Source organism: Populus alba, chromosome 1 (genome assembly GCF_005239225.2).
Source record: "Populus alba chromosome 1, ASM523922v2, whole genome shotgun sequence".
NCBI classification, from domain to species: Eukaryota; Viridiplantae; Streptophyta; class Magnoliopsida; order Malpighiales; family Salicaceae; genus Populus; species Populus alba.
Window position 1 is genome coordinate 12,545,654 of NC_133284.1, and position 69,685 is coordinate 12,615,338.

At 33.3% G+C, this 69,685-nt stretch overlaps 7 protein-coding genes and 1 pseudogene across 19 annotated transcripts; 3 read left to right on the plus strand and 5 right to left on the minus strand.

Moving 5' to 3' along the window:
• Window positions 1–1,444: 1,444 nt before the first annotated feature.
• Window positions 1,445–9,315, minus strand: LOC118039212 (glycerol-3-phosphate acyltransferase ATS12, chloroplastic). Its single transcript, XM_035045840.2, has 13 exons — window positions 8,742–9,315; window positions 7,747–7,844; window positions 7,272–7,358; window positions 7,077–7,174; window positions 6,618–6,675; window positions 5,888–5,989; window positions 5,732–5,793; window positions 5,534–5,644; window positions 4,020–4,098; window positions 3,447–3,566; window positions 3,261–3,374; window positions 2,589–2,747; window positions 1,445–1,877 (listed from the first exon to the last, which is right to left on the minus strand). The coding sequence occupies exons 1-12, from the start codon at window positions 9,028–9,030 to the stop codon at window positions 2,613–2,615; spliced, it is 1,353 nt and encodes a 450-aa protein (XP_034901731.1). The 5' UTR covers window positions 9,031–9,315; the 3' UTR covers window positions 1,445–1,877; window positions 2,589–2,612.
• Window positions 9,316–12,986: 3,671 nt separating this feature from the next.
• LOC140955801 (uncharacterized) lies at window positions 12,987–14,504 on the plus strand. The gene is made up of 3 exons (XM_073410502.1): window positions 12,987–13,715; window positions 13,819–13,959; window positions 14,040–14,504. The coding sequence occupies exons 1-3, from the start codon at window positions 13,227–13,229 to the stop codon at window positions 14,214–14,216; spliced, it is 807 nt and encodes a 268-aa protein (XP_073266603.1). The 5' UTR covers window positions 12,987–13,226; the 3' UTR covers window positions 14,217–14,504.
• Window positions 14,505–14,629: 125 nt separating this feature from the next.
• LOC118039213 (dolichyl-diphosphooligosaccharide--protein glycosyltransferase subunit DAD1) lies at window positions 14,630–17,310 on the minus strand. Its single transcript, XM_035045842.2, has 5 exons — window positions 17,073–17,310; window positions 16,939–16,986; window positions 15,522–15,609; window positions 15,398–15,441; window positions 14,630–15,023 (listed from the first exon to the last, which is right to left on the minus strand). The coding sequence occupies exons 1-5, from the start codon at window positions 17,154–17,156 to the stop codon at window positions 14,940–14,942; spliced, it is 348 nt and encodes a 115-aa protein (XP_034901733.1). The 5' UTR covers window positions 17,157–17,310; the 3' UTR covers window positions 14,630–14,939.
• A 320-nt stretch (window positions 17,311–17,630) lies between these two features.
• LOC118039215 (uncharacterized protein At1g32220, chloroplastic) lies at window positions 17,631–20,955 on the plus strand. Of its 2 annotated transcripts, none has more exons than XM_035045844.2 (7): window positions 17,631–17,864; window positions 18,165–18,273; window positions 18,385–18,473; window positions 18,659–18,714; window positions 18,954–19,100; window positions 19,823–19,948; window positions 20,430–20,955. In XM_035045844.2, exons 1-7 carry the CDS (start codon window positions 17,758–17,760, stop codon window positions 20,708–20,710), a joined length of 915 nt encoding a protein of 304 aa, XP_034901735.1. In that variant the 5' UTR covers window positions 17,631–17,757; the 3' UTR covers window positions 20,711–20,955. The 2 variants fall into 2 exon arrangements, with proteins under 2 accessions (XP_034901735.1, XP_034901737.1); XM_035045846.2 differs by having other exon boundaries at window positions 18,171–18,273.
• A 413-nt stretch (window positions 20,956–21,368) lies between these two features.
• LOC118039214 (uncharacterized) lies at window positions 21,369–31,620 on the minus strand. Its single transcript, XM_035045843.2, has 6 exons — window positions 31,611–31,620; window positions 24,572–24,713; window positions 24,358–24,482; window positions 23,405–24,024; window positions 22,168–22,285; window positions 21,369–21,798 (listed from the first exon to the last, which is right to left on the minus strand). Exons 2-6 carry the CDS (start codon window positions 24,644–24,646, stop codon window positions 21,756–21,758), a joined length of 981 nt encoding a protein of 326 aa, XP_034901734.1. The 5' UTR covers window positions 24,647–24,713; window positions 31,611–31,620; the 3' UTR covers window positions 21,369–21,755.
• LOC118039216 (inactive poly [ADP-ribose] polymerase RCD1) lies at window positions 27,775–36,462 on the minus strand. Of its 4 annotated transcripts, XM_035045848.2 has the most exons (9): window positions 36,054–36,461; window positions 34,761–34,879; window positions 33,809–33,894; window positions 31,711–32,972; window positions 30,634–30,875; window positions 30,019–30,179; window positions 29,169–29,351; window positions 28,983–29,078; window positions 27,775–28,107 (listed from the first exon to the last, which is right to left on the minus strand). In XM_035045848.2, the coding sequence occupies exons 4-9, from the start codon at window positions 32,844–32,846 to the stop codon at window positions 28,057–28,059; spliced, it is 1,869 nt and encodes a 622-aa protein (XP_034901739.1). In that variant the 5' UTR covers window positions 32,847–32,972; window positions 33,809–33,894; window positions 34,761–34,879; window positions 36,054–36,461; the 3' UTR covers window positions 27,775–28,056. The 4 variants fall into 4 exon arrangements, with proteins under 4 accessions (XP_034901739.1, XP_034901738.1, XP_073263301.1 ...); XM_035045847.2 differs by lacking the exon at window positions 33,809–33,894; XM_073407200.1 differs by lacking the exons at window positions 29,169–29,351; window positions 33,809–33,894 and having other exon boundaries at window positions 36,054–36,462.
• A 5,437-nt stretch (window positions 36,463–41,899) lies between these two features.
• LOC118039217 (large ribosomal subunit protein uL14mz-like) lies at window positions 41,900–43,509 on the plus strand (annotated as a pseudogene).
• An 11,311-nt stretch (window positions 43,510–54,820) lies between these two features.
• On the minus strand, window positions 54,821–60,341 carry LOC118039218 (probable transcription factor KAN2). Of its 9 annotated transcripts, none has more exons than XM_035045854.2 (7): window positions 59,110–60,340; window positions 58,824–58,900; window positions 58,459–58,581; window positions 57,915–57,960; window positions 57,551–57,710; window positions 56,228–56,285; window positions 54,821–55,402 (listed from the first exon to the last, which is right to left on the minus strand). In XM_035045854.2, exons 1-7 carry the CDS (start codon window positions 59,777–59,779, stop codon window positions 55,280–55,282), a joined length of 1,257 nt encoding a protein of 418 aa, XP_034901745.1. In that variant the 5' UTR covers window positions 59,780–60,340; the 3' UTR covers window positions 54,821–55,279. The 9 variants fall into 9 exon arrangements, with proteins under 9 accessions (XP_034901745.1, XP_034901744.1, XP_034901743.1 ...); XM_035045853.2 differs by having other exon boundaries at window positions 54,821–55,405; XM_035045852.2 differs by having other exon boundaries at window positions 56,228–56,288; window positions 59,110–60,339.
• Between the last annotated feature and the right edge of the window lie 9,344 nt (window positions 60,342–69,685).

The window sequence follows — 69,685 nt, forward strand, 5'->3', positions numbered from 1 at the left end:
TTTACAAAAGAGAAAAAACTATAAAAAAAACCCCACTTAAATAGCAAGCAATCCTTCAAATCCACGGGAAAGAGTAATATAGATAGGACAAGTAAATATGAATTTTCTTGGAAAACAAATTATAAAAACAGCTGATTACAATGCCATAATGTTGTTCGCCGATAAAATCCCACAATTAGCGGTGATAGAAGAAGCCATACCTTTTCGAGCAGCAAGTGGAAGCTCGGCATCGGTAGAGCAGTCCCATGGCACACTCCTCACTGAATTGTGATATCCCAGATATGTTGGTATCTTAAACTCTCGATTAAATATTACCTTTACATTATATAAGAATGTGAGATTATTCGAAACCCTCGTGCATGCAAACGCCAATCAAATAATATAATTGCTAAATTCAAATGCAAATTACCATCAAGTACATGGAGCTATAAACAAACCATGCCTTGACAAGGAGCCTTACCAGACCTTGCATGGGGGCTGGTGCTTGTAGCAAGACTCGGGTTTTTTAAATTTCTTTTCAGGCAAACTCTTCCTGTAATCTATACAAGGAACAAACAGAGCCATATATATATTATACATGAGAGCGTGTCCCTTTCTTTTTGTTCAGACAATGAAAGATGCAGTGGGGGGAGGTGCTCGCGATCTTCCGCTCCCTCCCACCACGAACAAACAGCAAGCAAGGGCAGGCTTTCAGGATATTATTTAAACAACACGTGTAGAGGTCTCAAAATATGCGTAGTTGATCCAAAGCAACAGTTCTTGTCTCTCCACACAGCACGTGTGGTCCCACTAGTAACCTTGGCTACGGACACGGGCATTCTCTTCCCTCAACCTAGACGCTAACGTCGATTAATAATCAGAGAAATCAGTATCGGATTATGAATCCAAAGTTCGAGATTAGCACCTTCTGAAAACAAATATCTCAAATTAAGGAAAAAGAAATGAGTGTTACTAAGTTCATTATCAAGATAAGTTTCATGTCTTCAAAAATAAAAATAAAAATAAAAAACCACTAGAGCAAATAAAATAAACGAACAAGAGCGAAAAATCTTTCTTTCATTGTTTTAACTTCATATCTCAATAAAAAGCATGATGAATGCACGTTATCGCTCCCTTCAACCATTTTGAAAATTCATACCACTATATGTTTCATGTATCAGTTTTTAATTTTTCCTTTAATTTTTTTTTTTAACTTGGGTCAAACGTTTAAACAAACTAAAAGCAAAACAAAATTCAAGAAAATTCAAAAACATGGTTAGATCACGGGGCTTAAGAGGTGGTCCTAAGAGATGCATAGTTCAGTTGAGCATGGTTACTATAACTGAGGACAAAAAAAACCAAACATGCACCACTCTCGATAGGCTGTAGCAACTATAGCTGGTTTGGGTTTTGACCAAAACAAGAGTAAACGACTACCATAATTGCATCATATAAAAAGTTTGAGTGGCAGCTAAAAACAAGTCTTGTTATAGCATGAAAACTTCAAGTTATTGAAGGTGAACGAGCGAGAAAAATTAGTAGCAATTGAGCAATTGGTGTAAAAAGAATATGATGGGCCACCAAAAAATTGGGAAAATATACATGTATATCGCCTCAGACGACTAGCTCTTGTGTTTACTAGGAACTGTTATCTGCACACCTGAAATTGAACTTCTGGAACAGCTCGCATTTCAGATGAATTTGGCTTCAAGATATTGTGTGAGATTTGGCTTTGATAGAATGTAAGCACAGCAAAAACTTGTAGCTTAGATTGCATCTCCAGAAAAAGCCATCCATATCATCATGGAGAGAGAAGCTTCTCCTGGCACATACTTGACTAGAAGGACCGCTAGAATTGTGGTCCAGGAGTTGCAGAACTATATAACAAAACTATTGGCCTGCAATTTACAAGTCAAGTTTAGTAAAATATGATATGAGAGTTCTATGAGAGGTTAGCTAGTGATAGTTTACAAGGCAATTAGTTCATTTACTACTAAGCTACAATTTTACATCAAAGAACTGAAAATGAGAACCCATTTTAGGCTTCCAGCTGAGAAAATGTTTGCTATAGGTCATATAAGAACCTCTTGCACGATCAAAATTCAGAATAGCAAGAAGTATGAATTCCAAATAAAACACTGATGAGAGATATACTGTAAACAGATAAATATTGGGATATTGAGAATTCTTGAAAGGATTTATTGCACTGGAGTTTTCTAAGTATCAACATTACAACTCAAGTTCATCAATTGGTTCTTCACGTATTAAAAGCAGATCTCTTTCAACCAAGCAATTAAAATATGTGCAGCGGCATGTGTATTAGCAGTTTGTATGCATCTTCGGATGGATACAATATCTAAGGTAAATCAAAATGTGCCCTAGCAGGTTGTTCACAACTGCTTGAAATGTATGCACTTCCTCTTAAGTCCGTTTTCAGCAACTCTATTAGAATGAGTACAACCAAATACAAGCAGGAAAATAGTTTTCTTTTGCCTGTGAATACCATGGTTTGCATAATTCTACTTACAATAAAGATTCTAATTTCTATACCAGAAAAATCATAGATTGTGAACCTAATTTACTGATAATATAAAGGGATACGCAAATACCTAATCAAGTATAGAAAAGGATGACTAATTCCATGGCTGTGACAAGGAAACAGTTGGAATGGAAGCCCCTAGCCCTTGTTTTCCATGTACAGCAGATTTAAGCACATTGTATTGCTCAGTCACAGACTTATACAGAGCCTCTGTATATACCTCCTTAGCCTGTTACAGCAAAGCCAGCTCATTAGATGCAAAACATTCAGGGGACAATATGCAGGCGCCAACAGTTCCAAGAAACAATTGAGTGTTTATAGAGTTCATACTATCATATCCATGAAACTTTCTTAATATTTATCGTAAGTTTGTCAATAGATAATTACAATTAATCATTTCAGCTAAAAGCAGCAGCTTAATCAGCAAATGCACTACTAATCACTGACGTACACTAAAACAAGCAACTACAGATTAAAACAATTGTCAATGAATTCATGGACAACCAAAATTCATTGTGACAGGAGGGAAACTAAAGAATGCTGATGCATGACCATAGTCATCTGCAGCTCTACAGTCGGTAGAATGCTACAGGCAGACATAGTGTTTCCTCAATTTATTGCTTCCTGGTTGTAGAAGGTGAGCAAAGAATTCTGTGAGAGTGATATTTATGCTACTTTGGAAGAAACATTTTAATTTGTACAAGGCTCAAGGTGCACAGCCAGTGTATCATGTGTAACCAACCTCTTCAGGATTTTCACATGCAGCTGTGACTTCAGAGAAGCTGATTTCTGGTGCAACTGACAATCCAACTCCATGAAATGAAATAACTCTTCTCTCTCCAATTTCCTTTTCCACCTGAAGATTTCCAAAGGAGTTGAGCAAAGAGAAATAATATTCCAAAAAACTACAAATCAAACAAAGGCATACCTGAGGCGGAGGGGGCATGATGTCATGGCATAATAGTGCCAGAGGATAAACATGTCCTGGAGCTCCAGAATGCTCAGCAAGCCTTCTCATGTTGTCTACTGAAGAAGCATCAAAGTGTGCCTGCCAACCTTAAATCAGTATGAATGACTATGAAAGCATCACAAAAATAAATGTAACAACAATTATCATCGTCTTTTTGGCAGGACAAGGAAGATGAAAACATCTTCCCAGTGTCATAATAAGATATCAGTGTTGAAGGAAAGAAAATTGAACTAGTCTTAAGAAATTGCAATCACAAAGGAAACTCATCTAATTTATGCTAGATCAGCTATGGGCCCTATCTAAGAATTTAAGATATAAAAAATGCTTCTGCATTAGTATAAACCATAAAGAGATTCCATACAAGCAAACATTAAATAATTTCAAACAATGAATCAATGTCGAAATCTTTGAGCAAGGATGAACTAATCCAAATTCTATCTAAGATCATGAAAAGGAAATAGCAAAAGTCGAGCTTCTCTGTATTTCTATTTTCTTTCCCCAAAAAACAAAGTCAACAAAAGAAAAACTTACCGGATACCACTCTCCTGACAAGGGATCTGGACGGTCCCTGCCACCACTTGGTGCAATCCAGACTATTTGTGAGCCACCCCTACAGTCAGAAATACTTTCAAAGGTTGCATATATAGAATAACAGCATGTTTATTTAAGCACATAAGAAAACAGAGACTTCCCATTGAAAGAAACTACACATATAATATGCAAAAATCATGCATGTGAGAAGGATCATATTAAACTTTGAGAGTTGCGAGCTGAACCCATATTACATGTTTTTTATACATTCCTGGCAGATTAATGACAAAGCAGGCTCAGGGTACAAGTTAACGCAAATTGATGGCTGGTTGAAGTAAATTTAAAGTGTGTTGGACAAGAATAATCAAACAATAACATAAGGTTCTAGGGTCAAATGGAGAAGTGTAGTCTTAAGGGATGCTTGGCTGGGCACTGATAAGAGGAAAATTCTTGCCTTAACCATCTTACCCATAATTGCCATTGTGGATGCTGGGCGCTGATAAGAGGAAAATTCTTGCCTTGACCCTCTTACCCATAATTGCCAATGTGGATGTTATATGACAGAAATTCAGGGAGATTACAGAATACAAGATGCTATTGCTTACAAATACAAGTAAATTACCAAGAACCAACAATATCAAACACTGGATGATGATCATCAATGATGCTTAAGCCATTTTACAAGATTCCATATATTATCACTGTTTATTAGTCAGTTAAGATGTAGGAATTAACTGCTAGTAGAAATTACAGTTTCAGAGGACGGTAAAATGATTCAACAGGGTATGATGGTCTGATGTTTTGAATGGACCTATTCACAGACACTCATCCACTTGGATATTACCCTCATTCTATCAATCATTCAAACCATCCTCATCGGATCCTATAAAGATTTGTTCATTTTGGCTCCTTTGTCAATAAAATCAGGGTGAAAACAATGCCCCAGATGAATGTGTTAGAATACAAAAGGAACATCTGAGTCAAAACCAAAGAGGGGAGGCTCTTTTCTACTTGAATTATCAACTAGCAGTCTTTTTTACCATTTTGGAATAGGTATTAACAGTATTGGTATTGGTTATAGAACAAATCCATGCACAAGTTATGAGAGATGTATGAAGCAGAAATATACAAACTAGTTGAAACAAAATAAATCCAAACCGGACTATGAAAAAGAGACTGCCAAAGGTTTTGAAACTACATAATAGTACAACCTCTATATCAATACAACTCCACATACCCCCCCCAAAAAAAAAAAAATTCTCTGAATAATTTAATTGGTCACCCTCTTAGTTTGCTTCTATTACAAGAAAAAGGAAACAGAAAGAAATGATGGCAGAAAATATAGCTATAAGCACTATTAATTGACAGTCCAAACAACCTAATTGTAGAGGGAGTAACCACATTATAAATGACAAAAATCAACAATGATAAATAGATCCCGAACCAAGTTTCAAAAATTATTGTCGCACCCAATCTTTTGGTCAGGCAATAAAGAAAAAAGGTAGTTTGGGTACCTTAAAAGCAAAGCCATCTCTTTCAAACTTCGGATATTTGCTTTTCTCTTCTCCTCTGAATGTTCAGGGTCATCATTCATGTGCTTTTTTGAGTATACACATATAAGATTCCTGCAAATGTGCGGAGTTTGAAATGGTGCAACTAATCAGTAAAAAGGCATAATAGAGAAAAAGCATTGTTGTCTAAGTCATAAGTACCTTCCCATGCTGAATGGCTTGCAAAGAGGATCTGTGACAACTCTATCCCCAGCAACATAGATCTGCAATGGAACACGTAGAATTTGGTTATGGAAGCATTTCAAACACACAAAATAACTCTTTCCAGCAGGCTAGGATAGACAGTATCAAGTTCACCAAGTTTTCAGCAATGTGGGGGCTTGATGTTTCAAGCAACAGTGCAATGACAGCTGGATCTGCTTCAGTTTGGTGGTTTGATATCAAGACAATATTGTGACCCTGCCACCGTGAAAAAACATTTTGTAAGCAATCCATGTACTGGTTACTATTTAACCCAGAAAAAAATAAGCAATTTAGATAGTTTTAGGATTTTAAGTTGAATAGATGAATGTTGGTGTAGTGGTAGAGATGTTGGAAGGACAGAAAGGATTACACAGGGAAAAAAGGGAAACCAAATTGCCATTTTTTGTCATGAAATTAGTGCCAGGAGGGGGATTCTACTGCTTTTAATGAGCACAAGCCTTAGATTATTTACTTGCCTTCTCTAATCTCTATCCACGGAATTTATTTTATCTGTTGGAGTTCACAGATGTCTTAAGGCTAAAGCAGACACATAGTTCTATTTTCTCATTACTATCGTATACACATCTTAGTGTAGCAGATTTACCCATGAGCATGTGAAATTACAATGCCTGAAACAACAGAGCAGTTACCCAATGCTTTATGAAACATGCTGCGAAGTATTAAATAATCAGCAGAGAAAGATTGCTTAAAAATGTCTTTAGAAGGAGAAAAGGAAGAGAAAAACCCATCCAAAATTACAGAGTAACGGCAATTGAACAAAATTCACTAAAGTTTATATCTAGCGAATGAATACCACTGTTAAAAAAAAAAAAAAAAAAAGCACCTGCTGAAGCTTCTCTTGAATTTCATTGAAAATGGAAACATTGCCTACATATGAGTTTCTGCAATAAATAAGGTCAAAGGTAAGGTCAGCAGCAGGGTGAAATACACGGCTTAATCTGAGCAAATGAAACTGAAGCAGCATAATTATAATTCACACGTCACCCTCTTGTTACCACTTTGTTTAAGGATATGAGTTGCTCCACTATGTATTTCTTAATAAGAAGAAGAACAGAAATTTGAATCAGTGGAATATCTCAGAAACTGCAATGCCCCAATCATTTCCAACATCACTACAGAAAGGGTAGATATAGAGCTATCGTCGGAGCATCAAATGAAGAAGAGAGGTGTGTAATTGTGTGTGCCTGTCACATCTCAAATTTTCAGGAAGCTTTATGTACACCGAATGAATGTGTGATATTGATACAATGAAAGAGGGAAAATATAGAAGTTGTGTACTCACCTAAAATCAATCAATGGACGGATATACTTTTGACCAAATTCATAGTAGTCATATGGCTTTCTCAAAGCTTTGTGATAAGGTGAGAAGATAAACGGGTCCTGAAAAATTACTGTGCATTTCACATGAGAGGTTCATATAAGCCAACAATTCTGACAAAAAAGCATCTTGATGGTGGGTACATGAGGGCCAAATCACCTCAACATCCAAGAATATAAGATCCAATGCAGCAGCCATATTTTCCAATACAATCTCACGTGCGTTGGGAATTCCACTTTGCAAAACCTGAGAAGCAAAGACATGAAAATAAACTTTCTAGAAGATAGAGGCATTCCCAGAAAACATAAGCATGAACTCGCTGATATTAGAAAGCAAGACAACACCCTAGATGAGCAAAAATAATTTTTCCTCAATCCTCATAAAGGACATTAGCGAAAGAATCCTGAATTAACTTTAGGGACCTGGTAAACTCTAATCACACAGCATAAATTTTTCCTTCGAATTTGGAGAGACGGAGACAAAGACAACGGATGGGATTCATGAAAGATAGTTGAAATACAGATACATATGGAATGTCATGCCCTAGAATAAAAATCAATTGAAAGAGACATGGAAATTGAATGAATAGAGCATGAATATGCGCACTGAAGCATGATTGAGTTTATATGTTTACTGCGGTTTTGTAGTTCTGATACAGTTCTTTCATTCCTGCAGCAACATTTGAAGGAAGTTTTCCTGCTTCTGATTCCTTCCTGATTCCCGACAGTAACTCTGCAGAGCACATTCATTGTAAGACAAGAAAACCAATCCTCCGCCCAGCCCAACTAAAAGTGAACCACATGTGAAGTTTCAAAAGAAATCCTTTCAACTAAAACTAATTCTCCAACCTGTTTAAATTTCAAGACACGCTAAATCATGCATTACATAAAAAATGGCAGATAGAATAACCTCAACCTCTTCTGCCAAAGAAATCAAAGCGCTATTCAAGTCAACAGCCATTTGTTTTTCTTTTTCATGAGATAATTTATTATATTGCCTTCACTCAACCTTGGAGCAGAAAATATACAAGCTTAGTAGGTTAGAGAATTAAATAATAAAAAGTTATTTTACGAGTAAGTAGAAATATACATATGAATATATTAAGTGCTATTCAACCACACATATTAGAGGAGAAACTAAACAAGCCTTGTATACTGTGGAGTAAAATATGCAGGGTGTATTTGCTTCCCTTTCTTTTTTTTTTTTTTATTGAAATTGAATTTCTTAAACGGACTTTAAACAATTATATGCTGCCAAATAATTCCTATCATCAAAAGATTTTTTTTAATCATATCATTAAAGAAAACGAAAAAAAAAAAGGAACAAATTGAGAAAAATAGGGGGAAAAAAGGACTGAAATTAAGAAAATAAAGAAAGAAACAAGCATAGGAGGAACTGCTAAACAGAGGTTAATATTCCTTTTCCTTGCATTTTCTCAGCAGCCACACAAACAAAGAAAACTCCAAGAAATCGCAAGTAATGCAATAATATTAAAACAGAACAAGTAGAAGAAGCAAGCCTTAACACGTCTCTGCTAAAATCATACCTATCTAAACGAATGTAAAGATTAATTTTCTTCCATTTTCTCAGCAACCAAACAAACAATAGGAAAAGAAAAGTATGAGATACCTTGTTCAGTTGTTGCGTCAAGAAACGAGCGAGAACGAGTCCTGTTTTTCTTCTTGCTGTAATCAACTTCAGCAGAAGCGACGACTTCTTTATCCTGAACGAGTTCAGCCATTGCGTGAAGGTTGAGAGCAGAGAGGACACAAGGAAAAGAAGTGGAGCGTCGAGCAGTGGATCTAAAACGAAGGGAAAGAGAATAATAGGGGGTTAAGAAGCAGAGTTTAGAAACCCTAGGAAAAGGTGGAGATGGTTTAGTAGTAGTGAGGAATGGAGCAGGAGTGGAAAGGATCATGTCTTGACTTAGAATAGAAGAGTTGAGCTTTATTATTATTATTATTAAGATAGGAATGGAGTGAAGGAGGAGGAGTGTACTTTTTTTATGTGGTGGAAATCAAAAGAACGGGGATTTTTGGTGTTGATGGGTGGCTGATTGATGATTGGCGGTGACTGAGTCCAGCGCGGGTTTTGGAGGATATGGCCGGATTCCTATTCTCTGCAGACTGCCACTCTCTCAAAACCTCTAAAATCAGCGTCTTCACTCCTCGCCCAATCACCCGCACTCTCTCCTGGTTCCTATAGTTAACGCTAATATGATTAGGCCTCTACTGTCATTGTCATTTCAATTCAACTGTGTTTTTATTTTTATTTTTTCTTAAATTAATTTTTTTTTTATATTTTTTTAATATACTAATAATAATAAAAATATTATTTTAATATATTTTTAAATAAAAAATACTTGAAAAATAATTTTTATTATACTTTTAAGCATGCCCTTAATCTTCTTTTATATATTATATTATTAATCTTTAACTTATATTTTTTAATTAAATATGTTCCTCAGTTAAAATAGAAAATAATAATTAATTAAAATATGTGACATACTTATAAACTAACACCTATTCAAAATATGTTTTTTTAGTTAAAGAACATATTACAAATAAAAAAATTAAAATTAAAAATAATTTTTCAGTAAACAAAATATATTTTTTAAGATTATTTATTTATGATTTTTTTTCAATAAAATTAATAGGTTTTGCTTTAAATTTATTCTGATTTTTTTTTTTAATTTACGATTTTTCTTAAAGTTTAAAAGGAATTTTTTATATTTTTCAGTATTTGTAGTTTGAAAGAAAATTTTTATATTTATAATTTTCGTAAAAAAAAACTTAAAATAAATTGTCCTGCAATGTAATGTTTTTATAGAATTTTTTTAAAACTCATTCTTTTTCATTTTTATTTTAAAAATTTTATTTATTTATAATTTGTTCTTTTATTGAAACAATTCTACTTCTAAATTAAATTTTGGATACGTGTTAGCTTATAAAAATATGTCACGTGTCCTCAACTAATCTTCGTCTATTGTTTACTCAGTCGATGGACATATGGAGCCAAAAAGATATAGATAAGGGACATATTGAGCCAATTTAAGTACTTTGACTCTTTAATATTAATACCCTTCCTGTTATTTTAACTTCAGAAAACAAAACAGTGGAAGTTATTACACTATAAGCAAAGATAAAAGTCATAAAATTATGTATCATATAATGATTGGAGACTTAAAATCCATGACATCGCCAAATATATAAAAATTAATTCATTTTTTAAGAAATTACTTTTCATACAAAAAGCTATTTCTCGATAAATAAATTAGGCCTAACAAATATGGATTAATATTTTTTTGAAAGTAGAGCTTATATGTAAGATTTTTTAAATTTAAAAATCCAATGATTGAAGTAGCGATTTTATGCTAAAAATGGTATTTAGAAACTCTTATAAAAATTTAAGTGCAATACAATAATCAAATTAAAAGTTATAATTTTTTTTATCTATTATTTTTGTCAGGCACAACCAGATCTCATTGAGTTAAAACATGTCTTATTGATCCAAAAATGAATTTGCTAGACCATTTACGTAATCTATCTAAGACAAATACTTATCTAATTATTACAAATTTATACTTGATTGTTCAGAATCATCCGTGAGAACTACTGTATGAATAATAACTTTTTAATATTTTAAATGTTTAAAAGTATTTAAAAGTACGATAACTATCATGTTGCGCTCAGAAATAATGATATTTAGTTAATATTGTATTTTAGAAGTGCTACAAGATATAAATATATTATTTCATCATCCTTTTCAAAAATATTATTTTGTTAAAATTTTTAATTTAATATGCTAATTGAACAAAAAAAACATGTGGGTTTTGACTTTTGAGGTGGATGTAAATCCAGCGACAGCAACAATGGATAGGCACGCCGAGTTTTGAGGTTAAGTTATATGTATGGGGTCCACTAGAAAAAAGCTAAAAAAAGCAAGAAATTTAGTTTTTATAGTTGAGTTTTACGCATAACTGAATTATACACAACCTCAATTTCAACTTTAGTCATAAAAATAAATGTTAATTTTTTTTTAATTATCTTGATAATAACTAAAAAATCAAAATGAAAATATGAAAAAGCTCATAAATGCTAGTTAAACAAAAACATGCTTTTAAAGATAATTTAATAATTTCATTGCATTTTTAAAATGTAAAAAACCGTGTATGTCCTTAATTAATTGGATATTAACTAATGAAACTTGTAGAAAAACTATATTATCTCCTATAGTTATATATATATATATATATATATAAAAAAAATGGAAGAGTAGAATGATAATTATAATATTTCAATAAACAATGAATCATCTTGTAATAAACAATGATTTTCCTTCTACAATTAACTTTTGTTAATACCGTGTAGTTTTAACAAAGTAAACTCTAATTAAAAAAGCAGTGGCCAAGTAAATTTTAATTAAAAAAGGAAGCAATTAAAAGGTATAGGGTAACAAGCCAACCCATCTGAATTACACACATTAGGTGTTATTTTGGAAACAATATATTGACATGTTGAACAAATATAGTACGCATTCATTTCCCAAACATAACAAATGGTGTCAAAATAATTTTTTTATTTTTGATTAATGTTAGTGTCTGGGTTAACTTACACGTACCTTGATGGACCCTGAAATTAATAACTATATAAGCTTCTAGTGGTCTTGAGATTTATAGGACTCGAACCAATAATCTTTAGAAAGCAAATTTAGAACCTGATCTCTAATGATAACATAATTTTATTGAGAATGGTGGCTGTAAAATGATTATTCAAGAAAGAGTTATGTTAAAAATAAAATATTGGTATATTTGATGATAAGTCGTTAAGAGTTTGTGATTTTTTTTTTCAATTAAGTATTAATTATAAAATTTATAACTTCAAAACATTATTGGAAAAAAATTAAAAAATTGATTTAGATTATAATTATATGGAAATAATATATAGCAACAACTATCAAATAACTAGAAGAAAAATTTACAATATTAGCACTGAAACATGTGAAATGAAAAAATATAATGTTGAAAAAAAAAAACATACAAGATAACCGTGGGCTAAAATGATCAAATGGAAGGGAAAAGGGACAATATCTCTACATTAAAATTACTTGGATAATATCAAAATCAAGTTAGTTTCCCATCTAATTATGACTAAAAATTATGATTTTTTTTTAATTATTATTTTGATCCAGTGCTATTAAATCTTTTTTAAGGCCTATACAAGTTTTATTGGTTCATAAATATATTTGTTAAGCTATTTAAGTAATTTATTTGAAACAAATCTTTATCTAATTATGATAAATTTATATATGATTATTCAAAATCATCTATAAAAATTACCGTGTGAATAATAATTTTTTAAAATTTTAAATATTTAAATATCGTTATTTAAAATTGTAACAATTTAAAAATAATGATATTAAGTGAATATAATGTTTTAGGAGCGCTACTATATGTAAGTGTATTATTTCATTTTTTTTTTAATATTATTCTATTAAATTTTTTTAAAAAAAAATCCACGGGTTTTGAGGTGGATGGAAATTCAACGACAGTGGATAGGAACGCCGTGGGTGCCGTACGTGATTTACATCGCCAGGAGCTGCCGAAAAGAAACGATGCCGATGACAACGACGTTGAGGGATTTGGACAGGCGAGGCACGCCTGGGGGTTATCTGGACACGTGGGGAGGGGACCTCATTGTTATTTTATCCGCTACAAAAAAGAATCATTAAGATAATTTGTCTGACGAAGCATGTGTGGATGGCATCGAATTTTAATTAACTTATGGTTAAGGACAAATCAAACAAAGCGAATTAGAAATTTGTTCGTTATAATTTGCAAAATTTACGCGCTTACAGCTTAATCAACACACTGTTACAGCTTTAATAAAACAACCTAGCTGGCTCATTACAAACAGTGTCAGTTCAGTTCGTTAGCCAGATGCCATTGTTAACTAACTATGTCTCAGGCTAAGCCTATGTCCTTCCCGAACAGTTCCGGGAAGAGCAACTTCCCTAGAGCCCTTCCATTTTCCACACTTCTATAAATAATGGCGATGGACATGGTAAAAAGCCAACTCCCTAGCATGATAGAACAACTTCCATCTTCCTCTCTCAATGGCTTCCATTCCTGATTTCTTCTCCGACTATCAATTTTCTCCAGATGATTTTTCAGAGATTACATCAATAATGGCTAAAGAAGATCAAAGTTATGTTAGAACTGATTCATTTTCTAGCACATATATGTCAAACTGTGCAATTTCTAATTTTAGTTGGGCAGTGTTAGGTGATCATCAAGATCATGTTAACTTTCCAGTGTTGTATGATCATAGAAATGATGATGCACTTGATATTTTTCTTGGGGAATCTGAGATTATGTCCCCGATTCCAGTAACCAATTCATTGCCTCAACTATCTGGGATTTTGGATATGGATGTACTACCCAAATTAATGGATTATAAAATGGGAGGGCACAGGGCCGACATTGCTAAAATTCAGGATTTCGATGCCGGGTTCCGATTGCCGGACGCCTGTGGGTATAGGGAGTATTTTGGTGAGGTCATACCAAATTTTACGCCCGTCTGCCCTCTTTCTGGAGAAAAATGGGTATGCAAGTACATAGGATTTTGATAGAAGATGTTTTTTGTGCTCAATTTCTTTGCATATATATTTTCTTTTTGGTGCTCATGGTTTATAAATTGTTATTTAGGAAGTTGAATACGATCAAACGGCGTCAACTAAAAGCTCCGAGACAAAAAGTGTTGTCCGGTATACAGCAGAAGAGAGGAAAGAGAGAATTCTCAGGTATCTGAAGAAGAAAAACCTAAGGACGTATAACAACAACGTTAAGGTTAGTGTATATTCCGTACTATCTATGCATGTGTTTAGCCCTATATTCAGAAACTGTGCATTTATTAACCGCCACTGCAGTATGCTTGCAGAAAAACCATAGCTGAGGGGAGACCTCGTGTTCGCGGGAGATTTGCAAAGGCCGGCAAAGTTAACACGAATGATATTATTATACTTCATAAGCACCAAGAAAAAGGAACACATTGTGATGGTGATGCCATGCGGGCACTTCTAGCCACAATATTCGAAGAAGAATGATAGAATTCAAGCTCCTTAACACTGGAATGTTCATCTATAGTATTCTATCTGACTAAAGTTGCTAGATGAAACCAATATAATGAATTTATACTATATAACATTTGCTAACATTGAAAATTTTAACATCGTTAAAGAGTTACTTATGCCACTTAAAAGTTCAGTTTTTTTCATTTTTTTCCCTGGGTTCATCTCGACAACTAGACCGCATGGCGTGATAGGGCTCCGGTTTAACCATCTCCTCTATACACATGTAAGCAATCAATGAATTCAAGATAAGTTCTGAAATGCCACTGCAAGTTTCAAAATAACAACTATTGACTTCTTCCCTTGAACACTGAGTCAAGCCAGACTATATGGCCTTTTAGCCAAAAACACACAAATTTTCTGTTTTAATCCACGCGAACATCTAACCATGCCTCACAATCATAACATTTATTCAAAGGGAGATGGGGCAGTTTTAAGGCCAAACTTTCCTAGCTAAGGATCTATTACAAAGGTTTGATCACTGCAATTTTTCATTATGCAATTGCATTTTCTTACTAGCAATGCAAACTTCTCATCATTGCAAACAAATAAATAACAAAAATATCAATTGCAAGTCAGCAATCAAGAATAAGCCGTGTCCTAAGAAAAAATTGCTGAATAGATGAAATTACTCTGTAAACATGTTTCACAGTAACAGCCCAACGAAACAAGGATCCTGCAGACCAGAAGGGCTCGATCTTAACCTAGGAAATTCATAATCACCAAATGGAGCACCAAATTGCACAAAACAAAATCAGCAAAGGCACGCTCCGGTGCTAAATCCTGTAAATGGTTGAAAGAAACATCAACTATCTGTTTGTAATACAAAAATGAGGAATGCCATCAACTCAGTTCATTACTTCCTTTTAAACACTCACTCATTTAAACTATCTGCATAATGACTCCTTGTTATACTCAACTCAAACTGGTATAGAAAATAGAAAGTTGAGGCCAAATGCCAAATTAACTTTTTTCAGTTTGTTGTATCTTTTCCAAATCAATGACTAGTTATCAGTTGGAGTAAGACAAATGGTGGTGAAGTGGACACCTTAAGTGAGCAAGTGTTTAAAAGCATGAACCAAAGAGAGTAGCACAGCTCTACAAAACTCTAAGAAAAGGATTAAAACCATGAGATGAAAAATGAACAGAAAAGTTACCTTGAATTCCTTGTTTTCCTTGTTCACTTGGATACGGAGACAAACTGTGACAAGTGAAACAAATTAATCTCTCTATTGTGAACTGTGACAACGATTCCCTCCCTACTATGCAATAATTACTTACCAGCAAGGACTGCAGTCCCAACACAAGAAAGTACTCCAGAGAGAAAAGAGTTGAACGGAAATGACCCAACAATGGCCATGTAAACTACCTGTTGATCACCAAAAACAAGTTTAAAATGCTTCCAAGCTGGACAACATACTAACCAAACTTTACATTGAACAAATCAAAAGGTGGATTATAATCATAACATAGCCAGACATAGAGAGGGGAAGGGGGGTATATTTGTGATGGCTCAAAGTATGTGCTAGCAGCACAATAGATAAATTCTATATAAAATCACCATAAATCAGTCATTGGGAGTCTCATTGAATTCAAACAAGCAGTTCATTTTTTATGCCAAAAAACACATGTAATTCTAGGAAGAGTAACCGGATTAGATTACTTACGCTCTTCCAACTCAACATGAGAAAAAATCATTCACAAAGGGGCTCAGAGAAGTTGAAAATGTTGAACCAGCAAGTTCGGAAATTGCTAAAAATAATTAAAGGAATGACAGTGATCTGAAAGAATTTTTTTCTCCTTTTTATTCCCTTCTGTCCACTCTAAGACTTCTTTATACATCATTCGTTGAGTTCTTCAGTCTTAAAAAAAAAATCTAATACCAAAGGGCATGCTGCTAAATTCCAGTTAAATTTAAATCTAGCAAAAATGAGCTCTTTGAAGGGGAAAAATGACTGTTGCATTTGGGAGTCATCAAGCATGTTGCAGTGCTCATTGGTTATTCTTGTTTAAGACTTTCTTCCTCCCTCTTACCCATGACACATCCAATTTATTGGCTCTAACTATCCAATGCTAAACTGGAACACAAGGAAGTGTGAACCAAATGAAAACAAAGTGATGCAACGTGTAGCAGAAACACATACGAGCAAACAAAAGACAGCTCCATTGACCAATAGGATAAAAATAATTGAGAGGACATTATCAACATGAATATAACCAATAGTTGCGTGTATCACGACCTAAATCATCAACTTTTTGGCTCTCCAAGCCCTTCTCCCTCGTTTTTCCACAATTCAACCCTAAACTTTATAAAAACACAAAAAAACACTCAGGTATTCACACAATTAGGTAAAATAACCAACGCTACTAGGTTCTGTTCAACAGTTGGGAAACAGAAAAAAAAGTCAACATTACACCTTGTTAGAAACATAAAAAAGAAACTCACTTGACTGATGGACTCACACCATCAGTTAACAAAACATTTCATACAAGGACATTTTACTGCACATACTAGTTTATTCTATTCTTTCTAATAAACCCTAAAGTTTCCGAATGAATCCCATATTATTATTCTGTATCAATTTCATCATCCACTGATCCAATCGAACTGTCAAAGATCAAAATCCTAACATTGCCATGGCATCAAACAATAAACAAATACTACAACTCAAAATCACCGCATCAGAACGAGTTGTACCTGAATTATAGCAGCGAAAACTGCAAAACCCACATACAGATCGACGATCTGGACACCAAAAAAGAAGTCAATTTTAGAACTTCATGGTAAAAGAAAAAAGGGATAAAAAGAGAGCGAGAGAGAAAGAAAGAAACCTTAAGGCTAGTAGGAGTGGCAGAATAAGCAGAACGAAGGGAATGGATGAGTGCTTGTGCGTCTTTGCTGGTAGTTCTCCCCATTTTCAATCTCACACAGTCCACACACACAGACTATAACTGCCGCGAAAAAAGCTTCCAACTTTTTCTTTGTTTTATTATGGGAGTCTGTCTACGCAAATGCAGGGAATTGTAAAATTCGTAGTACCAGTGGAACAAAAAACCGACGCCGTTTGTGAGTCGAAAGAAAGAGGCCAAGCAGGGATTGCCTCATAAGGGCAGTTATGTTATTTTCTCAACTCCTAAGCGTGTGTGTCCATCAGGTCACTTGTGTGTGTGGTCACTCTAGTAAACTGTACACGTGGTCTTTTTTTAACGTATGATGTATTTCCTTGATTTAGGTCTATTCGGAAGGACGGCAAGGTTTTTCTAAAAATATTTTTTTACTAAACATTTATTAAAATAATAAAAAATTTATTTTTAATTAAAATAATAAAAAAGGCACAAAAAAATCTTTTTTTAAAAAAATTAAATTATTAAAAAACACGTTGAACCAAGTTCCAAGACAAACCAAACAATCTCCTAGCCTCATTTTAGATTTTGTACTCCTTTCTGTGTGTTGTTGTTCAACTGAACTGCCCGACTTTAGAAAACTCCTCCAGGTTCCAAGAACTAAATATAAAAAATGGCGTCCATGTTATCCTTCTCTACCATTCCCACCCTTGGCTCCTCCTCCTCCTCCTCTCGAGCTTCTTTTCCTTCTCGGCTAAGTTCGCTTTCTCTTAGCCACCGGTAATCTCTCTCTTGTATTTTATTTTATATTTTTCATGAAGGTTAAATTTTGAAATGAAATTTATTGTCTATGCTGTGAATTTTATTTGCTTTTTCCCCCCCATTAATTCGGTTGTGTAAGTGAGAGCGTATTATTAAATTCTAAGTCGAATTAGTGGACAGATTAGCATAACAATTAGCTTGCATTTTAGTGAAATTGAAGCCTAAATATCGTTGCATATATATATATATTAATTATTTTTTGGTGTGGATTTCTTATGATTTTAAGACTGAAAATAACTAAGCAGCGTGACTCTCTAGTTCCAGTTTGTGCAAGTCTGTTGTAAAGTGCAGCTATGCAGAAGCTGGCGTAAAAGATGACTTCAGATCCGCAACAATTGATGTTGTGGCTGATGTAAAGACGGAAAGGGTAAAATTTGGCACCACTGGATCGGTGTTTTCTTCTATTTGCTTGTATTATTTTCTTTTTAGCTCACATTTGGTCTCTTTTACTTACCCACTGCTGTGCTTTTCCTAGTAGGTTGTAGTACTAGGAGGTAGTGGTTTTGTGGGTTCTGCCATATGCAAGGCTGCTGTGTCCAAGGGCATAGAAGTTATAAGCTTAAGCAGGTAAGGGATCTTCTCCTCATAACTGATGCGTACATGTTTCTTTTGGGGTTATGTGGATTTCCTTGTTATGTAACTGCTACCCATGTCAAAGCATTGGCTACCTGTAAACAAACTTGTTTACAATTTTGTTGTTTTCTTTATCATGTTTAGTTTTTTCATGTCTGAAACTCTGATTCATTCTACAGGTCAGGGCGCCCTACTTACCCTGGTTCATGGATAGATCAGGTTACTTGGATACCAGGCATGTTCTATAATTTACCCAGTCTATAATGGGTTGATGTGTCATGAATCAGCTTTTAGGATCATAATCAACGAGCTCTTTGTTCCTTAAGCAGATTTTTAGATCAGTTCTGGAATTTTTTTTAAGATTTCAGCATAATTCTGAAGTGGTTGTATGCTCTTACTATCTTAAATTTGTTCTGATTAGGAGTCTACACTTTGCTTAGTTTTATCTCATGCATTTGTTTTCATATCATGCAGGAGATGTTTTCTATACAAACTGGGATGAGATACTATTTGGGGCCACTGCAGTTGTTTCAACAATTGGAGGTTTTGGTAGCGAGGAGCAGATGCAAAGAATTAATGGCGAGGCTAACATTGTTTCTGTCAATGCTGCCAAAGAATTTGGTAAGAATTGTCAGTTCTGGTGAACTCAAATCTTTGTCTTAATTTGCACAACAATCAGTTCTTCCCAGTTAATGACTTGCCTGTTGACTTTGTGACCAACCCCTTAAGAAGGGCCAGGAGGGGAGTTGCTCAAAATCCGTGCTGGTTGCAAGAAAACATTAGGTTCAAGTATATGTACGGATAGATTTTGACTTAACAGAAAAGGAGATGGAGAAAAAAGGCAGTGGAAGTTTTAAAGAAAGACACAACTCTGTATTTATATCTTAGAGAAAAGAGAAGAAATGATAGAAGAGAAGTTGATAGCAGCATTGAGATTGAAATGGTGGCTGTGTTTTCATGGATTTTTCTATTTCAATTATGGCCTCCAGGGCACAAATCTGAGAGCAAGAATAGCAATTCTTACTTAACATGGACTGGCTTCTTAAGTTTCAATGTTTTAGACCCTGTAATGAACATTACAGAAATGAAATGTGCTAGAAAGAAACTAAAGCAGGCATTTATATTCCTTTCCCGAGGACTACAAGTAACAAAATTATTGTGGACTGAGAACATTCTACCAATCAGGATTAATTTATTTTAATAATGGCTCCAATAAAAAATGCCAGCATTTGATTAAAACATAGTTGTCTGTTAAGATTTCTTGGTTAGATGCCATAAACCTCTGTTAATCTAGAATTTTATTCCTGCAGATTACTTACAACCTTAATTCTCTCTCTTTGCAGGAATTCCCAAGTTTATCTTCATCTCAGTGCATGATTACAATCTACCATCATTTGTACTGTCAACTGGATACTTCACAGGAAAGAGGAAGGCAGAGGCAGAGGTTCTCTCCAAATATCCCAATTCAGGTAAGTTCATAATGGGTGTGTTTCCAAAAATTTTATAATGCTGTAATGTGTACATTGTAGTATTAGGTTTCTGGTTTTGTGTGAAAAGCAAGTGAGAAAGTAGAAATTTGTTTGGAAAGCATTTTGTCTAAGCTAGTCATATGCATCTTAAGATCAACTAACTATGAGATCAATGAGCACAAAGAAATCATTAAGCGAATGATTAATGAACATTGAGCATGCTCGTGTTTGCTGCATGCTGATCAATAGAATGTTTTTAATGCACTTGCTACTGCACTTAATGGGAGAATGATCAATGCTATCATCATACTGACTTCTTCTTCTTCTTCTTCTTTTGACTTAGAGGGATGGTATTAAAATCCATCCCCTCCTTATTGAAGGGGTTGCCTTCTAGCTAATCCATTCTTTCCACTCATGGTTCCAAGTAATTCTTTTGACCTCTGTATTGCTTCTCATTTATCTTGAATTTGAATTTCCTCAGGTGTAGTGTTAAGACCTGGTTTCATCTATGGAAAAAGGAGGGTTGATGGTTTTGAGATTCCTCTGGATTTGATTGGGCAACCGGCAGAGAGAATTCTCAGTGCTATCGAGAACTTCACCAAACCCTTAAGTTCCCTTCCAGCATCGGATCTCCTGTTGGCACCACCTGTTAATGTTGATGATCTTGCGCTTGCGGTAGTAAATGCAGTGACAGATGATGACTTCTTCGGTGTATTCACAATTGAACAAATCAAGGAAGCTGCAGCAAAGGTGAAAGTGTGAATTGATTTCCAGAGCAAGAAAGAGAAGATCATTGAAAACCAACACATCTACTAACAAATGCCTTTTGCCTCAACTTTGCCTGGATTAAATATATACAAAACCAAGTGTAATCCACAATTGTGATATTTTCCATGGATGGATTAGCTGTAATGATATGCTCAAATTTCCTCCACAAGCACAAGTGAATACACAAACACTTCTGAATTCAACAGATTTCCAATAGCGTAGGGCATTTTTTATCTGCATCTCGTGTTTTCAATAATTCGTCAAAATGGAATGTGTTTTTTCAATTTATTATATGATTCATTATTATCAACTTTCCTTTTAATTTTATTCACACCGTTTAATTTAGATAAATTATACTCCATTGATTGAAATCGAAAATAGAAGTGTTCAATTAACAGAAGGGTTTTCTAGTACATGGTACAACCCCAGTAGAGCATGAGAAAATGAACTTGGCATCATGTTGGACGATGGATATCTCTGAATTCGGGGACTCAGGCAAGGCCGCTCGCTAGCAGGAGTAAACTGCAAATTAACTAACGAGAGGGCCTCCACAAAATTTTCAGAAAATCAAGGCTAAAGTGCCGACTCGAAACAGGAATTTCCCTCGGAATTAACCACCGTGGATCTCTCCAAAAAGGGAATGTAGTCATAATTGATCAAAGCAAACCACCAATTGGTCATATCATAATATTTTGGGATTTGGATGCCCTTATAGAGGCATTTTCCTAGTGAATCTTGGTTTTTTTTTTTTTCCAAGCATAATTGTGAATCTGCTTGTGAGGGGACTCCCCTCACATGGTAGTTGACCCATATAATTTCTCCTGACTGGAAGTAATGAGTACAGCAAAGTGGTATAAAACCCCAACTTATGCAACTGTAGCTATAACACAAAAGTTGCTTCTTTTGAGCTCGATTTTGGTAACTATAAATCAGTGATACATCAGAATCTACACCAAGGAATTACAAACTAGTGTTCCATATCGGACCAAAATTTTGTTGCAAAACCACTTTTCCTCTGCTCTGCATGGATAAAGAATACTTAGCCATGCCATTTCTTTGCAATGGATCGCTCCGTAAGATACCTATATCAGAGAACACCAAAGTTTCAATAAGTTAAAAGGACATAACATTGTATAGTCACTTGTCACCATCAGTTAAAACTTCAAGGTGCTCAAGTGCCATACTTATTGATACCAGAGAGTCTCATCAGTTGGATTCAAAAAATTCTTTGGTGAGCAGACACCAAGGATTCAAGTCAGTCAATTCATGATCAACGTTGCTCTTTTATACAGATTAAGCTATTATTGTATCTCATGAATTTTTGTGGATCATTTTTTTTCCATTTACATGCTACCTGACAAGCATTCTGTTGGAACTAGATTTTCCAATATAGACCATGATAATTCAGAAAGCAATTTATTCATAAAAACAAACATGAAAAAACTGCTTACTTCCCAGTGTAGAAGCCCGCAGAATACCAAGCATTTAATACAACTGTCAGATCTGTTTCAGAGCTTGTATTTTGAGTTATTTCCCCTTCATTATCTTTCCTTTTCTCAGCTTTATTGCCTGCAAAATAGTGGAAGAAAAAAAAAAATACAATAGTGAAACAAAGGCACATCCAAAGGGCGCTTCATTTCTTGAGCATATTCAAATTTATCTCCCTCAGCCATTCATATAAGCTAGTTCTATTAAAAAAATTAAAGATCATCTACCACTTCACTTTCAAAGTATTGACTCAGAGTTTTGCCCCAGATTTACGATTTTATTTGTAGTATCAGTTCCTCTGAATTACATGGACCGAAATCTATTGAAAAAATAAGTAAAATTTTTGAAAACAGACAGTGAAAGAAAAAGGATGTCCACTTATTCAAGTTTTTGAAAAAAGAAACTTTTCTTCTAAGAGCGAAACTATTATTTAAATCTTTTCAGAGTTGAATGGAAATTGGAAGGCTAATACTAGGTGTCAGAGAAGGTCCTATGAAGCTCAAGATCAACCGGCCAAAGTCTTCCGGTAAAAGTAAATGGTTCCTTTATGAGAACCAAAACTCTCAAATTAAAGACTATACAAGTAGCATAAAAAAGAGCTGTCACAGTGAAGTATTCTCCTTTACAAACTGATGCACAAATTTAAAATAACTCTTCTACGGTAAGTGATTGTTTCTCTCAGTTTCTTGCTTTCTATATTTTCATGTAGCAAGATGAGGATTGGAGACCTTCATAATTAAGTCAATTTATACTATGTAAGTAACCAGACAGCTCCATCTTACAACTTAAATTACTCGAAAACTGGGAAGCAAGCACAGTTTTTCTAGACTAACAGTTTATTACATAACAAAACAACTAGTTAACTGAAGAAACTAAATTCATGAATAACCTAACTAAAGAAACTAAACTGCAAGTTCATCGTGTATAGAAATTCGAATATATGCATGTATCTCGATAGAGAGGTTGGGGTACTTTAGGTGTAAAAATATGCTTCAAAATTTAAATAAAACACATTTCACTATCTGAGGATTTGTTTCGGTCAAGCCCGCTATTCCAGTTACTTGAAATAAAACCTAAATGACATTCCATTTCAAAGCCGACTGCTTAATACTGCCATATTATCCACAAAGTTCTGGTTAAATTCTAAAACATTTCTTTTCTTGATTGGCATTTTTATCATTTTCAAAAAACCATGTTTACCTTCTATATTGGAGTTGACAGCAGGAGTATTCATTGTCATGGATGACATTGCTCTTTCCGCAGCATCCATTGCAGTTTTCACAATGTCATCATCTACGGGAGGGAAAGACTTTCCAGGGTTCATCATGGCAGAAGAATCAGTACATGCTTTACCAAGAGATGTCCCACCAAAAGTACAAGATGAGAATGAAGAGCATGGAGCCACTGAACAATGACAAGCATAAGGGCAACAAGAACAGATGAGAGGGGAGAGTGAAGCTTGGGTTGCTGCAACCGACTGATCTTGAGAAGCAGAACAGGCTCCCCAATAACCACCAGAACCTGAACCTTCAGCAGGATATTGGTAGTTATAACCACCATGCAGATTAAGTTGCTGTAGAATCCTTTGCCTCTTCTCCTCAAGCTCATAGTACTGGCCGAGTAACTGGTTATAATCTTCTGCACCATGTGAATACAAACCACTGAGAGTTTGCTCGTGAACACCACCATTTGACGGATCTACATATGGCTCAGGTCCATGTGAATCTACACAATTATTTAATTTGGCCGGTGCAAGGTTTTCAGTCTCTTCCAATTCTGTGACAGTATTCGATGTAACATTGCTGTTCTCATCTGCCTCCCTTCATTTTAAAAATCACAAGAAATGAAAACAGATCCCAGAAAAGCAGATACCATAAAAATAAAAGAATCATGCAGGTGAATAAGCACTCTATATCAAGAACTCAAATTATATTTTATATAAAATTCAACTTAAGCTTCATATCAATACCAAATAGGAAAATGTTGCAAGTAAATTCAAGCCCATTTTCTCAAAGCACCAATCAACTATCTAAGTGTTATTCTCATATCTTATTCTTCAACAACTCAAAAATAAATACAAGGAGAAAACAATAAAGCTCTCCAGGACCAAAAGGGATTTAAGCTAGCTTATACTATAGGTACACAGTACTTACTTAACAGTCCCATCCAGACTTTCATCAACCCCAGTAATAGCAGAGGCGTTTTCATCCTCCGTGCCGCCACCAAATTTCCCTCCATCAGTTGATTTATCCTGGATTCTTTTCTTTCCATGCATTTTCTGCAAAATTAGAAAAGTAAAAATTAATAACAAGGAATAAAACTCAAAAAAAAAAAGAAGTGAAAAGTATAGAGAGAAGGAGAGAGGACCTTGTACTTAGACATGGCATCGTCGAAGGCGTTGATGAGAGCTGAATCATCCCACAATTCCCCTTCCTTCCCCATTTACTTTCCCCTCTCTCTCTTCCCAATTCTCAATCACCCTACCTCTCTCTCTCTCTCTCTCCCTCTCCCTCTCTAATTCCCTGCTCCCTACCTCTGCTTGCGGAGTCAAGTGGTGAACTCCACCCTAGTGACCATCTCAAAGCAATTCAGCCATTTAGGCCCAAAGCGTGACCATCTGTACATTGTCAGCCCATTGAAACTATCTATTAGGGGCCCAAAGTGTGACCATCTGTACATTGTCAGCCCATTGAAACTATCTATTAGGGGCCCAAAGTGTGACCATCTGTACATTGTCAGCCCATTGAAACTATCTATTGGGGGGCCCGTATATTCCTCATCCCCAACTACTTCGACCGTTGGACTTTTTGGAGCATGGGCAGTTGTCGAAACTTACAGGGCAAGCGCCAGCCATAGTGATTTGTATGCCTGTTTTTGCTATAAAACCATTAGCAAAACCAGTGAACAAGCTATCAGAAATGAACTTGCATCCCTGGTTTTTTAATGTTTTGTAGAACCAGATTTAACACGCGGTATGCTTATAAAAGTATCCACAAAAGCTGTGTAAGTTCATCCAAAACAAAAACCCAACTCTGCAAATTTCTTCAATCATCTTCCAACACCAAATCAAGGCCATCAAATCTAGCCTGTGATCTTAATTTCCTTCCTTTTGATTTATTGGATATCACTGGTATATGTATCATGCAACCTGTGGGTGTAGCAAAACAAAAAACAAGGAGGCAAGTTAACTTGTGGGCAATTCGAGCTCAGCCAAGAAGGTTTGGGATTTCATTCGTGGTGCCTGATCGTGTTGTCACGGAAATCAGTAGCAAAAGAAGAGTTCGAGGGAAGCATCCTCTGAGATTGATAAGAATGCCACCAGGTGGGCCAGTTGAGTTCCATAAGATTGTGGAGGAAGCTAACCAACAAAGTCCACCCTTGAAGAATGGGGGCAAAGATACGTGTCCGCCTCCTGATAAGGCGTATCACAGGAGTTGCTTTAATGATTGGTATACACTGTTGTTTTATCACACTTGATAGTATAGGCATCTTCATTTCTAGGCATGCGCTTTGAGTCGCTGCTTTTTCACTATGAAATTGCTCAGAGTAGAGCAAAGAAGGAAGATTCCCATCAAAAGCTTAACTTGACGCCATGGTCTCTGTGACTCTGCTCACTCTCTTTACAACTGCGGTCCTACCTTCACCATTTGTAAATGAAGAATAAATGTAGTGACAAATTCTACCCCTTTAATCGAGTAGCCGCATTAATAATAATAATAATAATTAAATTAAATTAAACCTCACATAAAATTAACTGCAAAAACCGAATCTAGATATCAAACCAAGAAAATCTTAAAATAAAAAACCCAAAAGAGTCAAAGCTCATTATTTTGCTTTGATTCTTGGGTTTTGAGGCTTGTGTGGCCTAATACCTGAACTATATTTGTCTTAAAGTATAGTTCATAAATATTGAGATGGAAGAAACAAGCGGCAGAAGATATGAAGGGGGGGGGGGGGGAAACAACGTCCAGTTACATTCCATCCACAAAAGCTCGCCGAAATTAGTGTCGATGGATTTGCCCTAACAAGGAGAGTTTTATCGATGGTGTTTATAGGTTCTGACATAGGAGGTAAGAGTAGATCGTGCTCGATAAAATAAATTTTTATTTATTTATTTAGTAATTTTGGTTGATTAAAATGTATTTTAAGGTTAGAGACGAGTATATAGAAGTTTCTGGATGATTTATATTTGGCGTGAAAAATGATAAACAAAATGGATTACGGGGAACTAACAACCAACCCTTGATCTTTCAATGATCAAAAGGACATCAGAGTTATTACAACAAGCAATGTGTCATTCACTGGTGGATGACGCGTTGTCCCATATTTCTTCTCACCCCCACCTAGGGGCACAAGTATGGGCCAAGCATCCCACCACCTAGGCCTAACGCAGCTAAGCTTCTTCTTTCTTTCTTTTTTTTGTGTGTTTTTTAATATATTTATATTTTTTTAATATTTTAATTCTCTAAAATTAATTCCTGTACGAAACTTTATAATGTTTTTCTAATGCATTTTGCATAATGTGTCCCTTAAACTATTTATGGTTTACCATAACGTTTTTGAAACAAATGTTGAAAAGGTTAGTATAGCACCCAAATTTATTTTATGGAGTTTGTTCTCTTGCTTTTAAATTTTTCTTCATAAATGAAATATCCGTTATAAATTTATAATACTTGAATTTTATTAAAATTCAATTATATAAAAAAATCATGGGATTTTAAAGTGAATAGCAAGATTGAAAAGGACGTAATGAAAGCTTGCACTCTTTTTTTTTAATCTTGGCAAATCATATTGATTTTTTTTAATAAAATAAATAATTTAAAAATCAAAGCCTAAATAAATAATAATATTATTATCTAATATGGTTTTCAAACCGAGAAAACAATATCATGTAAATAGAGAAAAGAATAGATGTTGGAAACATTTTAATTAATTAAAAAAATCAACGAAAATTCTTTGCCATGGGCATTGATGTCATCCATGCGTAAAGTTTGGTTGATGATGTTGATAGCAAATTTTTATATACTTGAAAAAAATGCATTATATCCCAAAACAAAACAATGTCTTAATTATTTTTTAAATTATTGACAGGACAGGAGCAAAATTATATTAATTATTTTTTAAAATATTTTTTTACTTGAAAACATATATTTTAAAAATTAATCTATAAATTATATAAATATAGAAAAAAATTAATTTAAATATCAAAAATTTAGTAAATCATTGTTTGGAACTCGATTCCGAGCTACCTCCAAGTCTAAGCGTGTGTAGGCTTGCTTTTTCTTGGACCATGCTATTTTTTTTTTTTTAGGATCACATCTTCTGCTACCCAGACCTCTCACCAACCACCCAGTTCGATGCCCACTATTGACCACCACTCCCCAACCTTAGGAAACCCTCTGCTTCCCGTGGGACCCTTGTAAGTTGACAAAACACGTTGTTCAAACAAGCAAGCAATGAACGGCGTTAAAGCTGTTCAAGATTTGTTAGATAGTTGTCTCTTCAAGAATAATATGCGCGGTTTCTTTTGAAAAGTAGCTTCAGACCACCAATTAAAGGAAAACCCCACCACACCAAAACAATCCAAGTGTTTATTAACCAAGCTGGGACATGATCAGCAATACAAGACAAACAAGTAGAGTCATAAGCAAGTCAAGTAATCCATCACTAACAAAAGGGTGACTAACGAAATAACCTAGCAGTTTCTAGATAAACTAAGACCTACAGTCCTTTGACAGGATATTCACAACTTCATGTCGACGTATTCTAGCAAGCAAGCATCAAACAAACTTCACCTCAATTTCCGACAAACAGCAGCATTAAGGGTGCTTTGGCTGTGCTCAAAACACCACTTAGCCTTCTGCAGCTGGTTTAGCCACAGACACTTCACGCTTAGATGGCAACTGCATAAAGCCAGAAAAGCTGTGTCAGGTGATTAAAATCAAGATTCCCTCACACAATGGACAGTCTACTAATTCTGACAGAACACGGATTTATGGAGAAATATTAATCCTGCAAATAGATATTCCCATACTATATATATTCTGTATGAATTGCCAATATAAATATTATATGACAGGGATGGCTTATCAGCACCGTTCTTTTTCTGTAGTTTTTTTTAATTTTTACACCTTAACTTAGACATTTACTGTAGCCACAGGTCAGTATTTATGCACTTGCTATGCAACCTAAGGCAGCTTAAGTTACTGATTGAAGATGAAAGCAATTCTGTTCCCCAACCCAAAACAAAGCACATAGAGAAAACAAAATTATTGAAGATGAAGTAAATGAGCAATGCTATACTCCTCATAGCAGTCCATTTCATAAAGACATACAAGGAAAGGATAGCTCTAAAAAGATTATGTTCATGAATTATGGAATATGTTTCCGCAATACCAAAACCAAACTCAGACCATTAAACTTAAAATTCTGACAGTTGCAGAAGACATTCCCATAACAAACAGGACAGTAGCATTGGGACAAACGAGATAAATAAGCAGCAGCAGAATAAGTCTGTCATATGTTCATCAGTTTCAAAAGTTCCACTTCTAACTGAAATCAAATGGAAATGAACCTATCAATGAATAAACTGCATCAATAGAAGTTCTAGATTTTTTGTAGCCAATAGTTTAGCTGGGGCTCTCTTCAAATCTGCCCCTGAACAAACTAAGGAAGTTTCAGCTAAGCAAGTTAAGGTGCACCTGATAATCATACCACCAGAAGACTAGAACTGGATGTACCAATATAAGGCAAAACATGAACACAAAATATAACATACCTTGCCTTGAAGACTTGTAATTGTTGACTTCAGTAAAGCATCTCCAACAACCAACCTCAACTTCTTGACAAAATTTTCCCTGCTTATCTTCTTCTCCTGAAAAGGAAAGCAAAAGGTGATCACCTAATCATGATAAACATTTGAATTAGAACAAAGGATAACAGCAGAGCATGCCATTTTACATACCCTGAACAATTCATAATGGTTAGTTATGAGTTCCATGTCTTGGCTTGGAACTTTATTTGAAATCACAGCAAACAACATAGGGAAAGGCATCCATGGAGATTTAGGGGTTCTTGTATTGCTTGAACTCAGACTTGGTGATTTTCCAAGAGATCTCCCAGAACCCGAAACTGGTTGAATTTCACCCTTGAAGATGACAAATGTTGACCGTTAAGTAGCTCAGTTATAAACATACATAAGGAGCCAAAAGCTCCAAGTGAAACTAGTCAACAATACTGAATTAGTAATCTTGTCAAATAACATTCAATGTCCAGGCAACCATATCCATATACTCTAGCTTGCACTTTTCAATGTAAGGAGCTGTTTGATTGCCTTTTACTATTTAAACAGTTCATCTATCATTCTAGCTTGCATAGTTCAAAACCAAAAGTATAGTCAATATGCTTTTGGTTCTTCAAATACTATCTACCCCTTATAATTACAAACAGTAAAAGCCTTCTCAGTCACGCTCCTTTTTAAGGTATGTACTACTCCGCAACAGTCGCTGTTATTTCCAGAACTTCTCATTGCACATGCAGCTCTATGTTAGACTCAAGTTTAGAAGTATTAACTCTAAGCCATTCAACTTTCATTTCATATTTTATGCTTTCTGTTGCATAAGGTCAGTTGTCTTTTGTCTAAAATTGACCATACTTTTGCAGGTAAATGAAGAAACATGTGTCTCCCCAAATAGAACAAGCAGAACCAACATCAAATTTTCACCTGCTATGTATTGCATAGAAAACAATGGATAAAGAAACCCAACAAATATACATAAAAAAGGATAGTGCCAGAACAATATAGGTACCCATACCATATCAGCAGCAGGGGACTCATTAAGATCAACTGCAGAAGACTCTACTGGTACATTCAGATCAACTGCAGGGGACTCAACTGGTAAACATCCCTGACCTCCATTAGAAGAAGTGGTCACGCCAGAAACAGAATGCTTACTCTCACTCCCAACCAGAAACCCTGCAGAAAAAACACAAAGTGCTAAAAAAGTGCTAAAAAAGTTCCAAAAAGAATATCAGAGGTATTCATACAGCATCTGCAGATAACGCTGCTGACAAAGTCATTGAATCAATGCTTGACATGTTGATTGATCTCATGAATGTAATAGAACCCAGCCAAAAGGATATTTCCCCATCATGGATGAAACCTCATCTTAAAACTAGCATCCTTTTAAATTTCAGCATCAAGGAGGTTGGACTGTTGAAATGGCACTTGTTTCCAACCACCAGAATACATTGGCCATGCTCCATCCAACAAATCACTAATGATTGAGGAGCACACATCCAACAAGAGCAAGGATTTCATTCAAATCCTAGAAGACATCTATATATTTATATGCCATACATGCGTGCATGTGTGTGTGTTGAAATTGTTTGTGCCAAAACTGACACCTCTAGAAGAAGTAGCATATCACCTTCTGAGTTGGGAGTGAACTTGAAACTAACAACGAACTCTGGATAAATGTGGGTGTTCATATTCATATTCCAGACTATATACTCTTTTGGATTTTCAAGATCATCCACTCCACTATCAAAATCCTCACTACTGGGATGGAACTGTCGGCTCCCGTGCTGAAGAAGCTCCATCTTTCCCATTATTACTCGACAAAATACCAAGTGCCGCACTCCATTTTCGTCAACATCACAATAATTTGCACTGTAAACAAACAAAAAGTTGAATCCACCTCAATAGCACAGTATTAAAAAGAAAAGGAACATCAATAGTAAAACAAAGTTAAAACCAATCATATAAGAAAGCTATCACAAAAAAGCATCACACGCACTTCTCAAGGCAGGTGGCACATTGTAAAGGCAGCAAAACATGGAAATATCTTTTAAGTAATTCTTACTACAAAAGGTTTGAAGAAGCATTTCAAGGTAACACATGGCATTGATCTGGATTAAACTGTTTAAGGAATAAATAACTCAAAACTCTTCCTTTTCAGAAATTTTTAATAAGAAAAACACAAACCAGGAAACTCCACACTAATATAATAGATGGAAGATATGTGAAATGCATGAAGTTATATACAAAAAAATCATTTGCATCTTCATACTTAGAAAATGAGAAGACTCGAAAATGAAGCTTTATCAGTGTTCATGTTACAGTCTTCAAAAGAGAGGATTGATAGGCAGCTCCTGATAACAACCCTATTATAAGTAATTTGGCTAAATCTAATAAGATAACTGTATTGAACAATAAAAGATTGCAGAGCAACACATAATTTTATAGCATTAGTGAATAGCATGGAAAGTTTAGCAATCTCCAAATTAACTTTCCAAAATCAGACTGACAAGCAAAAGGAGCTCTTCTATTAAAAGAAGAGGGCAATTTTCGAGCCAATCTAGAGCTACTGTCTAGAGGAAAGTGAACATTTTACCTTAAAAAACTTAATTCCCTGTTTAACATGATGATCTACTGGTGTTATAGTTAGAATACAGCTGGCTTTTTCCACGTTAGATGAAATGATAAAACAGGAAAAACATCCAACCTGGTGTGACAAAAGTTTGCTGCAGAGAGATGAACACCAATGCCATGTTCGGACTTTGTTGTGCATGGCCCACAATGTCCAAGCCCAGACAACATGATAGTGGAGAGTGCTCCTTTGGAAGAAGCAAGCCAAGCATATCGAACATTTGCATCTCCACGATATTTCCCTGTTAGTTCAATCTGCTTCTGGAAAAGCTCAAATCGAACTGGCATTAAAGGACTAGAGCAGCGATAAATATCTAATATGTCTGCACCACCAAAAGGGTTCATACTTGTAACAAAGATCTTCTTCACAGTATCAGAATCCAACATTTGTGTAAAAGATTCGGTCCCAGTGACTAAATTTGCTTTAATCTGTTGATTTTCCTCACTAGATTCAACAATTTTTTCACCAGTCTTCCTGTTGTAACTATCCCCCACTTCTACAAGATGGTGGTCGCTCGTAGGCTTTTGAGCAATTTGGATATGCTTGACAAGACCATTTGACTCTCCACTACACTCCACCTTTGACTGATCCCCTCCATTTATATCAATTTCAAGCTGCAGCTTGATCTCATGGGACCCAGGAGGCTCTCTAAAAATGGACCCTTGATCTTTCGCACAATCATGCTGGCAGCACAGATGTGGTTCATCTTCATCAGCATAGATTTCTGGAAAGAAGCAGCCACCTGCTTCATCAATCCAGGCAATTGGTTGCTGAATACCTGTCTTCATGTCCATTCGCAACATATGCAAGAAGTCGATAACATAGCGGCGGCCCTCCAACTCAACCTCAACAACTGCCTTCTTCCCTTGAAGATCTTTCCTAACCAAAGTAACAAGATCCTTAGGGAAATCAGTCCATTCCTCATTCTGATAACACATCAGACGCTGTGGCACCCCAGTCCTCGTGAAGTTTGAGTAGCACCGAAGTAAAGACCGTCTAGAAGGATGCCCACAGCTCCAAGGCTTGCTCTGGCTTCCGTCCAATTTCTTGCGTTTCCCTGGCTTATGGATTGAATTCGGAGTGAGCCACTCAGGCAACACTGTATGAGAAGCACCAGAAAAACATGCTGCATAGCGGGATGCTCGTTTTCTCTTCACCCCAAGCATAACTCTACGACTACTATCCAACACCTTTGCGATCCTGGCTTCCATTTCTACCGACTATATTAATCCTTATCAACAACTTTAAATCCAAAAGTTCAAAGCTAAAAAGAAGCAACAAAACTAGCCTCCAGCCAGTTTCAAAGACACGATGCCATTGAAGATGACTGGCAAATCCTGGATAACAAACATTTGTCAGGAAATTTGATCACATGTAAAATCCACACAGCACCACATTATACACAAAAGATACAGATCTACAAACCAATTCATGCACAAGGATGCAATCAATCCAGTGTGATACAAATACCAGTAAATGCCACATTGTTAAGCAAGTAGCAAATCACTGTGGTCCTCTTTGCCTGGAAAAGCACATAGTTTTGGATCTCGAAGCAGAAAAACAGAAGCCAGAGCACTTAAAACTGCTCAACATCATAGTCTAACTAAATGGACAACCATGGTGATTTATGAAATGGAGATGAGAGCGTGTTATGTTATCTACCTTAAAAAGGTACAATCTGCTTTGAGGAGCAATAATCAATTTATAAATATGACAACTATCTTCATTCAAGCAACATATAGCTTACAAAATAAATACTTCCCATGTAGTCTCCTAACCAGAAACAATTTTCATTTGAAGAATAACCAAAGGGAAGTTGTACAAGCCACTCCTAATACATGTCGAAGTAATAGTAACCTGCTTTGATGCCTATAGCAAATGAGAGACTCCACATGCCGTCTTCTACCCTAAAACAACTTTCACTCAAAGACAAACTGCATGGAAGTTGCAGTAACTGTTCCCTAATATATATAGAAATCTGCTAGTAACTTGCCTCCACACCTATAACAAATGAATTATCGATTCATTAAACAATCACACTTCAAAGTTACAAAACAAGATGACTACAGGAGGTTAGAAAAGAATAATTAGGATCAACTAATTCAATAAAGAATTAGTGCCTTCAGGCAGCTTTATTCTTCTGGCCAACAACACAAGAGGTCATAGCTCTTACCACAAAGATAACTGAAGATAGTGTTTCCTAGAACTGGATGTATACTCAGAGGCAGTGAAGAAGTTCTAGTCACTGAACTGGAAAGCCTAATTGAACAACCAAACAGATACTTTTAAGACTAGAAATATTTGGTTTTCGTACTCCAAAATATTAGACAAAAGCAAGCAAAGCTAAGAGAAAAAAAAAGGTCACCTTTTTTTATTTTTATCACAGCTCAAACCACGCATGTTGATAGCTTTGAGCATACAAGTTTTACCTATTTCTTTATCACAACTTAAATCACATATATGAGTCAAGACTACCCACCAACAAAAGGGTTTAGGCAAATGAACCAATGAGTTTTAAAGAAATGAAGAGCCGGATGTGTCGCAAATGCTTGGGATTGCACACAGCTGGTAGAGCAGAGGACTGAAAATGTTACAGCAGACATTGGTTCAAGGAACAGCATGCTAAAAACTTTCTGTAAGAAAATTGCATGGAAACCTTTCCATTGACCATGACACTTTCTTTTAACTTGGTATTTTTGAGGCTGCTATTTTGAACGTTGTCAGAATATCTCCATTCACATGATCAATAAATGAACAACTTCCAGATTTTTCAGGCTTCATTATGGTTTCTCAATTATATAAGAGAAGCCTGGCACAAAAGGTTTCTAATAAAGAAATACACTGATTGAAGAATATGCCATAGAAGTATAAAACACTAAGTTCCCTGAAAACAGCATAAAATGCCAGCAGAAATGCTTACATAATAGATTTTTGACAAACATGCATGGTAAACATAGTGAGACCTATAGCAGAAAACTTTTCCATGCAAATATTGCCACTACTCACATCAAGAAATATAATTCCAAAAAATTGCTTGCATAAAAAAGAGATTTCAGATTCAATAACAAAGTAGACAAATCAAGAGAACAATTAGATGGACATAATAAGCAAAAAGAAAGACATACCTAATAATAATACTGCTGTTACTGTTCATTTTGTACATGTTCCCCTTCAATATAATCGTATCGAAATTACAGATGTAGCCACTTCATTATTTATTTTACTGCCTTGAGTAGCTCCGCTCCTATACAATCGAAATAACAGCGCACAAAACCCTTACTTCAAATTCCAATAACTAATTTTCTTTTCAACATGGGGGAATACGAAATTGCATGCGCGCGCACTCGTATTCTTATATTTGGAGTCTCAATTTAAGTAGATAATCATGTATTTAATTCAGTATATTTGCTTGCTCAACCCAAAAAATTCAACTTTTCAGTTATTTGGAATACATAATCAAAGCAAAGCACAATTGATTCTTAGGAAAACACAAAACCCTTGCTTCAAATTCCAATAACTAATTTGCTTTTCAACAGGGGGGCATGCGCACACACTCATATTCTTCTATTTGGAGTCTTAATTTAAGTAGATAATCACGTATTTAATTCAGTATATTTGCTTGCTCAACCAAAATATTCAACTTTTCAGTTATTTGGAATACATAATCAAAGCAAAGCACAATTAATTCTTAGGGAAACACAAAACCCTCGCTTCAAATTCCAATAACTAATTTGCTTTTCAACAGGGGGGCATACGCCCTTACATGCGCACACACTCGTATTCTTCTGTTTGGAGTCTTAATTTAATTCAGTATATTTGCTTGCTCAACCAAGAAATTCAACTTTTCAGTTATTTGGAAAACATAATCAAAGCAAAGCACAATTAATTCTTAGGAAAACAAATTCAATTCATCTTCTTGTAACCAAACAAATCAGAACCCAAATCGTCCATAAACTTCAGCCACGGCCCCTATGATTTTCAATATTTTAGTCAAAATTTCTCTTAATTTTTAGAGTATTATGAATTAAAAACTAAATCAAAGCAAGGCCAAAAAAAAATCTAAAGGATTAATAATTCAACTCCAAAGAAACAAACAGATCATAACCCCAAAATCATCTCAATTTTTTAAAAAAATTAATATTAACCTTTTTTAAGACTCTTGACCTTGATCTTACCTCGATCACACAACTTTTCACAAAATAAAACTTTCAAAACCCTAATCCAAGGTGAAAAATAAATTCCACAGGTAACAACAAAATTCCTCAAAATCAACGCATAAAACTCACATCAATCAACAAAACAAACTAGAAAAAACAGATAAAACTGAAAATCAAACCCGATCTAATCAATTGTCTCTCAAGATCAAAGAATCATAACAAGAGAAAAGGACGAGAGAGAGAAAATAGAAACAATATTACCTGTCAACGATACCTAGAGACTAATTACTTTGATCTAGCGAGGTTTGATTTTCTAAATTTCTGTAAGGACATAAGAGAGAGATCGGTGCGCTTATCAGACAGAGAGAAAACCCTAACTCACTAGAAGAGGAACAGTGCAATTATACGGCACCGTTGATGAGTCTAAGAGAAACCTTGGCGTTGACGGGGTAATATTTTTAAGTCGGCGGTCCTTTTTTGTTTTCTGTGGTTCTCTCTCGCTCTAATGAATTGAATCAACTCACCGCCCTGCTGCGCGTGTCTTTAACTTCCTTGCGCGGAAAGCAAGAAAGACCACTCAAAATGCCCCCAGCGTTCCTTGGAGATAATGTTAGGGCTACGTGGTGTTTGGGAGTAGTTGTGTGTCGGCTTATTTTAAACTAAGGAAAGGGTGAGAACTAAGATGTGATCAGTTGTTATGTTGAGAGTTTAATTATCAGTGAGGGTAGTTTCGGGAATACGAGATTAAGGAGAGGGTGATGTTGGGATTTTAATGAATAGTAGGTGGGTCCCACGGGCGTAGAAGATAATTTTGCCAGATGTTTCATGTCAATCTTTCTTTTCTTGATGCCAACGGAACGATAAAATAATAAATAAATAAACTTATTAATCGGAATACGAAAGGGGTACGTGCCGATACGGTCTTTGTACAACGGTTGGTGGGGCTCCTCCTGACACCCAGTTTCAAAATCAGCTGCTCGTCTTCTTTTTAACGGAACAAAAATGGAGATTATTATTTTCGAAATATATTTATTTAAACATAAACCCAGTCCCTTCGATGGACACCTTTTGAACAACCGAAAACATTTTCATTTTTTTTTCTGGGTGTGTATATAGTCATGTGATTTAAGTCTTGAACGCGGTTAATTCATTAAAAAAAAAAAAAAGGATTGCTAGAGGGTAACTTTGCATGGACCTTATTAAAATATTGAGACATTTTTAGGTTTATAACACCATACAAAAATAATCATTACTTTATTATACCAATGGATCAACTTGGCCGGCTTAGAGCATTTTCAATCGGAAAACTAAAAGAACAGGAAAAAAAAAAAATATTGTACTTTCAGTTTTTTTTTTTTGTTTTTGTCCATTCCAACCCGCCAGCTAAATTGACAACTAAAATAGTTGTTGAACACAGTAAATACTATTTCTACATTTCTTTGAAGCAAAAGACAAGTGTAAATAATAGTGCTAGCTACCGAAGCTAAAAGAATAGGCAAAAGGAAAATATTGTACTTTTAGCTTTTTTGTTTGTTTTTATCCACTCCAACCGATCAGCTAAATTAACAGCTAAAATAGCTGTTGAACACAATAAATGTTATTTCTACATTTCTCTGTAGCAAAAGACAAATATAAATAACAGTGTTGGCTACCTTTTTTTTCTCTGTTGATTTATATTTGTTGGCCAACGTTAATTTTTTTTCATTTAAAAGCAGAACGAACAAAAGAAAACAACATTTAAGCAAAACAGAAGGGAAAAAAATTACTTGTAAATTTCACCCTTCTTTCTAATTTAGAAAAACAATCAATTGTTCACCGGTTAATTAATAACATTGATTGTGTTAATTAGTTAAAATCAAAAGGTATGTTCACTTAAAAACTTTTTCTATTTTTTTTTTTTTGCATCTCTTGATTTTTATTTGCTATTTGTAATTATTTTTATTTCTTTGTTATTTTATGTTTTTGATTTGGGTTAAGAAAGACAATTTTTATTTTTATTATTATCTTTCATAAAATTGAAAGGAAGTAATGATGGTAGCTGATATTGATAAAAACATGGAGTGACATATCTTAAATTTATTTTTGATTACCTATTTTAATTTGAGGTCAATTATATTTTGTCTTGGTAAAAAATACAACAAAACCAAGTGATTAGATTGATTGTATGATTAGATTAATGTTAAAACAAGTACAAGGCAATTCTTATTGTTAATTCACATGTATGGAAATTATAAATTTGCTAGACATTGAATGTGAGCTTCCTTTACACCTTTTTATAAGGTTTTAACTTGAGTTTTTTATAAAAAAAAAATGTAGATGGATTCAAATTTTCCAAGCTCTTTTACTAACTTTTTTACGAGCAAGTCAGAAGATATTATCTTTCAACTAAGCGATTCTAATCAATTAATTAATGACTTAACATACTCGAATTTAAATGTCCATACAATAAAAAATCACAAAGAAGTAAGAACTTTTCACCAGAAGAATATTGTTTACTTGTCTCTATATGGTTAAATACAAGCAAGGATCCAATTACAGGAGTTGAACAACAAACAAAACAATTCTAGGCTCGCATACATGCTTACTTTGTAGAGAATGGAGGAAACTTAAATAATGGTTCCCAAATAAGCATCTCAAGTAAATGGCAAGAAATAAATAAAAAAAGTCAGTAAATTTGTTGGATTTGTTACTCAAATTGAAAATCATCAACAAAGTGGAATGATCATAGAATCAAGGGTAATTTTAATATTCATTTTCATGTTAAATTATTTAACACATATTTTAACATTATTGAATTTATTTATTTATTTACTAGATTAATTATGCTCTTTGAGCTTGTTTGGCAGTGTGGTTGCGGTTGCGGTTGCTTTTCAAATAACTTTTTGTGCTAAAATACATGCCAATGATTTTTTTTATTTTTTTATTTGAAGTTAATAAATTTAAAAAAAAAACGCTTTTAAAACGCAGAAACAAACAGGTCTTTAATCACCTAAAGCATGTGACTGAACCATGATCGTATCCATGTCATATCTAAAATATTTAGGACAAATTGTGTTAAATTGTATAATATAATATCGATGTGTATTTGTTTCAAATAAATTGTTGCAATCAAGTGGTAAAGGAGTGTTGGTTTCTGGATATCTCGGGTTTAAAACTGAAAGAATAATGTATATTTGTATCGAAAATAAATGTTTTAGTCGAGTGTTAAAACTTAAAAGCATGGTGGTTTCTGGAGATCTGGTTTAGAACTAGTAGACAACAATAATGTATGGATGTTTGGGAATATGATAATGGTTGTGTTTTCAAAGTGTTTTTCATTTATAATTTATATTAAAAAAATATATTATTATTATTTTATTTTTAATATTAACATACCAAAACAATATAAGAATAACACGAGGAAAAAAATCAAATAATTTCTTACAAAAAAAAATGTCGTGGTTAGGTGGTAAAGACCATTGGTTTCTAAAGATCTAGGTCCTAAACTAATAGACAAGGATGTAGTTTCTTTTTCTATGTATATCTATCCCCTCTTTTGTTTATATAAATAAAGGCAAGTAATCCCACACATACATATTTTAATTATCATGTAGTTATATAAAAAATGATTTTAAAAAATAAAATTGTTCTAACTAGGCTATGTGTTTGACAGGTTAAGCCGAATCGATTCAAAATATCATCATTTAGATAGTTTAAAAAACGTTGTTAAAATGTCATCCTTGACATTTTGTAAGTAAAATCGGAGTTTTGCAAGGTCGATTGTGTCACGCTACGACTTGATTGGTAGACCAAGTTATATAAAAGTCAATTCCAACCCAATAGTTTAAAACTCGAGTTGAGAAAGGATCTTCAATCTTATATGAAAATTAATCAAAACATTAACATTGCTTACAAATATGTTTTTTTTGTGATCAAAATTTACTTTTAATTTGACCCATGCTTTTGATCTAACACGTGGCGGAGTGTAGGTAAGCTAATTGTGAATTTTAAAGTAATTCCTTTTTTTTATCCTTTAATTTTTTCCATCCCGATCATCTTATTTTTTTTTAATTTCATCGAAGTTTGTCGATGCTTAAAAATACATTAGCAATGCCTATAGATTTATCCTTTACGTTTATTTTTTAATTCAATCCACAACATAACACAATACTATAAATTAGTTATGACTACAACTTATACAAAATAATTAAGTACTACTCTAAAAAGCGTGGGCTTTTTCATTATGCAAGGCTCCGTTCTTTCACATATAATTGCGGGTGGGTTGTGTAGAATTTTATATTTTTTTAATTTTATCCTTGAATTTTGTATTCCAATGATTTAGTCCTAATTAAAGATCAATTGATTTTTATTTCTTATAAAAAAAAGATAGGATGAAAAGAAGAGGGACCAAAATGAAAAGGTGTTAAACATGGGGACATGCTATGAGTTTCGCAAAAGATACATCTTGGTTCCTGAACTTTAAAAATAACAGAAATTATACAATTTCATTACCTTGATATTTTTTGAATTTAATTTTAGTACAATAATTTTTTTGTTATTGGTTTTTAGTCCCTTGGTTGAGAGATGAAAGAGAGAGGTGGTTGGATTCTAGTAGTAAAAATAGAAAAAATATTGTTGACACCGATTCAGGTCACTAAAACGAACTATATTTGTGTCAAATAATTTCATTTAATGAGGGAAGCTCATCTTAAGTGTATTTGTACCTTTAAAGTTCATTAAAAAACATATTTGGGCTTAGGTTAATTTTTGAATTCTAGATGTTTTTGATTTTTAGAGCGGTTTTTTTTTAATTTTTTGATTCCGTATATAGATTTATCACGGTTCATATAATGTTTTTATAGGTGTCTTGGGTTGAAAAAAAAAAAGATTGAAAAACAAGTTTTTAGATAAAAAAAACTTTGTGGCAGGAATCTAAGCAAATCAAACAATACATCGTCTAATTGTTTTTCACAAAAAAATTTCGTCCACCCTAATTGCAAACAAACAAAATTAAGAGCCCAATACCATGAGTATATCAATGCAGACCCGTGCATGGGCTTTGATAAAATAGGACAAGCAGGTTGGCTTAGCTTGTCAGGCCCAATAACGCCTGACTTTTGCATTTTTTTTTCTTTTTTTAATTTTTTTATGGTCTTTTCTCCAAATTATTTGAATTTATATTTAAATTAATACCCCTTTTCTCTCTTATTTTGTTCAGAAAGCCTCCTTCAAAATGACGATTTGTTTTAGTTATGCATTTAAATTTGAAGAGTTTTTATAATTAGTTTATAATTTTTTTTTTATTTTTTTTATGGATAAACTTTATATTTGAAAATAAAAAAATTATTTTCTGATAATATTTCTAATATGTGCATCATTTCATGATTTTTTTTCTTTTTATTCGATCAATTTAATTTGTGTTCATTTCTATTATTATTTGTTTAAATAAAAAAATTATTTTAATAAATAAATTTAGCAAATACAACCAGGTAAATGTCTCGAGTTTCAAGATTAAATATCTTGATCTATACTTGTCTTTTGATTTTTCAAGTTTTATTTTTAGATATCGTTAATGATTATTTATTTATTTTCTCAGTTTATTTGATTACATGTATATATGATTTTTTTTAATTTGAACTTGAATTTTTTAAACTATATAAATGCATTGAAAAAACTTGTATGTATAAATTTTTTTATAAAAATTAAAAATTATCTAACTCATGGCAAAACACGAGTTATATGACTAGTTTATTACAATATAAAATGGGCTGTGACTTAATATATTTTAGTAGTGGTGGAGGTGTTTTACACTATTTATTAGGTATATTAATACAATTATATTTTCAACCACTCATTTAACTAATTTAATTAGATAATTTTATATATTTCTTATAAATTCAAAAGCTACACCACTTAATTTTATTTAATTTTTAATATTAATATGTTAAAACTATTGAAAAAAATAATTTAATATTTTTTTAAAATAAACATCAAATGGGTAAATTCAATCTGTCCAACTTGGGGCCCTAAATACAGTATATAATTCAGACTGACCCAGCCCAAGCTCTTTCTAGAGAGGGACCTAGCCCAAGTTCATAATATTGAAAAATAAAATAAGAGAGAAAGAGAAACCCTCTTCAGCACAGTGTACATTCCAAGCAGCCATCACTTGTAAGTTTCGCCAACTCTCTTCTCGTTTGAGCCCAAGATTTGTCGTATTGCGTAGACAAATGGCTGCCAGTCTCGTTTCTATATCCTCTCGTCGGTACGTGATTCCCTGTTACAGTGTTACGCTGCTGGGTTTCCTTCTTTCCTTTTCATTTACAAGTTTTTGTGCTGTTGTTAACTTTTTTAGAATCTTGATTTTCTCCGTACTTTTTAATCTTCTCCTAGTTATGGAGCTTGGATGTTCACGACTACGATACAATAATAGGATTCCTTGGCTTTATAAGGTTTTTAACTACTTTAGCCGAGTTGGATATTGGGTCATTTGATTCTGGGGATTTTACATTCAAATTTATGCTCAAGGAAAGCAGTTATTTGCAGCTCAAAGGCTCTTCATCAAGCTTGGGTCGTGTGCATCTTAAGCTTGTTGATGAGACTATAACTTGTCTGCCTGTAAATCTGTATGATGTGTCGGAAAATAAAACTAGGGGGCCATCGATTGCTCGGGGGCCTTGACAACAATGTAACTAGTTTACTAAGCACATCCAATCAAATGACATGGAGCGATTTCTTATCTCAGGTTAGATCATTTCTTTGTGTACTTTGATTTAATTAAATGCTCATTCTTGTATTGTGGAAGTTTAAGAAATTGTGAGGTATATTTCCTATATACTTGAAAAAGTTGCATTTAGATGTGCAAGAGGCTGTCAAGTCAATCGGCTTTTGCAAGGTTCTAAAATTGTGAAGGAGTTCTGCTATTTTCTATGTGAATGGCTGGGAAGAGACATGTTCTCATGAAAAAAACCATGTTTTCCTGCCTTCAATCTGAGAGATTTACATTTGTGCCTTGTTTTCTTGGAAAGAACTTAAAACAGTGGGGGAAAGGTTGTTTCTCTACCAGTTATTGCTAGGATTAATTAGTTGCGTCTTCTCTGTTATTCCTCTTTCTGATCATGTCCTGAATGTCCTGCTGCACTTTTACAGCAACAAAGGACTTTCATACAGATGAGGACTGTTCTCAAGGTTGTGGATAACCCCAGGGCAAAAAAGGTGATGTGCATGCAACCTTTGAAGGGGAAGTGGCAAGATTGGTGGACACCATAATTGCATCTGTAAAGGTAGCTATTCCAATTGGAAAAGTGAAGAAAGGCAAGGTGGTGAGTCGTGTTGCTGTGCATGCTGCAATACACCGTGGCCGTTTTGATGGGATTGAGGTCAAGTTTGATGACAATGCGGTTGTGATTATTGATAAGGAAGGCCAGCCAAAGGGAAGCAGGGTTTTTGGGCCAGTTCCACATGAGCTGAGGAAGAAGAGGCATGACAAAACCCTTGCTCTGGCAGAGCTTATTGCCTGAAATATGGATTACCCTGGTTCCTATCTTCTCGACATCTGGTAGAGTTATTCATAATAATAATAATAATAAAAAACAAAATGACAAGGGTTTTAGTTTTTTTTTTTTTTAAAAGATCAAAATTGTTGTCTTTTCTAGAAGAATGTTATTGCATCCAGTGCCAAGCAACTAGTTATCGCATGCCGTTTATGTAGTTTCTGCTTGTATCCTTCCTGTCCTAATTGAAGTGCTGATCGCTGAGTACCCTGCCTTTTGAAGTTAGTTTATATGTATCTTGATTAACTTTTTAAAATACTAAAATTAATAATTATATAAGTTTCAAGTGATTCTAAGATTTATAATACTTAAAACTAGTAATTTTTTTAAAAAAATAAATTTAAAATCCAACAAGTTAAATTATATATATTAACATAATTAAACTGACGGATAGTGGCTCTTGGGCGGACTGCAAAAAAGAATGTGGCAAGTCTTCACCAGCCTATTTTTTTCAATCATATAGTCATTCTTTTTTATTGAGAATAAAAGGGCCCCTGTCTATGAAACCCACCAACTGGGAAATCCATCATTTTCTTCGTTTCCTCATGACAAGTCTTTCAGCGCTCATGTTCAGGGGACTTCAAATGTGATGCTAAAAAAATGGAGCAAACTAGCGTTTAAATCATCGTAATTCGCCATTTCGAATGTTCGAGAGAATTCAAAACGAACAAAACACCTCGGGTTTTTCTTCATCTCATGCTAAAATACCACGTCTAATGCAAGTCTTGCTTCAGACAGGTGAGTTCATGAGAGGCTAGCTTTCTCAGAAGCGTACAGGTTCAAAATTTGTTTTCCATGCTTGGATGAGCACTTGCCCTCTTCGCAAGTTCAACCCTGTCAGTGAATATCATGGACGGATCCCATGGTTGCGATGATTCTTATAAGTAATTTCAGGAAATATTTTGAAAAAGATTGTTGTTTTCGTATCTAGCAAAATTTTCTGATGGTAAAATAAGAAAATGGGCCGAGCCTAGTTTAACTACCACTCGTCCAGATTCGCAGGCTGGGCTTGTTTTTTTATGCTAATTTAGCCAGGATCTTGGGTCCACGAGCACGACAGAACCCCCATTTTTGTCGTGACAGAACTCCTGCTTGCTTGCCATCTATTAATTTCGTAACCACTAACAACCATAACAAGTTCTGCTGGACCAAAATTATTGCTCTTTAACTACTAAATACCATAACTAAGATTCTGTTTCTGAAGGACAATCCTAAACAGTCCTGGTGGTAGTCCCACTAAAACCGGTTTCAAATTAATGATGTTCACTGACCTAATGACGACTCTTCTCATGCATGGTTGTCCTCATGGCACGGCCAGCATGTTTCTCCATGCATTAAAAGTCAGCTAGTAAATGTGAATGAATAAGATAAAAAAAAAAAAGAGAAAAAGAAACTCCGAGTGAGAATCAGAATTCATCAGGGTAACAAGGAGGTGTTAACTTCCTAGGATTCCAAAAAAAATTCCAGACTGGGCTCAATAGGCCCATTGTAAAGAAGTTATAGTGTAATGGGCTGGAAAGTAAGAAAGGATTACTTCTATTTTGATAAGAGTAGTAAGGAGGTGTTTAAAACAGTAGTTGTTTTTAAAAAATATATTAAAATAATATTTTTTTTACTAGTAGTATATCAAAATGATATAAAGATATCAAAAAAATTAATTTAAAGTAAAAAAAAAAAATTTAAATTTTTTTGAAAACTACAGTTAAAATGTTGTTCAAAATATGTACTAAACACTACATTAACCAACGAGATTCACTAAACAAGATGCATGGCAGAACAAACACAATGTGACATATGGTAAACAGGCATGGTATTTTATCATCTTATATATCGTGAGTCTCTACATGACATCTTAAGTAATTCGGTGAATTTGAGCTTGTTTTTTTTATCATTTTTCTTTCATAATAAGGTGATCATAAATTAGCATTTCTTTTCTTTTTCCAAAAATTTCATTAAATTGCATATTATTTTGTTATTGTTTCTTTAATTTCTACGATTAAAAGCACCTTTTATTATTATTATTTTTTAATCTCAAGAGTAAAAGCATGTTCTGATCATTTATTTTTCATCATAGATTTGTTTTAGACCTTCAGATTATATTAATTTACAGTTAAATAAACAAAAAATCACATACATATAAATTGACAAAATGCTAGTAAAACGGGCACCCTCAATAGGAATGCAGACAAATAAATAAGATGTGCACAATCTGGCGTCCTGTGATGGTTAAAAATCATACGTAACATTGTAGCCCGTCTTGAATGCCGGGCAGACAAGGACAGGACAGGACTGCCCTTAAACTGGAGGGAAGGCAAGGCAAAAGGAATGGTCTCAATCAACCCCACACGCACTGGACACTGCCCGTGTTGCCCGTAAAAGATAGTGAGAGCACAAAGCTGCCATCACTGACTCCTGCAAGCTATGCTGCAGATCTGTCAGCGAGGTGTCAATCATAAAGCAATGGATTGCAAAATGATTTGCCTCGTTTCTCGGGCTATCGAACTGACCTTGTGTCTTTGACCGTGTCTCTACCTTTGACATGTCAACCTCTCTCCTGACACGTGTGTTCTGATGTAGGATAAAAACAAATTTACCTCTCCTTTATATGCTTTTTGTTAGCAAAATTCTACTGATTCCAATGGAAAAATCGAAAAAAGAAAGAAAGAAAACATGATGCCACCTGGTTCCCGCGAGAATCTCGCCTTATCATGCGTGGTATCTGTAAGAACAAAGTGTAGAGTAGCTGACGGTGAGTATGGCATTTTGGTTGTTTCCTCTCTGTTTTTTCTTCTTCTTCTGTGTGTGTATATTACGACTTTGTGGTGTGTGTGTTTTTTTTTTGTCGTTTTCTTTGACATTACTGTTTTATCCGATGGAATACGTGGTTAAAAAAAAAAAAAATTCTCGAGGCAAAAAAAATCATAAGAAAAGTTGAATTTAAAAACATATATTATCACATATTATTTTTTTAAAATTTAATGGAGAGCTCTAATTCACTTTATTGAACTATAAAAACCAGAACCAAATCTCTGAAACAGTAGTTAAATTCCTTAAGAGCATTTGTTGAGGATGGGGGTATTTCTGGTTATGATTTTTATAAATAAAAAAAGTTAAATCTAAGATAACGTGAGTCTACAAACAGGTTATATTCAAAGAGTTTGGACTTATGGTTATCATATATTGTGTAAGGCATGACTCATCTTTTTTACATGATTTTTCAGAAGGTTAAAACGACTTGATTCTTTACTAAATCTCTCCTCGGTATGAAGGTTGACAAGAATGCGAATCTTTTATCACCTCTCCAAAAGTTCCAGATTGCAACCATATACAGCTATGGCAAGTCCCTTTTACTCTGTTTTTTTTTGGTTAATGCCCATGAAAGCCATATCTTTTCCTTCTCCTTCGGCAACCCAACCAAAAGAAGCATATGTCACAAAAATTTGCATACATTTGTCTTACAAGAGTAATGATGACGACTACCTGATGTTTTATAAAACAAGTTCTTTCTAGTCTTTTGCAAGTGACGTTAACAACAATCTCAGGAGCAGTTTTTGCAGTAAATCATGGCACCCAGGAGCTGAACACCACAAGTGTGTGTATATATGAAAAACACAGATGTATATCACTTCAAAACTCAAGTGGAATCATGCACTTATATTTCTTAAAGGATTTGACAAGTTATTCAATCTCAAGCAGTGCTGAAAAGTCATTTGTTTGGCATCTTTTTCTTTACTCGTATAAAGAAAAATAAAGTATATTTTTATACTTTATTTGTGAATGGATTTCTTGGCTCAGTGGCAGCAAACTCGTGGAGGATGAGTTAACATGCGCATATGCACCACGTAGCTGTGAAAGCTGATGTATAGCTGAACCATAACAATGTGATTTCCATGAAAGGTGGTGTTCAAGCCATGCATGCGCTTCTGTAAAACGACAAACAACTTAACCAAGCTTTGATGGTGCTGCAGTTCCTTAAATCTTCATTTTTCAGAAAAGATGTGACGATTGTGATGGATCCTACATGCATGAGTCTTCCTTGTTGGATGTGTTTGGATTGATGGACATTGACAAGAATTATTACTGATCATTTTACCCGTCGTAAATATTGCTACATAATATAAATTATATGGGCTTCGATATAAGCCTTTTAATCCCTCTTACAATATTGGATCCCCCAAGGCTGATAATGTCTCATTTTATCCAGCCAATATGAAAAGAAAATATTAAGACCATATATATATATATATAAACACGACTTTACTATAGTCGTCCTACCCTATCCTTTTCATATCTGCAGCTCAGCTCCACCCATCTAGGAAAGCAAGCAATAGTTGACCAGATTCTCTAAAGCAGAAGGTAGAACAGTGGTACAATATTGGCGAATTTAGAGAGAATGATGTTGAAAACAAATAAATTACTGTAAAAAGAAGAAGAGTATTTGTACATTTGAAAAGCCTCTTCAATGACAAATATTTACAGGTCCTATACAATTGCATCTGCATGCATAACCAGAGCATTAAATATGCTGCATGGATATACCACCCTTCAAGAAGGGCCCTCAATCCAACCTTTTTGACCCTCAAATAATAATAATAATAATAATAATAAAGCTTCTCGAGCTACTCAATAAAAGCTGCAAAATTCATGAAACGACATTGGTGAACGGAAACAAAAGGAAAAAAACAACGAACATCATCGTTACAAGTCCCTTTCATTCTTTGGGCAGGTAGCAAGATCTGACGGTTGGCAGGACTTTTAACTGTCCACAACAATGAGACGTGATTCTGACACGTGTAAAGTGGAGGACCATGTGTCAATTAATGATAGTGTAATGATGATTTAATATATATATATATATATATATTTTTTTTTTTACTTTCTCGGGTGTCATGCACTAGATACAGTACGGCCTAACCAGGAGGTAGAGAATAGCCAGAGGGGGGTTGAGTAGCCTCTGCTCCGCTACTGCTTTTCTTTCCAGTTAAATTAATTGTCAACATTCTGGATTATTGAAAGTTTTTTTTTTTTTTTTTTTTTTTCCCGATGACATGAGGTTAACATTATTTGGTCTCAAATTTCTTTTATTTTCTATAATTGAATTTCATAAACACAAACAATTTACTTAGTTCTCAGTTTTTTTTTTTTTATTAAAAAAGTGAACCGACCGTTACTTGAAGTCATTGGAGCAGTTACCAAATTCAAATCCTCATCTAACTTTTCTTGTCTGAGCAGGTTTTAATATTTCTTGATGGTGATTAAATCGGATACAAGGAGTGAACATTACAATTGTATTGGTTATAACTAAAATAATAAATCAACACTCTTATTATATAAGCACTGTCGCATAATTATAGAAATAGAATTAGCATGCTAAACGACTCGTGTAAATCTAAAACGAGTTAAGGAAAATTAGTAATTTTTTATATTTTCACTCTCATTCGGTAATTGCAAGGGTACGGAAAAGTTTGTTTTTTATTTGAAATTTATTAAAAATTTTTACTTTTTAAATTTTTTTTGGCTTCAGCACTTTAAAAAAAAAATTAAAAATTTATAAAAAATAATTTAAAATAAAAAATATATTTTTTAACTTTTTTTTTAAAACACTTTTCAACTGAAAAATAAACTAATCCGATATTTGATCTTAAAGTTGTAGACGTTGATTGCATACATGATGGGATGGGGTTTGAAATTTTAATTAAAAAAAAGAATTGAAATTAGGTTGCAGTATTATCTATGGGGCCTAGACGCCTGGATCACACTTTAAAGTAAAGGGGAAAGTCAGAAGAATGGTGCAATCAATAATGCTTCTGTTTTTGGGATCTCTTAATTGGTAAATTCACTCGGTAGAGATGGGCTTTTTCCGGCAAAATTCGAAACTGATCAGCCAGGATTTAGGCTATTAAGTTAAGTTTTGAGTTGTGCCAAGATATATACTAGAGGAAAAATGAAATAAATTAGTTATCATTAAATTATCCATTTACGTAAGTATATACATTTACATATGTATGTGTAAAAAATGGATTTAAACAAATAAAAATTGAAAGAAATTTCAATTTGTTTTTATCTATATATACCCTTTAAAAGCTAATAGGGTTTGGAACCTCAGATAATTTAATTTCAAAATGACCATTTCAAACTTTGAAGGATTGTAGCACCCACTTGCCTGTCTAGGTTTGGCCTTTGCTCCAAAAGTTTTAGACTATATTATGTCTAATTACACTAACTTTTATGTTGCTCATGATGCATTTTAATTTTTTTCAAAAGGAGGCTCCACGTCTATTCTATACTGCTCCAAACAATTTGATTGGGTATATGTTTTTTTTAAGGACCAAATAGTGTTTTGGAATTTAAATTCTAGCTACTATCCTAGTTTTTCTTCTAATTGAAACTAAATTAGTACATGATAGTGATAATAGATGTTTGTAAGTTTTTTTAAAAATTCACTTATAGGAATAAGTTAATGTGAATAATAATTACTGGAATTAATTTTAAAGTTAAAATATTTTTTTTGGTTCTCCTATATGTTTCCTAGATATTTGTATAACAATTAAGGATATGTTTAGTTCTCCTAAGTGTATCATAATTCCTAACTATATGTATACTTATTAACGATGTGTTTATCCTTAAGTCTCTTAAATTATCCTAGATTAGTATAAATATATGCTTAGAGTATTGTATTCGAGTATAAGTCTATAAATACTTCTTCCATTAGGAGAGTAATATGATAAGAAAGAGATGTGTTTCCACCATGCTTCCTCTCCTTCCTTTCTCTCCTAGTAATTTCCAACATGGTATCAAAGTTAGTTTCATTATGTTTGAGAAATAGTTAGAGTATATGTGTAGAAGAAATTAGATCAATTAGAGTTTGTATTGAATTTTGAGATTAATTGTTATAATTGAGAAATTTGTTCGGTTGATGCAATTGCATATGAATTGATACAATTATGTATGGTTTGCTGTAATTGATGCCATAAATAAATACAATTAGTCAAGAAGTTTAATCAATTAATGTTTACAATGGATTTTGAGATTAATTGCCATAATTGAAGATTTTGTTCTATTAATTCAATTGCATATGAATTGATGTAAATATATATGGTTTGTTGTATTTGATGTTATAAATAACATCAATTAGTTACAAATCCTGAAAAATTAGGGATTATGTTGAATTTTAAGATAAATTTCTTCTTCTTCTTCTTCTTTTTTTATACCACTTGATTCAAATGAGTATTTTTTTGAACAAAATATTAATGTTATGTCATTTTGATAGTGCTACAACATTATTGTTTAAGGTCAGGATTTATAATTTGCATTTAGGGTTTGGGGTTTAGTTAGAGTTAGTATTATTGTTTAAGGTTTGAATTTGAGGTTTGGGATTTAGTTAGAGTTATTGCTTAGGCTTAGCGTTTTGTTGAAAAACCATTGCTCCAACCAATGATTGAAAAAATAATAATGGTGAGATTGATGGGTTTTTTTTTATATAATAAAACTTTGGTGAGACCATTGAATTCTAGATGCTGTGCTATTTTCATTTTATTTTTGTTTGTGATATTTCTCAAAATCTTTTTATATCATTTATGTTATTTTGAAAAACACCCCTAAAATTGTGGCGGCGAAAAGTAAAGAATCTAGAGTGTTTTTTTTTTTTTTTTTTTAATATAACATAGTCAAGAAAATAAATTGCAAACTAGCACAATCTTGAAAAATAAAAAAATCTCTTAGGTTTCACTATAGGAGTAGCACAACCATTAAAATCTTCTTAGTGCAAAATTTAACACAAATGAGTACTAAATTAAGCTAAAAAATCCAAAATTAAATAGAAAACCAATAAAATTGACAAAAAACAACTTATAAGCCTATTTTGAAAATCTTTCCTTATTTAAGCTAGTTATAGTAATTGATCCACTATAGAACTAGGTTTGTAGAATCTTTCCTTTATTTCAGCTAGTGAGTAGAGTTTGGAAATGCCAAATACATATCAAAGAGAGTAGCAAATATGTGGAGGTACTATTTCCTTGTCATTAAGCTTTACGATTATGTTATATACATGTTTATTTTGCATCATAAAATCGTATATTAAGTTCTACAATCACAACCTTGATATTATTTGTTACTTCTAATGATATAAACCTTTGATTTTTTTTTTTAAAAAAATTTCTATTGGTTGTGTTACTAGGAGTAACACAACCATACAATTTTTGTTGATTACGCTACTTCTAGTAACATAAGCTACAAAAGCATCCAATTTCTTTAATTTTTCTTTAAATTGTGCTAGTTCACTATTTTTTTTACTAATTGTGCTTTTTTTTAAAATCAAAATTCTGCTAGTCTAGTTTTTTGACTTCCACTTTTAATTATAATTCAACTAAAATATTTTAGTCCAATCTTTAAAAATAATTATATGATCATAGCAACCATCCAAAGCTAATTCCAAGAGACACAATTAAGCGATAAAGAGGTACATAGCAATTAAATGGATCTTATAAAGGGCATAACCATTATTAATTGAGGCTAAGGTTTTCTTGTTTACAATGCTTCATTTTATAGTTACGTCTTGGTTTGTAACGTCTTTCTAGGTATTAATTAAGTGTTTTTATGTGATTTTTGATATTGTATTTGTGTAAATACTATGTATAAAGTTGATGTTTTTTTTTTCTTTTTTTTAAATGTCTTATGTTGTTTTTTTGGGAAGTTAACGTTATATTTTGTCGTATTTAAGTAAGTTGGTTTTGTTTTTAAATGTAGTAATTTTTTTTCTACTCATTTTTTTTTCATTTTTAGATAAGTCAATTTTTTTTCTTTAAAGTGATATTTGGTAAAATATTTGCTATCAAATTTTTTAAAAATCTATATCTTTAAGATTTAGTAAATGAGGAAAGGATACCTGTAAAGCAGAAACTATTATTAAAAAGAATTGAATATTTTCAATTTTGATCATTATTAAACACCTAATCATCTTGTTAAATTGACTTTTATATTGGGTTGCCATCATATTTTTAGTTAATTGTTAACAATGTAAATATACACCACATTAATTCAATGCAAATCAAGTATCTTTTTTCTTAACCAACTATTATTTTTGGCTAACATGTCATTAATATTCACAAAATACTTCACCAATAATGACTATTTTCAATTATGGATAACAATATTTTTATTGATTAGTTTTTCATGCAACTCTCGATGTGTGATAACATTATCACTGTTTATAAGTGTTTTGGGTTACCACGTAAATGAAACAAGTTCTTCTAAGTCACATTATACCTCAAATACAATATTTCACTCTCGTTCTTACAAAAACTATCACAAAGGTAGTTAACTCGAGATCAATGAATCAAATGCTTAGATATAGGTAAAGGGATTCAACTGATATAGGTAAAGGGATCTAATGAAAAAACTTTTTATAGACAATTTTAAAATTCATGGGCTGCAATCCATTGGCAAGATATGTAAGCTTGAATTCAATTTGTGCTTGGTGTTAATTTGATTTTGATTATACCTGGAAAATAAGTTCCCATAAATCTTTTTGATGCTTAAGCAGTTAAATATAACGGTTTTGTGCTTCTAACAGGGTTATAAATAAATAAAAATGATATGTTTATATTGTTATGATGTGTTATCCTTTGATAACTACGTTATGTTGTGTTGTAAGTGGTAACTATTATTAATATAAACAACATTTCATAATACGATCACACCCCCCCCCCCCCCCGCGCCTTAAATTATTCGCCTCTCCATTTTCTTCTGTCCTTTTTCCTCTTGGCTTTTTGTTTTTCTTTGTCTATACTCTGGATCTTCAAAATTAGATATTTTATTTCAAATAAGAAGATTTAGATCTTCATAGACCTAGTTTTATAGTTTATTGTTAACGTACGTCCGTCTGATTTTGGTCTGGCTTAAGGAGCCTCACATCAGTTGAAGTTGGTGGATCATCCTTTAATGGGATCTAGCAGTACGAATCGTTTTTTTGTTAATAAATGATATCTTAAATTGTGTTGTGCTTTGTTTAATTTCAATACAAAGCATATCTTAACCGAACTCTGCAAATTGTTTGTTTTATTACTGTTCATTCGTTTTTTTTTTTTTTTTAAATTGTTATCCGAAATCATAACTTAAAAGAGCAATGTGAAAGTTTCTATAAATTTATTTTGACAACAATTAAAATAACTCTATCTTTTATTTATTTATTTGAAAGTAAGAGGTATTTTCTAATAAGTTTATGTGTCAATTTAGATCAAGCCCTCTCTTTTAAAAACACGTACATCATCTACACTGGTCTGATGTGTTTACATAAATTTAATAGATTTTTTAAAATGCTAGTCCCAAGATCTGAGCTAAAAGAAATTAAGGAAAAAAACAGTTCTGAACAACCACCCAAAAAATGAAAGGACTACATGGCATAATTCTGAGATTTTGAATGGGTATAACCGAAATTATTATTATTATTATTATTATTATTTTTGTGGGTGCATATTAACAAAACTTGAATTGAAATAGTTCCATGTTAGAGAAGAAAAGGAAAAAAAAATGCATTTGGGAAGCTAAAAGGCCACCAAGGCGAGAAAGCAGTGCAAAGAAATTAAAGCCTGGGTCATTAAAAGGATCAAAAGTAAAGGGACAAGAGAAAAAAAAAGTTTTGAACAAGCACCCAAAAAATAAAAGGACTACATGGCATAATTCTGAGATTTGAATGGGTATAATCGAAATTATTATTATTATAGTGGGTGCAATTTAACAAAACTTGAACTGAATTTTTCTAAATGGATAGCCTCACGTGCAAGGCTTGTTGGTTCGCTTTAGCAAGTGGAGAATAAAACGGGTCAAAAGTCCCACAGATGATCTAAGAGCTTTAAAGTTGGCTTATATTACAGATTAATTTTTGAGCACTTTCACAGAAACTTCCCTTTGTGTGTGGTAAAATGGCATGTAAGGTGCGATCTTCTTTTTGCAAAGCTAAAATGCCATGACAGTTCGATGCTTTATCCATACTAAATTTAAAGTGCATTGGTAAAGTTAATGATTGCAAGACCTATTTTGCTCCTACAATGACTTAAAAGGTTTATAATTTCGGCATTATCTGCGCGTCATTAATCTTTATGTAATGTGCTAAAGCATAATATGCCGGACAGAAAGGAAATTAATTCCCCCTGAGAAAAAAAAGAAATCCCTCTTGATTAAAGCATGAGATTTGACTAGTAAAAGCACTTTTGCGATCTGACACAAATGTTCGATGTGTTCATAGGAGATTTACATGCTTAATTAAGATGTATGATTCATAGATTATTGCTCGAAGAAATTACTGTTTAATTTCTTTGTCTTTCTCCCAAATGACTTCAATTTCAATATATTTATATTACGACTTTATATTTTTGTCATGCATTTTTTCCCCATTACTTTCCTGGCTCATATGCTCAGAAGTCTTTGTTCTCCTTTGTGCAGAAAGTGTATAAAGAATGTGACAACGTCTGGGAATGGAAAGAGAGCCCCAACACTTCGTTAAAATATGAAAATAAATTATATAAATGTAAAGTGGTCCATTACAATTACCAAGGATGGATCACTTCATAGATTAAGATAATTAAAGGTCTCTCCCTCTATATATATATCTCCTTCTCTCTCTAAAGGTCTCTCTCTCTCAAACACTCTCTTTTTCTCTGAGAGTGCAAAGCATATAAAATCAATTAGATTTCATATTTACGTAGGAATATAATATGTTGAGTTGGATCGCAAAGCTTGATATGAAGGACATGCCTTTTTCACTCTTCACCTTTTGTTGCTTTCTGTCTCTCTTGTTTCTTTGTCTTTCTTTAGCTCTCCTTTTCTTTTCTTTCTTTTACTTTTCTTTTCTCTTTACTTTTTCTCTGATTTTTCTCTCCTGGGTAACCGATCCTCTTCACCAGCACCTCTCCAGAGATATAATGATTTCAAAATGAGTAGCGCACACGGTAAATAACATCAAAGTGGCCTGCCCAGAGTGAACTCCAAATTAGGCTTCTTGAGGCTTGTCCCTGAAAGGGTTGGTGAGCTTACATCTGATATATTTCTCTCGTAGCTCAAGCACTTTGGATCCACGTCCTTCTGTTGTAAAAGAAAGAAAGAAAGAAAAGTTATTTCAAAACTGAAATTAGAAACCATGAAAAGAAAACAAAAGTAGCTAGGGCAATAAATAACTTAGAGCAGAGTAGCACAACGGAAGTGTACTGTGAAGGGAGGAATCAAGGGCTCCGGGAATAATAGAATATTTATCAAAGAAAAAAGAAACATTGCTAGCTAGGAAAACATTTTGAAAGACTGCCAGAGTGTGACCACTGTGCATTTCCCAATACGACTGCCTAACATGACAATTATTTACTAGCATTAAATGATCTGACCTTCATATTTACATATTTCACTCTACCTACCAACTCTTACATGTACAGTACATAGATCTGAACCATCTATGAATCCAGGTCAACAAAATGGGGTTGGAGACTCAAAGGAGAGCTCAGTTTTTGCGTTTTAGGGTTTTGTTTAACCATGAGCATGAAAATGTCCTTAATTCCTTCCTTCCTTCCTTGCATTTCCCCCCCTTCTTCTTTGGCCAGGAAGCTTTTCACATTATATTAAAAGAAAACCATTCTCTATTGTAACAAAGGAAAAAAAAAAAACTATTCTCCATTCCTTGAATGGTTTTTTAAGAGAATTTCGAAACTACCCCTTCAGCTTACGAATAACCTGAGCTATCAAGAGTGTGAAAGCCCCTTGCCTTTCTTGTTTCTTTCCAACGGGTATGGCGTGATGGAGAAAGAGAATAAACAATCGGCTTTTTCTTGATTCATTCCAACAACAGAACATTTACGTGCTCGACACAGCATCTTGAAAATCAAGGACATTATAGGAAAGAAAGATTTGAAATTCTGGTACCTCGAGGGAGGGTAAGTTTCCACCAGAGTCCTTTAATATTCCATGCAACCAAGCTTCCCTGCTAAAAACCAGCAGATTGAGAGAATATTTTCCTATCAGTGGAAGCCAAGCAGAGAAGAAAAGGCAAAACTAACAAAAGAAAGCAATCTTTTGCTGTCTTTTTTATAGCTCCCTTCACTCTTACATTTTATTTTTGTGTTGATTATAGATAAAGTTGAACTCACCCATGTGATAGCCCATTACACATAACAACCGATAGCAAGGAAGTTTCAAAGGGCATAAAACTCTGGCGCCACGATTTTCGAATAATGGGACCATCACAGGGTTTAGCTTTGCCACTAAGTATTCTAACCGTAGGCCCCCTTTAACTCTATCTGAGCCCACAAAATCCAAAGGAAAGAGATATCCCCATTTTTATAAGTGGTTTTGTCGAATGGGACTCTCATGTCTTGGAATAATGGTAGGAGAGTGAGTGGATTCTTTTAAACTTCCTTTTCACCCACTGATACAAGGAAGAGTATAATTACCCCATCATGGAGTTTCAGTGATCGTGATGGTCATGGACGGACATAACAATGCAGTGAAATCATTTCTTCCTCCTTTTGTATTTCTTGCATGCAACCATATTTGATATAATATAAGGTTGAGATGTGGACTGGAGAGAGGAAGACAGGATATGGTCCTAGAGACAGCACTTCAGTTTTTTTATTTATTTTATATCAACTTAATTTAAGAATCTAGCACGCATAATCCTATTTTTACATCAATAATCATTATTCATGATCTAGATCAAGAAACCAGAACAAGGAGCGTGGGATACCCAGTAGGACGACAATATCCATGCAAGTTTCATCTGTTTTGTCCTTACTACATGGAAGTATTCCAAACTCTACTTCAGAAATCGTAAGTGTCTTAATTTTTCTTGGGACTTCCATCTAGCTAGAAAGAAAAATAATTCAATGACAAATAACCGAAGACCATTCTGGACTTCTGGGTTGCCAAATGGCAAGTTAATTAAAGGGCAAATAGTCACTCAATGTTACTAAGTTTCCCTAACTAGCACTTAAAACAGCTGTAAGAGGGGAAAGATTTCGGGTTTAAATCTTGCCTTTGTTACCTTATGATCTGAGAAGAGGGAAATAAAAAAGAATAGAAACTGGGAACTGCATACAAATTCCTTATGCTTGTTCTGAATTCCATTTATTTTTTATTGTTTTCTTATGATCTGCCCTTAAATTATCCAATAAAGCATGCATTCTGTGACAAACCTATGACATAAAAAAGGTAGACAAAAGAGTAATAAGCATGCTATAGTGGTAGTACCTTGAAGAATTGCTCCAGAGAGCGTGATAGTCCTTGTCTTGGGGAGCACCTGGTCTTCCCGGTTGCTTTGAGATATCTAAGCTTCTAGGATTTTCAATGTCCAGCATAAAATCTTCTGAAGTATCTCCAGATGATCCATTATCAAACACATCCGATTGTGCTGTACAAGATAATTAAACAGAGAAAAACAGAAGGGAAATTAAATTAAGTCAGTAATATTTAAGACCAACTTAATTAAGGAACATTTATTAACATAATGCACAGTGATAAGTAAATATTGTTGCATATGAATATTTATTTGGATACCCATCACTGAAAATTCTCAAAAAATAAAAGATATTATAGATAGGGAGGTACTGTTAACCTGAAGGAGCTGCTGCTGCTCTATCAGTCTTTACAGTTCTATACATCTGCATTCATTACATTTTCACGACCAATATTAGACTAATTTTTTGATGAAGCATCAAATTAGGCTCTCTGGGCATTGATTAACAGAGCAAAAAGAATTGCGAAAAAACTTAAACACAAAAGGATAAACCAAGAAAAGGAGATCAATAATACTGTTTGGGATACATACATCAGAGATATTCAGTGCAAGTACCGAATGTAAAAAGTGAGAGATTATTTGAACTTTGGACATAAGCATTTATTTGCCTACTAAATGCATGTATGTAGATATGGGAGGTGGCATGCATTAATGAGATTCACAATGGTTGAAAAAGTGGGTTGATAAACCCATCTGAGAAACATATCATTGAAAAATGATGGTGTTTTGTTCTGTGTTTTTGTTTTCCTCCTCCATTCAATGTGAAGAGAAAATGTTTTTAAAAGTAATAAAAATGGACTGAGTGCAAAGTTGTCTCGGCTTGGCTAGGATTCATTTTGAATTCCTGGGGTTTTTGTCTTACATGATTCCTGAAATCGATAATACCCCACTCTCTCTCTCTCTCGTTCATTCTTCCAAAATGTGTAGAAAAGAAGTGTTTAAGGATTTGAGAGACCCTGTGCAGGGAAACCTTGGAATTTGTGACCTATGAAATAAAACACCCTTCCTGTATTAATGTAGGCTATTAAAAGGCAAATTCTGCTTAGAAGTACAATTAATTTAACACTATTAGCTCAAGCCAATAAGTCTAGATAGAAGGTAAGACAGAAAATAAAGACAAGGAGAAAAGGGACAATTTAAAAAATCTCTTTCTTTCTTTATTTCACACAAAAGAATTTAAACACTGCAAGCAGGGAGATAAACCAGTTGAGAGTATGCTTTAATTACCTGTAAATGTGATTTAACATGTGCCAAGGTGAGATCTTTCACATCCATAAGCTCAAGAACTAGTTTGGGTGTAGCCCCTAAACCCCAAAAACGAAAAAGAAAAAGGAAAGGAAAACATGAGTTAAATTTCTTTTCCAAGTTCCTTTTTTTTTTCTATGTTATTGAAGATGGTAAAGAAATGAACAAGAAAGGTGAAAGAAGAAAGGAAAAAAATTCTGAAAAGATAAAAAGGGGAAGCTAGAAAAGAAGGTTAGAGAAAAAGAAAGAAACAAAATGAAGCATATACTTTCATGGCCTCCCAATAGCTCAACAGCATGAACAAAGCGAGCATGGAGAGTGGTAGTCCAACGCATCCTTGGTGCTCTCATGCTTCTTTTAGCTGGAAACCTTGACATGAATCTTGATCTCATCAACCCTTGAGACCGGTATGGACTTAAAGTAGTGGCACTGGTGTTTTTAGTAGTAGCCAAAGAAGCATCTTGAGAGCAGGTATCATCTGAAGTTTGTTGAGAGAAAGGAAAAGGAGGAGGGTTTTGGTAGACAGGAATCCCTCTAATGGGTCTCAAGAAACCAAGCTCTTGGCTTAGACCTTCTTGTTGTTGCGGCTGAAAGAGTACTGGATGATGATTATGGAGGCGGTTTTGTTTGTGATGGGGGTGTGTGTGTTGGTTTTTTTGAAAGGAGTGGAAAAGACTGTTACCGTTACAATTGTTAGTATTTTGCAAGATATTGTGAAAATGGTTGGAGTTGGGTTCTGAAACCCTTGGATTAGACAGCGAGAGCTCAAAACAGGTATCGGGTTTTGCCATTGAAGACATAGAGTTTCTTGAGTCCAAAGCTCTCTTCCAAAACCCCAAATCCATCTCTTCTTCTGTTCTCCTCCATGTTGATGTGGGTTTGCTGTTTGGTGGGCTAATCTGAAGAGATAAATCTGGTTGTGCTGGGAATAGCTCCATCTTTAAGCAGCCAAACAAGCCCTTTTACGTCTCCTAATTATCTCCTCTTTAATTTGTCTTTTTTTTCTTCTTGTTTTACGTTTTCTTGTAAGTGCAGTGCAGTAGGAGAGTATAATATTTGTTATGGATCAAGAAGTTAAGATGAAGATATAGAGGGTTATCATGGACGATTTAAGCAAAAGGGTTGAGAGATTTCTGGGTTTTCTCTCTTTGGATCAAATTGAGGGGAGTAGTTGCAGGGGTTCGAGATTGAGATGATGCGAGAGAGAAGAAATGACAAGGTATGAAGAGAATGGTTGTTTCTTTTGTGTGAAGTATATGTGAGAAAATGACACTTGAGGGGCTATAGGAAGAGGAGGGGACAGAGAGAAAGAAGGGGGTGTTTCTTTTGTGGACGTGCGGGTAGGGAACTAGCTAGTTAGGGCGAGAAAGGGAGGACAAGAGGACAGTAATTAAATTAAGTTTGGGACTTGATTCCTTCCTCCTCCTCCTCCTCCTCCTCCTCCTCTGCTGCTGCTATATCTTCTCTCTCTTGTAAACTCTAACGTGTGCATTTCCCACTCAACAACTCAAACTAAACTTTTTAAATATTCAGAGAGTCTACTTTGGACTCAGACCACGGTGGGTGCTACTTTTCACAAAACCCTAAAATTCCAACCAATTATACATATATAGCCCATAAGCACGATTATATATTGATATACTGACCACTTTTTCACATCCTAGGGTTTGTTAATTTCCTAATTATTAAACCACTCATTGTGATCCATTATCAAAATCCAATCTTCATAACCAAATACTTCTTTTCCGCTCAACTTTCGAATCGCCATCATTGCCATGGTGTTTTCTCGTGAGAAACCCAGTCTCTTTCTATGGCTATGCTAATTATAATTACATGGCTGGTCCTTCAAGAATTATCAGACCACTGTAGGTATAGCTTTGCGCTAATGCCCACTGGAGAGGAAGGGATCAGCTTTGACATTGCCAAATTAATTAATTAATCAATTACCACGTACAAGAATATGTCTGGCTTGCAATTAATGAAGTTTTCAAAATAGTTAAAAGTAATTAGCAATAATCTAGCTATTATTTAACCAAACTATTAATATTAATCAAATTACTGTTATCTAAATGACTTAATGATATATCTATTTTGTTCTTCTCTAACCCAAATAAATTCATGATTTTCTTAGATTGGTACTCCCTCTATGAGGACGCACTCTTGATTTTCTTTCCAATTAAAAAGAAACACCAAGCGTGAGCGGTATTTATGACCATTTTTCTAACAAAGGGATTAGTAACAATTAGTGACTAATTAATCTGTCTTGGAACAACATGGGCTGTCTTTTTTATTCAATTCTTGGACTAGCTTGTACATTTAGTTATGAAACTAAATATTCTCCAGTTGTTAATCTAAGAAATCGGACTGATTTGAGAGTTCTTAATGGAGTGAGCATATCTCCTTGATCATAAAAAAAGGAAAACGTTTAGTGTTAATATATCATCAGCCGATTCGAGAGAGAAATTTAGGCTTGAATAATATTTTTACTACTCTAATCAAGGCCATTGAGTTTGTAGCTCTAGTAGCACCTATGTTTTCTCTCTTCTAAACCCAAAAAAAAAAAAATAGAGTTGCTAATTTTTGAAATGATATAAAAATTATGTATTTTAAATAATAATAATTTAGTGTCCTCTTTACTTAATTAATTGGTTGACATCACTATCTAATTCAACATATTATTTAGCTTGTAAATCCAATAAGTAAAATATATTTATCTCAAGACTTTAGGATATAATTGGAATAAATATATTAATTAGCTCAAACTTAAGACTTTCTTAGATTCCACATGTCGAGCAATGAGAGTGTAACATGTCCTCTTATCCCCTAAGTCTTCATTTTGAAATGATATTATTATTTTCCATTTCAAATACGAAATCCAAACTTAATTAGAAACGAGTCTTTAATATTCTTTAATATCCCTTGATTGTTCTTCTCTTCCCAACCCCACCTCGTCTTTCCTCTCTATCAATATCTATGATCCTTCAATAAGCATAACAAATTAAGAGTCTTAATTCCATCTCACAAAATAAACTTATATGGAGAACTTGGATTTTAATTAGGTGAAGTCACAGTCATATTATGTGTGTGTGTGTTTATAATTAAATGATTTTGTGATAATTAAATCATATAAACGTGAAACGCCAAACTCATGATGATTCTTATTCTCAGTAGTTAGTCCTTGTTTGAAAATTTTATGTGTGATCGATCGAGCTTGGAAACAATTTGATTCTGTCCTTAATTGGAATCAATTTGTTGATCTTTCAGTTTTCATGTAAGATTAATTGATACGTTTTTGTTAGTGTGATTGATAGCTTGTGGCGTTCATGACTCCGAATAATAATAAGTTGAATATATGAACATGCATGGAATCATTTTATGCAATGGATTGAATATAATCGGTTTATGCCAAAGATTGTTTAACTCTTTTTTTTTTTTTTTTCTAGGAATGGAATCGTTTGGTACATAGAAAGTTTAAGTGCAAAGCTATTTATTCCTTTTGCTATAGTATCTTGAGTTGGTTTATTTGGATTATCCGAAATAAATTAATTTTTAATATTGTTGATCGAATAAAATTTATTCTTTAAATTATTAACTTCATATTAGATTTTAAAATCTTACTTTTATATATATTTTTTGATCTAACTAGATATTCATTTTGTATGTTAAGGTAATTTAATGTTCAGGATTAACATTTTTTGGTGTTTATTTTCTTTTTTAATTGTAAGTTTTTTTTTAATCAATTTGTTATTTTTTTAATAATATTAGTTAAATCTTAATAATATTCTCCCTCTATTGCTATATATATATATATATATATATATATATATATATATATATATATATATATATATATATATATATATATATATATATAAGGTTAATGAACATGCGTTCGTCAATTTGGCCATGGCTTTTGATTGAACGAGTGGCATTATATTCAAATATGACCTCTTTTTGTCGGTATATCATTGTACTCTACCGATTAATCATTTCATACTTACTGGAATTACCCAATTAAGTACTTCCAAAAATCAACCAAAAGGTGTTAGATTTTGACTTGCATTGAAAAAAATACAAAAAAAGTGGGGCAGGAAGCAGGATTAATTCTTTCGCATCCACTAATTAATGTCTTGAATTTATAAACCCATGGAATGTTGTATTTGATTATTCATTTTGATAATGATATAGGTGAGAAACAGGACCAATGTTCTCAAAAAAGATATATTTATCTATATATATATATATATATAACCCAGCTTTGTTATATATATAACACCAAGCACTGTTCACCTCTGCAGTGCTTCTTCTTGCTATTATTTTTTTTTTCAATTTTATTTTTGTAGGATTGAATTTACTAAAAATTAAACTTCATAATTAACAAAAACTAAACGAGAAGTTTAAATCACTATCCACCTCCTAACAAAGTGTTTTTTTTTTTTTTAATCCTCCAATATTAGATTTTAGGTTTTATTAGAGATTAGATTTCATAATTTATTTTATTTTTTATGAGATTATTATAGTCTTATGACTCAGCTTATAAGTTTGATGAATTACACTGGCTTAATTCGGGTTTTTTTTATCTCTTTTTAATTGATTTTTTTCAAACTCATTCATCAACATTTAATTGATTAAGAACTAGATTTCATAATTTGTTTTAATTTGATTTGTATAAAATTATCTCGATCTCATAACCTGACTTACAAGTTAACTCGGATTGAATCTAGTTTTTTTTGTGGTTTTTTTTAATTTTTTTTTATAATTTCATTCTTTAATATTATATTGATTAGGAATTAAATTTTATAATTTATTTTGATTAATTTTTAAGAAGTAACTAAGAAAATGTCACTAATTACTACTTAAGCACCATAAAATTTCTCATCCAACTATTATTATTATTATTATTATTATTGAATTCATTCTTCTTTGTTTTTTTTAATTTTTAAAAAGCGTATATCTTTGGGTAACAAAAGAAATATCATGTGATTCAAGAAATGTCTTTGTATGCATGTTTGAGATATAAACAGCCTTCCACTCTATGATTAAGTTGAGACAATAGTAAAATTTAATATTTGGAGATATCTTTTATTTAGTAAGTAATCATTATTGCCTTGCATTGTGTTGCTAATTGTATAAAAAAATTAAATGTAAAAAAAATAAAATTAATTCAGGTCATTAGATTGTATTTGATATTGTTATTAAACTTGACAAATCATGTTAATTTTAAAGCCTCTTAACTCGACTTTTTATCTAACTTGAGTTTAAAATTAACACACGTGATAGTTGTCTCAACGCGAACGAATCGACTTGGTGGGTTCAAAAGCATGGACAACCAATAAAAATCATAGTTTGGCTTTAAAAAAAAATATAGATGATATTTTTTATATATATTGAGATGACAACATATTGGATTAACCTGAGTTTCACAGCTTAACCCATCGAATCTACAACCTGAATCATGGAATCTACTAGATTTAACAACTTTGTTTTTAAAAATTATTTTTTACTTAATGATATGATAAAAAAAAAAAGACACTCAAGGAAATTAGCATTAATCAAATATCATAATATTTGTTTGAAACTGTAATAACTTCATAGAAAACAAACCAAAATAAATTATGAACACCAATTCAAATTCAACCAAATGTTGAAGGATGAAATTCAAAAGAAAACTAATAAAAAAAGATTCAATTGAAAGAAAAAAAATTAAAAAATATTATTTTAAAAAAAATTCAAGTAAAAAAAAGGCTCGGCCCAGCAGGTCAACCTTGAAACTCCCCAACCCGTCTCCTTTTCTAACTCAAGTTTAAAATTAGTCATCATAAGAGTTCCTCTAATATGACCTAGTCAACTTGATAAATTCAAAAGCAACTCAGACGAGTAGTAAAAAGCATGGTTTGGCTTAAAAAAACTTCAGATAGTATCTTTTTTTAATATTAAGATTGTGAAATAATAGATCAACTTAGGTTTCACAACTTAACTCGCCAAACCCATAACTGAATCATGGATTCCACTAGGTTTAACAATTTTATTTTGTTAAAACTATTTTTTACTTAATGATATAATAAAAAAATATGAAATATAGGAGTACTAAAAGAAGAAAAAAGTGGAGTTGGGTATCCTCTAGTTGTTCAGTTTTTAGTTAATGTTTTTTTTTTCATCACTGTCGTCGTTGTCCTTATATATATATGTGTGTGTGTGTGGCTGTCTTGTTTAATTAAGATTTGATTAAAAAATTAAGATTTAATCTTAAAAAAAAATTAAAAAAAAAATTATTCTCAAAACTTGGTGAATAAAAAAAATATTTTCATTCTCAAAACTCTAAACGAGGTGAATAAAATATAGAGAGTGAAGTAAGTTTTAGACAACTTACATGGAAATTTATATTCCAAGTGAGGCTTTATTGGTAGTCAAATTTGATATATTTTGGGCACCTTGAAACCAATGGCTTTAGCAAAATTATATCCAGTTCAGAGGACACACTCACTCACACACACACACACGTATATGTATACATGTAGGGAAGGAGAGTGGGATTTGATAATTAGATTAGAGTCCAAAATTGGTATATTGAACCTTTTACTAAAAAAAAGAAGAAATAAAGAATAGAAGAGATAGAAAAGAGAAGAAACCCCAGAGATAATTTAAAAGAAATAATGGATTTAGGGTTCAATCAGATATTGCTTTATAAGATTTAATTTGCCAGAGATGCAATATGAAAAGAATATTTTTGATTGCTTTATATTGCTTTATCCAAGCTGAAGGGTTTTTTTGTTCATCCAAGCAAATAGCTAGATTTATTTAACCGTTGGATAAAAGAGATTTGGACGAGTTCGAAATAGAAATTAAAGATGTAATCCTCAATATGCACAGCGTGAGAGAAACAAAAGTTCTTTTTTTTTTCTCCCCTTTTAATGATAAAAAAGGATCAGTTATGTTGGGCATACAGAAAGAGAGATGATGCCAAGCTTTTGTTTTCTTTAAGGGGCTTTGCGTGTAAGCATGGCTGAGCGCTACCATCGCCATGTTCACCTTTTCTTTTGGTTCCCTTTCTCTTTGGCTCATCCATCCTTAACTTTGTTTCTGGATAAGAAATGGTGCCCACTTCTCCTTCATTCACAGATGTTCAAAGCTCTCTTTTAAGACATCCCTTCGTACGGAGCTCCTAAAAAGGTCCATGCATGGTTCATTCAATATCGTGAAATAACCTTCTGTTTTTTTTTTTTTTTTTTTTCAAATAACAATATTCTCTTGTGATCTTAGATAGATTTAAGAAAAATGAAAATCTTGGAAGTCAGCCAAGGGATAATTCGTTGTTTCTATTTCTTTTGCAAGAGTGTTGTTAAAAAGAAAAAGCTTCATGAACCCAGGCCCGTGATTAAATAACTTGGCCCAGTATGTGAGAATCGTTTGCTTTGGCCCATCTAGCTAGTTTAATATACAAAATAATTGACTAAGATTGTGCCAAATTAACACACATCAAATCTCAAGCGCATCTAAGATTGAAGGATTCATAAAGGAAAAGAAAAACAATCCTCAAGAATCTAACCAATATAGGGCGAAAAACCCTCTCATATTGAGTTCCAAAATTTTTCCACTAAACAAAGCGACTATCACATGAGTTAACATGGAGTGCTGAGTTGTTTTTTTTTTTTGTTGTTGTTGTTGGTTTGTGGGTGATGAGGAAGGTCACAAATTGACCTTATATGTTTTTTCTTTCCATCTTTGACTGCATTAAACTAACATCAAGACATCGCATTGTCTGTCTCGAGATCAACAAGATACCATGGAGATCTCCAAGGAGAAAAGGACATTTGATCTCTAAGAACACCAAGCAAAAAAAATTTGTATGAAACAAAGGGAGAGTATTAATTAAAAGATATGGTAAAGACAATGACAAAATATTGTTAATCTGGTTTTTCCTAGGTTCCCGACAACATTGGAAGCGATGTACGAAAATTATATTACATTAATTTGTAATTTTGAGTTTGTTTATGTGCATATCTCTAGTTAAGAGTTTGTTTATGTGCATACTCTGACATCTTGTTTTCTGCAGAAGCAACCGAGTTTATTACATGATGAAGGTGGGGATTATATTATAACTAAGAACGGGATCAATGTCAACCTTTCCTCGGTAACAAGACATTAGAGTTTTGAGCATTTGCATGTTTTGAGGGATTCTTTTTATGTAGATGTGCAGTGTAGAAGCATCTAATCTTGTCAGCACAAAACTTCTAGGCTATGGATGTATTTAGAGGTCAAGGGAGGAATCTTGCATTAATAACTTGATCAATATTATACTTTAAGTTGCATGCTTATCTTGGACTAAATGGCCGGTTCCATTTTATTTCCTCGCTCCTTACTGTATTAATTATTACAGAGCAAGATACATAATGTTATATCTTTCTTTCTTTCTTTCTTTTTTATGTCCTAGACATAAAAAATAAGGATATTCACAAGGAAGTATCCATTTTCAAGAGAGTTCATCAACTCAAGATCCATTAACGATAATATATTTTTATGTGAATTAGGATGCACAATAATTTTTAAAAAATTATCAACACTGCTCTAACTCAAACATATTTAAGTTCATAATTTTTAATAAATTTGATGTATTAAACTAGATATAAATATTAATAATGTTATATATATAGTTAAGAGTGCAGTACTCCTTTGGTAAAAGAGTAATTGTCTCGAGCTCCTCATTGTGCTAACGTGATTGCATCAATATGGAAGAGTTTGTACAATTTCCCCCAATATATGAAAGCATAATTACAATATGATCACCATCTTCACTTCATAAGACATCTCAAGATGTCACAATCTTGAAAATCTCAATCCTCGAAGCCATAAGTTCCAGCAACGATGTGATCATGATTTACCTAGCTAGGTTTTGAATATTTCTCAAGGCTAGTTGAAGCCCCACCCTAACGTGGCTTCTATTGCAATTTAGGTTTTTAATTTTATATATATAGATTGGAGGCTAATTAATAGTTATTTCATTTAGGTCGCCATTATAAATTGGATGAATTATTACTAAATATTTAAAAAATCTAGGGATGTTTTGCAATGTAAATCATTTTATAAGATATATTTGCTCTATGTAGAAAGTATTTTCTTGAATAAAGACAGCATGATGCTGGAAGGGACGTATTGAAACTTTCGAATTTCTTGCTATAGCTATTCTAACCAAGCATTTCTTTTCTATTTATACATCTAATATGACTTCAGAAATGACTTCAGAATATTTCTGTACAAATTCGTTGTCCAGATGCGATGTGTCTTTGTGTCTTTTTCTTTCCTAGATTAATCGTCTTCTAAATCTTTTCTCGTGAATAAAATGCAAATAATAGTTATATATCTTTTGATCGTCCTTCCAAAAAATAAAATACAATAACTTTTTTAACATTTATATGTAAATTCAAATATTAGAGCTTGTTTATCTGTGCACATAGGGGTCCCTAAACATTGAACTCTTCAACACAAAAAGGGCTTAGTAAGATTTTGTTGTATAAAATTAGATCAGTAATCACAAATGTTTAGTCTGGAAAGCATGAAGTTTTATAGAAAGTTGCAAAAAAGCTTAAAGCAAAATTCTAATATCCATAGATGAATATTTAAAGTAGAAGTTGAAACAACAAAGATTCTAGCATGTATAAAATCGTGGTAAATGTATATATGCACAATATTAGTGAAATATAATTTAGGATATTAAAACTTTGTTTGTTTTTGTATTTTAAAAGTGTTTTTGAAAATAATTAAATTTTTTTAATTTTTTTCCTTACTTCAAATTAATATTTTTTTGATGTTTTTAGATCATTTTGATATGTTAATTTTAAAAATAATTTTAAAAAAATAAAAAAAAATACTCTAAAAAACAATTATAATCATATTTTTAAACAAATAAACAGCCTGCCGCCTAAAGTTAAGTGACGGATTTATTTTCCATGATTAATACTGCATGTGACAAATCAACAGGGCTATAAGATTGTGCTAAAGTAGTTGATACAACTGGCTATGGTCATTTCAAACTTAATCGACAATAGCTGGCTTCTTTCTTGATCAGGTTTTTAAAAAATTTAAAGTGGAAGTAGTGGAAGACTTGAATACTATATTCCCAAATATTTAGACCTTTTGAATACCTTGAAAGAGAAATGATTCCTGGTAGCTTTTTCCTTGAATGAACAAGCAAATCTCACATATTAAGACTTAAAAAGTAGCAAATGCCTCCTTTTCACTATTTGAGTCCCAGCAAAAGGTATAGGTTCCTATTTGCACATGAACTATGAGTGGAAACATTTTGAATATTTTGCAGCGACTTGGAGCAAAGGGAAGCTTTGATAAGTTCCCTGCAAATCTAGAGAGATTGATGACGGAAAGAAAATTTCTGGATTTTGACGGCAGCCCATCAACTAAAATTTCCTTTGTTCCCCTCTTTTTCTTCATTTTCCCTCACAGTTTTATACTTTTATTCTCTTCAAGAAAGGTAAAAATGATTGTGGGAAAGAGAATGGTACCCAAGCAAACTGAAATATGGTGGAAATCAACGTAAAGAAGCATGTAGGTTCCCACCAAACAAGAACTATGGCCCCGCATAATTGCAAACAATCTTTTCCTTTTTATATTATGGCAGTTTTAAAGGCTATTTTTTATTTCATATTATATGATAATTAAAATAAATATTTGTAAGAGCTTGAAGTATTTAAACTATGGAGGAGAAAATATATTTTTTAAGTTTAATTCCTCATTCCTTATTCATACATTTTTTTTGTTTTGATAAAAAAATATCTTTTTTATTAACAGCATTGTTTTTTTATATAAAAAAAATACAAGATAAGTAAAATAAA

What these genes read in the sequence shown, in the direction of transcription:
- LOC118039212 (XM_035045840.2), bottom strand. Translation starts at nt 9,030, where the DNA reads ATGATCCTTTCCACTCCTGCTCCATTCCTCACTACTACTAAACCATCT. An exon ending in TTATATTCTTGGATGTTGAG is followed by an intron (nt 7,175 to 7,271) that starts GTGATTTGGCCC and finishes GTAATTTTTCAG; the next exon opens with GACCCGTTTATCTTCTCACC. An exon ending in TCATGCCCCCTCCGCCTCAG is followed by an intron (nt 3,375 to 3,446) that starts GTATGCCTTTGT and finishes GGAAATCTTCAG; the next exon opens with GTGGAAAAGGAAATTGGAGA.
- LOC118039218 (XM_035045851.2), bottom strand. Translation starts at nt 59,779, where the DNA reads ATGGAGCTATTCCCAGCACAACCAGATTTATCTCTTCAGATTAGCCCA. An exon ending in ATGTTAAATCACATTTACAG is followed by an intron (nt 58,582 to 58,823) that starts GTAATTAAAGCA and finishes TTTATTTCATAG; the next exon opens with GTCACAAATTCCAAGGTTTC. An exon ending in CTCTGGAGCAATTCTTCAAG is followed by an intron (nt 56,289 to 57,550) that starts GTACTACCACTA and finishes GCTGGTTTTTAG; the next exon opens with CAGGGAAGCTTGGTTGCATG.
- LOC140955801 (XM_073410502.1), top strand. Translation starts at nt 13,227, where the DNA reads ATGGCTTCCATTCCTGATTTCTTCTCCGACTATCAATTTTCTCCAGAT. An exon ending in CTCTTTCTGGAGAAAAATGG is followed by an intron (nt 13,716 to 13,818) that starts GTATGCAAGTAC and finishes ATTGTTATTTAG; the next exon opens with GAAGTTGAATACGATCAAAC. An exon ending in CGTATAACAACAACGTTAAG is followed by an intron (nt 13,960 to 14,039) that starts GTTAGTGTATAT and finishes CCGCCACTGCAG; the next exon opens with TATGCTTGCAGAAAAACCAT.
- LOC118039213 (XM_035045842.2), bottom strand. Translation starts at nt 17,156, where the DNA reads ATGGGGAGAACTACCAGCAAAGACGCACAAGCACTCATCCATTCCCTT. An exon ending in CCACTCCTACTAGCCTTAAG is followed by an intron (nt 16,987 to 17,072) that starts GTTTCTTTCTTT and finishes TTTGGTGTCCAG; the next exon opens with ATCGTCGATCTGTATGTGGG. An exon ending in TTTTCGCTGCTATAATTCAG is followed by an intron (nt 15,610 to 16,938) that starts GTACAACTCGTT and finishes GGTGATCAACAG; the next exon opens with GTAGTTTACATGGCCATTGT.
- LOC118039214 (XM_035045843.2), bottom strand. Translation starts at nt 24,646, where the DNA reads ATGGGGAAGGAAGGGGAATTGTGGGATGATTCAGCTCTCATCAACGCC. An exon ending in ATGCCATGTCTAAGTACAAG is followed by an intron (nt 24,483 to 24,571) that starts GTCCTCTCTCCT and finishes CTAATTTTGCAG; the next exon opens with AAAATGCATGGAAAGAAAAG. An exon ending in GCGGGCTTCTACACTGGGAA is followed by an intron (nt 21,799 to 22,167) that starts GTAAGCAGTTTT and finishes TCTCTGATATAG; the next exon opens with GTATCTTACGGAGCGATCCA.
- LOC118039216 (XM_035045849.2), bottom strand. Translation starts at nt 32,846, where the DNA reads ATGGAAGCCAGGATCGCAAAGGTGTTGGATAGTAGTCGTAGAGTTATG. An exon ending in GTTCACTCCCAACTCAGAAG is followed by an intron (nt 30,180 to 30,633) that starts GTGATATGCTAC and finishes TTTTTTCTGCAG; the next exon opens with GGTTTCTGGTTGGGAGTGAG. An exon ending in ACCATTATGAATTGTTCAGG is followed by an intron (nt 29,079 to 29,168) that starts GTATGTAAAATG and finishes TTTCCTTTTCAG; the next exon opens with GAGAAGAAGATAAGCAGGGA.
- LOC118039215 (XM_035045844.2), top strand. Translation starts at nt 17,758, where the DNA reads ATGGCGTCCATGTTATCCTTCTCTACCATTCCCACCCTTGGCTCCTCC. An exon ending in TCGCTTTCTCTTAGCCACCG is followed by an intron (nt 17,865 to 18,164) that starts GTAATCTCTCTC and finishes GTGACTCTCTAG; the next exon opens with TTCCAGTTTGTGCAAGTCTG. An exon ending in TCAGGTTACTTGGATACCAG is followed by an intron (nt 18,715 to 18,953) that starts GCATGTTCTATA and finishes CATATCATGCAG; the next exon opens with GAGATGTTTTCTATACAAAC.